This window comes from Mauremys reevesii, linkage group 9 (genome assembly GCF_016161935.1).
Source record: "Mauremys reevesii isolate NIE-2019 linkage group 9, ASM1616193v1, whole genome shotgun sequence".
In the NCBI taxonomy this organism is placed as follows: Eukaryota; Metazoa; Chordata; order Testudines; family Geoemydidae; genus Mauremys; species Mauremys reevesii.
Window position 1 is genome coordinate 63,641,131 of NC_052631.1, and position 72,089 is coordinate 63,713,219.

At 47.3% G+C, this 72,089-nt stretch overlaps 1 protein-coding gene across 9 annotated transcripts; it reads right to left on the reverse strand.

Annotated features, from left to right (window-relative positions):
* Positions 1 to 16,259: 16,259 nt before the first annotated feature.
* LOC120371887 (cell surface A33 antigen-like) lies at positions 16,260 to 53,561 on the reverse strand. 9 transcript variants are annotated; one of them, XM_039488306.1, is made up of 11 exons: positions 52,518 to 52,878; positions 51,043 to 51,097; positions 31,586 to 31,930; positions 29,244 to 29,513; positions 28,451 to 28,567; positions 27,081 to 27,182; positions 25,712 to 25,834; positions 24,891 to 24,986; positions 24,246 to 24,338; positions 17,871 to 17,935; positions 16,260 to 16,575 (listed from the first exon to the last, which is right to left on the reverse strand). In XM_039488306.1, exons 1-11 carry the CDS (start codon positions 52,527 to 52,529, stop codon positions 16,543 to 16,545), a joined length of 1,311 nt encoding a protein of 436 aa, XP_039344240.1. In that variant the 5' UTR covers positions 52,530 to 52,878; the 3' UTR covers positions 16,260 to 16,542. The 9 variants fall into 9 exon arrangements, with proteins under 9 accessions (XP_039344240.1, XP_039344243.1, XP_039344245.1 ...); XM_039488304.1 differs by lacking the exons at positions 16,260 to 16,575; positions 52,518 to 52,878 and adding exons at positions 17,217 to 17,484; positions 53,429 to 53,561; XM_039488305.1 differs by lacking the exons at positions 16,260 to 16,575; positions 52,518 to 52,878 and adding exons at positions 17,217 to 17,484; positions 52,890 to 53,321.
* Between the last annotated feature and the right edge of the window lie 18,528 nt (positions 53,562 to 72,089).

Genomic DNA, 72,089 nt, shown 5'->3' on the forward strand with positions numbered 1-72,089 from the left:
ATCATGCCTTTGAGATTTTTTTCAAATGTTTTGGCATTTCGTCTTTTGGAACGTAGTTCTGCTAGCACGGAATCCTCTCCCCATATAGCGATCAAATCTAGTACCTCCCGTACAGTCCATGCTGGTGCTCTTTTTCGATTCTCAGACTGCATGGTCACCTGTGCTGATCAGCTCTCCACGCTGGGCAAACAGGAAATGAAATTCAAAAGTTCCTTGTCTATCAGACAGGTAGGGGCTTTTTCTGTCTACCTGACCAATGCATCCGAGTTCAGATTGCTGTCCAGAGTGGTCACAATGGTGCACTGTGGGATAGCTCCCAGAGGCCAATACCGTCGAATTGTGGTCACACTAACCCTAATTCGAAATGACAATGTCAATTTCAGCGCTACTCTCCTCGTCGGGGAGGAGTACAGAAATCAATTTTAAGAGCCCTTTATGTCAAAGTAAAGGGCTTCGTTGTGTGGACAGGTTCAGGGTTAATTCAATTTAACGCTGCTAAATTCGACATAAACTCATAGTGTAGACCAGGCCTTACAGTGATGATGAAGTAGCTAGAACAAGTGCAGTGATGTAGGGTTACTAGTTAGAACAATGGTTGTATGTTTAACTGACTCATTTGCTGATACAGTTTCTTTATCACATCCAAAATCTGGTAGCCTAATTTCTTGAGATTTTTGATTGAGTAAAAACACATTTAAAAATAAAATACAGGTGCAGTCATATTTTGGGGTGGTGATGGAGTGACATTTAATTTGGGATCCTGGAGCATATATTTCTCTATACATGACAGTATAAATGCGCACCTCCTCATCACTAAATCCGCACCAACCAGTAAGATGAATATGAAAAAGAATCAGTTCAGTGCTCAAGCAATATGTCAGAGCTTTCACTGGTGGGGGGAAGAGGGAAGGAAAGCTTCCCCCCCCCTTTATTAACATGCCACTGGTTTTCATTTTTTTATTTGACAGACATGAGACTTTGGAAAAACTCACGATGGTTCATGATGCAGTTTGCGTTCTTTGAGCCATCAATTTTTTGCAACAATTTTGTTTTTTGATGTGAAATGGTTTTAACCAGCTGGCTCTTTTCAGTGTAGACAGGGCTTTAGGGGCTCCTTTGGCCCAAGAGGAAGCAATCACATCCAGAACCAGGCTTTTGCCATTGACATCAGTGCAACAGCACCAGGACCGGTGCAATAGTGGCTGGACATTAATGTTCACATTCCAACCTCACCCCAGTGTTTAGGTTTTTTATTCTATCCAGGCATGAACAATCTGCAAAGGAATCACATCATGTTAATTTTGGGGTGTATTTTCCAGACATGAATGGAATGTGACACAAGGAGGAGTGAAGGCTGCCAGTGTAGGGGTGACATTCTTAAATTAGATCTGATGAGTGAGACTCTTGTATGTGTATTACAGAGTCTCATTCATCAGATATAGTTTAAGATTTTACCTCTACTAGCAAACTTCACTCCTCCTTAGGCCATATTCCATTCATGGCTAGAAAATATATTCCATGAGTGCTTTTTCCTGCCCATTAAAACAAGGGAGGTCCAGTTGGGAGAGAAACTTCTTGCTTTTGGCTCTGACAGTGAAAGTTGGGGCTGCTGCTTGAACCACTCACAGATCAAACTGGGGGAAGTTTTCCCAAGTTTTGTTTTTTCAAACAGACACAAAATGTTATTGCAGTTGAAGAGCAGCTGTTGGCCACCTCAAGGTGCAAATGTACCCAACAGAGATGTAGAAAGTCTGGGAATGTTTTGATTTCTCGGAGAATTGGTTCCTAGTGCCGCGCAGTATGCAGACTGAAAAGCTGCTTTCAGGAGGAGGTTGGGGAAGGGCTCACAATAGCCCAAGACCTTACAAAACAGGCCTGCTGTGACACTGAGCACAAGCCTTCTGGAGCCCCATTTGAGTAGGAACAGATGAACTACACACTGGTCTCCTCCTGCAGGTTCTGCCACAGATGTTCTCCAGCACATAAAGCATTAGACTGGGTTTAAATGTAAATTTGTTATATCTTTCTCCAGTCCATAGAGCCAAATTCCCCACCGCCATACTCTGTAGACATGGAAAGTCTATGTAGGGGACTGTGACAGGCAACTGAGTAGCCGGAAGGAGGCCACTATATGCCATGATGAAGGGATTTGCAATGGTTCTGGCGGCATCACCAGGTGATGGAATATTCCCGCAGTTGTCAGGAACTTCCTGGAACCCTCTTCTTGCAGGCTCTTGTTTGCAGCACTCCCTTTGACCCTGGAAGGCCAGAAGCAGTTATTTCCCAATAGAGCCATTAATTCTGCTAAGGCATTAAAATAAAACATAGATTCATAGACTTTAGGACTGGAAGGGACTTCAAGAAGTCATCGAGTCCAGTCCCCTGCCCTCATGGCAGGACCAAATACTGTCTAGGCCATCCCTGATAGACATTTATCTAACCTACTCTTAAATATCTCTAGAGATGGAGATTCTACAACCTCCCTAGGCAGTTTATTCCAATGTTTAACCACCCTGGCAGTTCGGAACTTTTTCCTAATGTCTAACCTAAACCTCCCTTGCTGCAGTTTAAGCCCATTGCTTCTTGTTCTATCCTTAGAGGCTAAGATGAACAAGTTTTCTCCCTCTCCTTATGACACCCTTTTAGATACGTGAAAACTGCTATCATGCCCCCTCTCAGTCTTCTCTTTTCCATACTAAACAAACCCAATTCTTTCAGCCTTCCTTCATAGGTCATGTTCCACAGTATATTTAAAGGGAGAACATAAGTCTGGGGTTGCCAAACTGTGGCTCATGAGTTACATGCAGCTCTTTTACAGTTAACGTGCGGCTCACAGAGCCCCCACAAATCCCTCCCATTCTCTGCCTACCAGACTAGAGGCTGAGAACTTGGGGCTTCTACCCTGTGGTGGGGCTAGGGGCTTGGCAGAGATGACTGGTGCCTGCTGAGAGTGGGGGGCACAGTTTAAAGATTTGCCCCCCTCTCTCCCCCAGCATGCCTCACCCTCGGCTTTCCCTGCAGCTCCCAGGTGTTAGCTCCACATGGTGAGGTTGCAGGAAACAGATGGGAGATGCAGGGAGGGGCTGCTGCTTTAGCTCTCCCTGTAGCTCCCAGCTGTTTGCCACTGCCTTTCCCCATGGCTGCAGGTCCCAGCTTGCTGGCTCCATCAGCTGCCGTGCATAGAGAGGGCCCAGTGGCACCATGAGACTGAGTTGGGCCAGCAAACCCTGGCAAAAATATGGGGAGGCACATGATCCCACATGTCTCCCCCCACTCACTGCCTCTGGCAGCAGGGAGGGGAGGCCTTGGGGCGTCAGCCCTGTGGGACAGGCCTGCCTGCTCTCCAACTTCTGAAGACTGTCATATGCAGCTCGGAGAGGCAGTAAGTTTGGCCACCCCCTGTTATAAAGCACACCATGAGCATCCAGCCAGCCTCAATAAACCAGGAGTCATCAAGTAGTAAATTACTCCCATGCATCCTCACTCACCATCCCACCCCAAAAGGTCAAACAAAGAGCTGCACCTTCCAGATTGCCCCAGAGCACATTAGTATGGAAGCAAGAAAGTGAGTTCCAAAAATCAAGTGGTCTGATGGAACATGCACTGCTTGCCTGTCTCTCTCCATTAACAGAGGACAAGCCAGCTGAAGCAGCTCTGAGTGACTTCATCTGTGGCAAGGCTACACTGGGAAAGCGAAGGGGTCTCAAGGCATCAGGTTCAAGGCCATTTAGGACTTTGGTGTCAAAGCCAGCACCATAAATTCTATGCAGAAGACAACCAGAACCTATGGAGTCCCTGAGTCAATAGTCTATATAGATTTCAGTAAGGCACATAAGACTATGATTTGCTGAATTGGAGCCTAAGCCTGCAGCCTTATTATGCAGCTTCTTAAGAATAATCTTAAGAAGTAGGCACATTTCAGTGGTTAGATCTGAGGTGACAAAGGCAGGGATGCTGGTGGCAGCAAGTTCCACATTCAGGGCAGTGGGTATCAAAGGCCAGGGAAGCTAAGCCTCTCCTAAAGCAGGCTAATGGTCTGCCCCGAGGCCCCGTCCAACTGCCCCTCATCCTTGATGCTGGCAGGGACTTACCTCCAGCCAGCAGCCTGGAGCTTGGGCGGCCAGAGACTGCTCGGGCCAGCTAAGGTGACCAGATGTCCCAATTTTATAGGGACAGTCCTGATATTTGGGGCTTTGTCTTATATAAGTGCCTATTTCCCCCCCACCCCACACACACACACTCCCTGTCCCAATTTTTCACACTTGCTATCTGGGCACCCTAGGGCTGGCCCTGGGGTTGGGCCAGTGGCCTGAGTCAGGGAGATCGGGCCAGTGGCCTGGGGTGATGCTGGGGCTGGCCAGGACCTGGGACTCAGGTTGGTCGGTGTGTCTGGGGCGGACAGGCAGGGGCTTCTCCAGCCACGGGGAGGGGGCTCAGGGCTCTGGTGGGCAGATTCAGGGCGGGGCGGGCAAGGCCCCGAGCATAAGGGCCAGGGCCAGTGGGCGGGGCCTCAGGCAGAAGGTTGGGGTTCACCTGCCACCCATGTCCACGTGTGAAAGAAAAGACTGTGCTCTTCCTGACTACAGCCACTGCTTCATAATTTAAACACAGTTGTTGGCTCAACCAATGTCTCCCCCTCCTCCCCATTTATATACTTGAGGAACAAATAAGGATGGTGATCATAAGGGCTGATAGAAAGTTCTACCACCCCAGCTGGTTGTTTTTCTGGACAATCAAGGTCAACACAATGCCTAGGCACAGCATTATGTGCCTGGACAGTTACTGAGAATCGCACTTCGGCCTGGTCTACACTACACGTTTAAACCGAATTTAGCAGCGTTATACCAATTTAACCCTGCACCCGTCCACACAATGAGGCCCTTTATATTGATATAAAGGGCTCTTTAAACCAGTTTCTGTACTCCTCCCCGACGAGAGGAGTAGCGCTGAAATTGGAATTGCCATGTCAGATTAGGGTTAGTGTGGCCGCAAATCGACGGTATTGGCCTCCGGGAGCTATCCCACAGTGCACCATTGTGACCGCTCTGGAAAGCAATCTGAACTTGGATGCACTGGCCAGGTAGACAGGAAAAGCCCCACAAACTTTTGAATTTCATTTCCTGTTTGCCCAGCGTGGAGCTCTGATCAGCACGGGTGGCATTGCAGTCCCAAATCCAAAAAGAGCTCCAGCATGGACTGTATGGGAGATACTGGATCTGATCACTGTATGGGGAGACAAATCTGTTGTATCAGAGCTCTGTTACAGAAGACGAAATGACAAAGCATTTGAAAAAATCTCCAGGCTATGATAGACAGAGGCCACAGCAGGGATTCAGCACAGTGCTGCGTGAGAAGCGTAACAGAAAGCCAAAGAATCAAATGGACGCTCATGGAGGAAGGGAGGGAGGACTGAGGACTCCAGCTATCCCACAGTCCCCGCAGTCTCTGAAAAGCATTTGTATTCTTGGCTGGGCTCCAAGTGCCTGAAGGTTCAAAAACATTTTCCCGGGTGTTTCAGGGTGTATGTCATCTATTTAAACCCTTCTCCCCCCCCCCCCCCCGAAAGAAAAGGGAAAAAATCGTTTCTCGACTATTTTTAATGTCACCCTATGTCTACTGCACACTGCTGGTATACGGGGTGCTGGAGCGCTAAACAGCAGCATCCTCTCCCCTCCCCTCCGGCAGATGGTACAGTACAGAAGGACTGGTATCCGTTCTCATCATCAGCCCATGAGTGCTCCTGGCTGGCCTCGGTGAGGTCGACCGGGGTCGCCTGGGTAAAAATAGGAATGACTCCTGGTCATTCCCAGTAGATGGTAGAGAACAGCTGGTAACCGTCCTCATCATAGCAACTGGGGGCTGAGCTCCATCAGCCCCCCACCCCTGTCATGTCTAAAGAAAAGATTCTGTACTGCCTGGACTATCATAGCAGCAGAAGGCTGGTCTCCTCTCCCCCCTACCCTTTAATGTCCTGCCTGGACTATCATAGCAGCTGGAGGCTTCCTCCCCCTCATTTTATCTCACTAAAAAGTCTGTTTCTTATTCCTGCATTCTTTATTACTTCATCACACAAATGGGGGGACACTGCCATGGTAGCCCAGGAGGGTTGGGGGAAAAGGGAAGCAATGGGTAGGGTTGTTGCAGGGGCATCCCCTAGAATGGCATGCAGCTCATCATTTCTGCAGGATATCTGGGGCTCTGACATGGAGCGGCTGTGCTCTCTGGTTCTCTAGTATACTTGCCCCATATTCTAGGCTGGACTGACTCTATTTTTAGATAAAACATAGGAAGGGAATGACCCAGGGAGTCATTCCTATTTTTGCCTATGTGCCCCCGGCCGACCTCAGCGAGGCCAGCCAGGAGCACCCATGATAGCAGCAGACGGTACAGAACAACTGATAACCATCATCTCATCACCAATTTACAATGACAAGGCAGACGGTACAATATGACTGGTAACCGTCTCTGCTATCTTGCAAAGGCAAATGAATGCTGCTGTGTAGCAGTGCAGTACCACGTCTGTCAGCAGCATCCAGTACACAGATGGTGACAGTGACAAAAGGCAAAACAGGCTCCATGATTGCCATGCTATGGCATCTGCCAGGGCAATCCAGGGAAAAAGGGCGCAAAATGATTGTCCTCCGGTGCTTTCCCGGAGGAAGGATTGAGTGACAACATTTACCCAGAATCACCCGCGACACTGTTTTTGCATTGGGATCTCAATCCAGAATTCCAATGGGCAGGGGAGACTGCGGGAACTATGGGATAGCTACCCACAGTGCAACCCTCCGGAAATTGACACTAGCCTTGGTACATGGACGCACACCGCCGAATTAATGTGCTTAGTGTGGCTGCGTGCCCATCCCCTTTCTCTGGTGGCACTAGTTTAATTTCTGGTGGAAAACCTCTTAAACATTGATGTTATTTTCTCATGCACCATAGGAGGGAGCATTGATCTGTGAACTAGTTGCCTGTGGCATTCCAAATACAGATCAATGCTCCCTCCTGTGGTGCATGAGAAAATAACATCAATGTTTAAGGGGTTTTCCACCAGAAATTAAACTAGTGCCACCAGAGAAAGAGGATGGGCAGTAGTGATTGGCAGGCAGGGTTGGGGTCCAGAGATGTGGCTGGAGAATTCAGAGCAAGCAAACAGATGACAAGGGCAAAGAAGAAAGAAAAGTGAGTGGTTGGAAGACACAGCTGCTCTGAAGGGCTTGAAAAAAGACTGAGGTAAGTTTCCTGAGGAATGTCGTACCAAAATGGAGCAGTCAATCTTAGATGACAAAGGTGGGACGCTAGAGCTAAACCATAAGCCTCTGCTGCTTAAATGAAAAGAGAAAGAGCCAAATTTGTAGAGTATCAGAGGGGTAGCTGTGTTAGTCTGTATCTACAAAAACAACAAAGAGTCCAGTGGCGTCTTAAAGACTCACAGATTTATTTGAGCATAAGCTTTCGTGGGTAAAAAACCCACTTCTTCAAGTGCACTCTTCAGACATGGGTTTTTACCCACGAAAGCTTATGCCCAAATAAATCTGTTAGCCTTTAAGGTGCCACCAGACTCCTCGTTTTTGTGGATACAGACTAACATGGCTACCCTCTGATACTTCACACCATACAAGGCACTGAATTTAGCCGTATGAAGTGGAAATTTGTAGAGACATTTAGGTACCTAAAAATGCTGATAGTCGGATTTTTCAATCTGTGGGCACCTGATTACCATTAAAAATCTGTCCCTAAATCCATTAGTGGGCAATAGTAACAAACCCAAACCTGTGGGGAACCAGTCAGTAGAGGGCGCTCACAATCCACTCTCCTATAGTGGGTTACAGTAACACCCAAGAAACATTGTGTAAGGCAGTGGTCCCCAAACTGCAGAGTGCATCCCCCCTAAGGAGTGCAGAGGAACATTTGGGGAGGCAGCAGGGCCCAGCCCAGCCCCACAGAGGGTGGGGAGGGAACACCATCCAATCCCAGCTTTGCTCTGACCCAATCCCCTGCCACAGCCCTGGCTCCCAGTCCCACATCTGGCCCCACCCACAGCCTTGGCCCCCGACTGCAGCCCCATATCCAACCCCAGCTGCAGCCCCCTTATCCCTGTTCACCACCCCACTTGGAGAAGCCTTGGCCCCGCTCCTGACCCTGGCTTCTGGGGGAAGAGGTGCTGACTGGTGTAAGGTGGCTGTGACCCTGAAAAGTTTGGGGCCCATTAGTGTAGGGAGTGAGATCCACAAAGAGATTTAGGCCTCGCACACTGCCCAACTTAGAAAAATCGAGCTATCTAGAAAAATCACAGCAACATACTGTGCTCCACACAGCTTTGGTAGGTGCCCTTGCTCTCTACACATTATGGGTAGAGACTGGAGCCCGAGAATGAGTGTCACACAAGCCAGCATGCTACATGTGGAGTCTAATTTCTATATTGTACTCAATAAATACAGATGCAGCAAAAGACAGAGGATGACAAGAAATAGTCAGCATGGCTAAACCAACCTCAGTTCCTTCTTTGACAGGGTGGGTGGGGGATGGGGGAGCAGTAGACATGATATATCTTAATTTTTAATAAGGCTAATTAAGGAAAGGTGGTTTAGATGAAAATACAGTCAGGTGGGTGCAAAACTGGTTGAAAGACCACACTCAGAAAGTAGTTTCTGTCAGGCGCTGCCTCCCAAGACAGAGTCAGGCATAGTGGATGAAGCTGAGGTTGAATCTGGATGTTGGGTAGGGACTGGGCCCAAGGGAGGGCTGTGGAATCGAGATCTTTGGCCAGGCCGGGATCAGAACAAGGCTCACAGTCTGTAGACATGCCAACACCGTACCGTGGCTGGAGTCCAGGCACAGGCCAGAAGTGGGGAGCTGCTTAACCTAGTTAATGGGCAATGCTGACAATGTGTCCTACGCCTTGCCCCGCTCTTGAAGGTAGGCCCTCCCTGCAACCCAAATTTAGGGACTTAGGTCTGCTTGGTGAAGCATGAATGGGAACCAGCCACTCAGGCACCAGCTTCTGAGGAGGGGGTAGTGCTGTCTGCCTGTACAAATTTTAGTCCAGTGATTAGAGCATTCAGCTGCAATGTGGGAGACCTGGGTTCACTTCCCTCTGCTGGAGGAACACTGATTTGAACAGGGGTGTCAAACCTCTCAGGAGAGTGCTCTAACCACTGAGTTATAGGCTAAGCAGGATGTGGGGGCTCCCTCTTCCTTTCCTGTTGAAGTTGTTCCAGGCTGGAGAAATAATGCAAGTGATTAGAGCAGGAGGACTGGAGCTTGGGACTTCTACCTTCCCCGTGGGTGCCCAAACTCCTGGGCTACAGCATCATTCTACCTTGCTAGCTCTATTTAAGTGTTTATCCACCATGGTGCAGTGTCCCACATCCCAGGCGAGTGTTGTAACTTTTGGGCTATAAGTTAAGTTATAAGGTAGGCAGCACCACCACCTTGCTGCCAGATTCTAAATGGGCGTTGATCGAGTAGGCATGCTCAGAGGCTACCTACTGGATCAGGCCCCCACCTTTCTCCCTACAGTTCATGAATCACTCTTGAGCTTACATGGTAGACAGGTCTCACCTCCCCCATTGCATACAGGGAGGCGGCCCAGTGACAAAAATAGGTGCTGAGGGAACTTTTACCCTGAGAACTTGGGTGTTGAGTGTATTAAGACACCTACAGCATTCGGTGGGAGTTTTATGGAGTCAAAACTGGCATTCAGATGCCTAAATCTGGGGTTTAGGCAGCTAAGTACCTTTGTAGTTTGCACCTAAATCATCTACCTTTTGTCTCTGTCTTTGGTCAATCAACTTTTCAGGAGAGAATGTGAGTGAGGAAGACTGGATGCCATTTACCTCTGAAGGGAAAGGAAACAGAGCTCAGAAGGGTTTGGATGGCAGTCTGAAAGAGCTGGGCTTGAGTCTGCCCTAATCAGCAAGGATGTGTGAGTGGAGAAGCCAGAAACTGGCTAGGTGGGTGCAGCTTGGGTAAGGTAAGGAGCCCTCACCTCGCTGCTGAGAGTGTGCGGGGAGGGGGAGATCAGATGAGAAATGAGACAGCATGAGGTAATATTTCTCTCAATCATTTTACTTGTATTACTCTGAACACACACATAGGAATGCTATAAAAGAAAATCCTAACAATGTAACAGTGATAAACATACATGAGTAACATAGCTGACAGGTACATGCAAGAGCTGAATGACACTGGAGTTATACACTGTAGAAGTGATATTAAAGTTGCAAAATCCAGCACTGAAAAGTTAGGAAATGCCCAAACAGAGATTGTCCACTCCTGCCCTTCCCCCACACACTTCCGTATACACGCAATAAACCACAGGAAGTCTGTGACAGAGAGTCTAAAATAGAATCTGTCTCGCCTCAGCCTCAGGCTTTCAGTACAAGATAACAGTTTTTTTCTTGCCACTTGTCACCTCATGTAATGTCTGCTCTGAGCATGGACTGAGGCAGGGGTCCCTAGACTACATTGTAGGTGATGATGCAATTAAAAACTGCATCATTAAAAACCTATGCTTGAGGTGCAGATTTTTGATTACATGGGCAATCTTTCCTACTAGTATTTTTGAATTTGAGTGCTTGACTTTATGTTACCGAAATATCGGGTCTGCCTAGCTGAGAGCCAATAACAGCCTGACAGGGATAAGGAAAAGATGCTTTATTCTGCAGAAGAAAGGAGAACTCTGTACTCAGGTACAAAGAACTCTGCTGCACGCAAGTTTCACAAGCTTTTTATACACTTTCAGACAAAGACCATGCCGTGTTAACACTTCATTGGTGGTTGCCAGGCCCCGTGAAACCATTATCTGGTCAATGCAAACTGGCTTGGAGCAAGATTTCTCTGCTTTGAGGCAGAAGAGAAAAGGTAGTTAAAAAGTTCAGGTCACTGTGTATGTGAGGCTTCTGCTTCCCCCTACTGGCTGCTTGTAAGCTATTAAGGGGGAGGCCACTAGTAACTTTCACAGTCCCCCCTTTGGGCCTGGCAAGCCCACATTGTCAGGCCCGTTACGCAATTTACAATCAAGCTGGAGGGACAGATACTGGGTCTTCTTATGGACAGCAGAGCCTTTCGTTACAGTATTACACAGACATTTTGCACATTGAATCATTATCCAAATAACACATAAAAATAAAAGGGAGGAAAATAATCCACTTAACAATTGTTCGGAAGAGCCCCGTAAACCATGACCCAAGGTCAGGGAGGAGGTCCTCAAAATTAAGGGTATGATCAAGAGATACAGTGTGGAAAACAACAGCTGCATGTTGTTTATACATAAGTCATCCTGATATCTTGTTTTTCTCACTTCTGAGAGACACCAGTCTATCTACACATTATCTACACAAGGTCAAAACAACTTCTCACACAGTTCTTTTCTGCTCGCCTCACACAATCCTCGCTTCTACAAATCTCGCGTTATTAGAATTACAATTAGCCTAACTCTGGCTAACAGAGACTGTCATGCATGAAGATCATCTACAAATCCCTGTCAGTTCTTTCTGTACTTTTACACTCCCTCCTTTTGTATTTCTAGTACAACAAATATTTTCAAACCTCTATTTGCATTAAGCCATGGATTTCAGATTCTACATCAGATGTTTCAACCTCTGGGTTGAAACCTTAGGGGTTTTGACTGAATGTAATGACCATGCATGATTAGTATGGACATGAAAGGTATTACTTTCAGTACATCCTTTACAACAAACAACAACATAATCCTAAGCTAACTAATAGCAATACAAGCAATAACATTCCCATAGCAATAATATGATGGGGTTGTTGTACAGTTTTGGTCACAAAGCACAATATATCACACTTAGTACATAAAGTGGTGGTTTTAACATACACACAGCTACCAATAACTTGAAAAAAGTAGGTGCTCTGTCAGGATAGTTCCTTGTCCTCTACCCTTCCAGCAAACGTTATCATGAACAGTGACAACTTCCCCTGGCTTCAGTTTATAGATAGAACCCCTACAGCCTCAGTGTAACAGCCAAAATGTCCATTGACTCCCTATTCCTATCCAAAATGTCAGGTGTTATTCTAGGGGCACTGACTATAAATCAGTTAGGTATACCAGGTGGTCTAATTTCCCAGATGTCACGGTAAATAATTCAGTCCCACATTCATCCTCCCCATGGACCCAGCAGGATTCGGTATGTGGGAGCCCACACCCCCCTAACCAGTCCAAATGCTTGGAAGGAGCACTGTAAATGTTCACACTTCCACCCAGAAAGTGTCCAAGTATGTCTCCATGACCACAGATCAGATGGTACTCCTGATGTGTCTGTAAGGGCAGTGGGCCAAGTCTGGTGCTCAAGATCATTCTGAATGGCCATCAGCTGGTCATTCAGGAAATCCTGAATTTCTAAACATACTAGATCCCACTGCAATGCCTTCCCAGCCTCAGTGATATTCAATACCATCTCTGTCAGTAACTTCTGGGTCATAGAACTAAGGGTGGAAATGACATGTAACTCACCAACTCCAGCCTGTACTTGGGTTAGCTGAGCTCCAGAAATAAGGCTAGTGGCCTTTTCTAGTTGGCCCAATTTCTCATCATGTTCTTGGCTTTTAAGAATATTCCAAATGGCTGCTGCAGTATTGGCCCCAGCCCACAGGGATCTGGTCAATTCCCTCTTTTTCCAGAGGAAATAACTTTTTTCTAAGGGCTATCCTTAGAGGGTTTATCCAGAGACCCACCCATCTGTCTTCTGACACTCAAACAGAGAATTACACAGAGAGCAGAGGGAATTATGGTCTAATCCAGGTTTTCCTACTTCTATTACACCAACCGCTACAGGGAACGGGACAGAAGGATCTCAATTCAACCTCAGAGCTTCATCGCACGCAATGGCTTCCACCCCGAGGAATTACGAACGAGAGGTTCAGTTCTGCCCACACACCTAACACCCAAATGAACAGAGCAGAAAAACAACAGTAACCAGTTAAACAGAACAGAACCAGAACCCAGATAGCAAACCAGAACCAGATAGTGTTTCCTTATCCTATTAGGGCTCACCTTATCGGAACACAAACCCCAGGGGCCGCGGTGAAACAGAGAAAGAGGGGCCAAACACCCCGTTGGCGCCATTCCCAGTTCGCCGCAGCCGTCCGGAGTCCAAATGTCCGAGTTAGGAGAGTCCCATCTGGAGTCACCAGAAACTATTACCGAAATATCGAGTCTGCCTAGCTGAGAGCCAATAACAGGCTGACAGGGATAAGGAAAAGATGCTTTGTTCTGCAGAAGAAAGGAAAGCTCTGTACTCAGGTACAAAGAACTCTGCTGCACACAAGTTTCACAAGCTTTTTATACACTTTCAGACAAAGACCATGCCGTGTTAATACTTCATTGGTGGTTGCCAGGCCCCGTGAAACCGTTATCTGGTCAGTGCAAACTGGCTTGGAGCAAGATTTCTCTGCTTTGAGGCAGAAGAGAAAAGGTAGTTAAAAAAGTTCAGGTTACTGTGTACGTGAGGCTTCTGCTTCCCCCTACTGGCCGCTTGTAAGCTATTAAGGGGGAGGCCACTAGTAACTTTCACAGTCCCCCCTTCGGGTCTGGCAAGCCCAAATTGTCAGGCCTGTTACGCAATTTACAATCAAGCTGGAGGGACAGATACTGGGTCTTCTTACGGACAGCAGAGCCTTTCGTTACAGTATTACACAGACATTTTGCACATTGAATCATTATCCAAATAACACATAAAAAGAAAAGGAGGAAAATAATCCACTTAACAATTGTTCGGAAGAGCCCCGTAAACCATGACCCAAGGTCAGGGAGGAGGTCCTCAAAATTAAGGGTATGATCAAGAGATACAGTGTGGAAAACAACAGCTGCATGTTGTTTATACATAAGTCATCCTGATATCTTGTTTTTCTCACTTCTAAGAGACACCAGTCTACCTACACATTATCTACACAAGGTCAAAACAACTTCTCACACAGTTCTTTTCTGCTCGCCTCACACAATCCTCGCTTCTACAAATCTCGCGTTATTAGGATTACAATTAGCCTAACTCTGGCTAACAGAGACTGTCACGCATGAAGATCATCTACAAATCCCTGTCAGTTCTTTCTGTACTTTTACACTCCCTCCTTTTGTACTTCTAGTACAACAAATATTTTCAAACCTCTATTTGCATTAAGCCATGGATTTCAGATTCTACATCAGATGTTTCAACCTTAGGGTTTTGATTGAATGTAATGACCATGCATGATTAGCATGGACATGAAAGGTATTACTTTCAGTACATCCTTTACAACAACAACAACAACATAATCCTAAGATAACTAATAGCAATACAAGCAATAACATTCCCATAGCAATAATATGATGGGGTTGTTGTACAGTTTTGGTCATAAAGCACAATACATCACACTTAGTACATAAAGTGGTGGTTTTAACACACACAGCTATCAATAACTTGAAAAAAGTAGGTGCTCTGTCAGGATAGTTCCTTGTCCTCTACCCTTCCAGCAAACATTATCATGAACAGTGACATTTGCAACCTTAATATTCTTCTAATGTAAGTAATTTTCTAGTGCCTAAAACAAACACAATCCTGCCATCCTATTGAGCTATATTGAGAAGCCAAGTGAACTAATGGCAGGGTTTGAACTAATACCTTTGATGTGTACAACATAAAGCTACTTAATAGTAACAGCAGTACAGTGGAATGGCTTACATGACTATTTACTAGCTAGTAGAGGAATGGTGGGAATCAGGATACTATCAGGCACTATTCCTGGTTTGTGTATTGAGGGCTAATAAGGGCCGGCCTTATGAAAATGGTGCCCTGGGTGAACTTGTATGATGGTGCTCCCTCCATCACCCCTGGCTCCCCCCACCCATCGCCTCTGGGCCATTACCTATACTTCATATAGAATGTCCTTTCGATGTAGATGGGCATCTCCCATGGTGCAGTGTGAGTTAAGTGTCCCTTGGTGAGCCACTTACTTTGACTAGTCCCTTCAAGATGTGCTGGCTAACTACCTTGTGGGAATTACACTAGGAACAAACATTTAAACTCCAGGTCTAGAGCCAATACTCATTACTTCAAATACAAAAAAGATACATGCATACAGATAGCATAAACATATTCAGCAAATCATAACCTTTTCACAGATAGCGTGTGTGTTGGGGAGTGTGAGAGGCAGAGTGTATGTGGGCGTGAGAGCCTGGTTGTGTGTGTATATGTTAGGTAAGTTGATAGACAGTGAGCGCACTGTCACTTTAAGTTCCCCCTGCCCTCCTCACTCACATTGAAGTTTCGCTCCCCCTAGCCCTGGCCTGGCCAGCCCCCGCTGAAGACCCGAGTGGCGCAGGGCTGCAGGCAGGGAGGGACTCGGATCTGCTCTGGGCAGCGAGTGGTGGGGCGCGCTGCCAGTGATAAGCCCTGGACATGCTGCTCTGTGCTCTCCGGGGCTGGGGCAGAGATGGAGCCTTCAGCCAGCTGGCTGAGGAGCAAATGAGAGAGGGGCCAGGGGGGTGGGGAGAAGCCCACCGGCCCAGTGCGAAGGAGGGGATGGAGAAGAGAGGAGTCCGGCCACAGCAGGCATGGGGATGCCCAAGCCCCTTTTGTCTCCCCCTCTGGCTACAGTGTCCTGGGAATGGATCCTGTTTGCCTGGCCCTAAGGCCGGCCCTGGGGCTAATGGTTCGTCATGCTACCTCTGTGTGCTTTGTCCATCTTCAACAAAACTAAGATGGCAAACCCAACTCCCAGTCACTTTGTTACCCTACAGGGCTGGATTCTGCAACCAGTCCTGGTAGGAGTGACCTTGTGTAACCTCTTAGTTACAGACATCTGCAAATGAATGGTGGTGGGGGGTGGTGGTGTTAGACTGATACTCCCCCAGTAAGAGGCCTCTCTCACTATTAAAAGCTCTGACGTGCAGAGAACTGTTAACCCAAGGCAGTGGTAAAACAGAGTGAATAAGCCACCCCCCTTATCCACATAAGTTACACTGACCTAAGTGCTGCTGGGAACAGCGCTGTGCTGACGGGAGAGCTCTCTCTCTTCGGCATAGAGAGTCTTCAGCAGACACGCTGTGGCACAGCCGCACTGCTGTAGTGCTTATAGTGTAGATTAGCCCTAAGTGTTTTCATGAGAATTGTAAAAGGCACCTCTGACCCCAGCCCATCACTTTGCCCAATTTCAAATCCCTGGTTCAAAAATACAGAGGAACGAGAGCACTTCAAAGAAATGGGTGGAAAAATACTTGGTTAACATTAGCAAAAAAGTTCCTATTTTCCCCTAACTGTGCTTTCAGCAATAGTGGAGCCATTTTTTAGTGAAATTCTGGGGTTGGAGTGGGGACTGAGCCTGAGCAGAGTCCTGACAGTGAAAATTTCAGCCCAGGTGGTTAAATTTTAGCAAAGTTTATAAGCAACCAACCACACAGGCTTGCAAGAGGAAGCATTAGCCAGACTTAAGTATGGGTGTTTCCGAGAGCTGGCCATAATGACGACGGGTTTCCAAATTTGATTGTAGCTTCTTCTGGTTCATTGGTGGCATGAGACTAGGGAATGCTCTTTACGGCCGCTAAAGCATGTCTTCCTGAAGCTCCTGCTGCACCTGCACAACACATGTATGTTCATGAAGAGTGCCCTACCGCATCCCACTGCTGGGGCTCAGTGCCAGCCTCATCATGGGGCGCAGGGGAACTCAGAACTTCCATAAATCTTTCAGAACAGTGGCAGGGCCCTGCACAGACAGGGAAAGGATTTCAAACCCCCTTATTGCTACTTGCATGCCAGCAGTTCCTGGGCAATGGTATAACTCACTGAGAGAACTTGTGAATAAAACTGGCATTTTGGAGAACTTGGTGGGGCATAGTCATTTCTGCTGGAAAACAAGAGCAGCACGGAAACCCTGTGGGGAGAGTGTAGATCTATATCCACTTCGACTGTAAGCTTGACGAGACTAGGATTGTCTTGCTGTGTGTACGTACAAAGCCTAGCACGGTAGGACCCTGACCATGGTTGAGGCCTTTCAGTAGCCACTGCAGTAGGAATGTTAACAGGAGTACGAGAGACAAGCTGAGTGAGGGAACATCTTTTATTGGACCAACTTCTGTTGGCGAAAGACGAGCTTTCAAGCTACAGTGACCCGAAGAAGAGCTCTGAGTAAATTCAAAAGCGTGTCTCTCTCCCCAACAGAAGTTGGCCCAATAGAATATGCTACCTGCCCTACCTTGTCTCTTTAATATCCTGGGACTGGCATGGCTACACCACCACTGCAAATAATGGGATTGTGATCATTATTTTAAAATAAGTTTGACAGCCTAAAGACTCCCTAACATCAGACTTCCCCCCATTGTGTTTGAATGGGTGGCAGCCCTGTTGAATGGGTGGCTATTTCAGCTTCCAGCTTGTTGACAAAGGTCTGGAGTTAGCTTCTGGACAGACACATTCCGCTTCAGAACAGCCAGGGAAACCAGATGTTACAATGCTCGGCTTGCACTCTGTTACCATGGCTATATAACTGGGGAAAAATAACATTCCAAGTTTAAAATACCTGAGTTCTGTTAGTTTTTGGAGTGTAGAGAAGCCCTGTGGCTGTGGGTGACAATGGGAGTCAACTCAAAGCTGAAAGTAAGCTAAGGTTCAGCATTCTTCATGTTCTTGGGTGGGAGGGAAAGAAAGCCCAACTAAAACTCTGGTATGGATTACATAATTATTCCGAACCACACCTGCCAGGCTTTTCAACTCTGGCTGCAAGTCTCCTGCCTTCAGTGGGTTAAAGCCAGGCCCCTCCCCTGCATGGTATAGGTGGTAAGTTAAATAATAATTATCATAATAATTTACAACTGAACGGGCAGAGGAAACTCAACATATAGACAATAAAAAATGAGTTACAAGGGCTGCTACCTCCTGGTCTGCTTCCCCCTTGGAATGTCGTTTATTTTCTCTTTGGTCTCCTTGGCTCCTGTGATCTACAAAGCAGCGAGAGGCTGGTTAGCTCCTGTGTTGTGTTTTATATAAGTCACGCTTCGTGTAGAGGGTGACTGCACCTCTCTATGGCATTTTAAGGGAGCCCAGCTGTAGAGAGGAGTGCAAATCAGTCTTTTGGAGAACATGAGTTGTCAGATCCTCCCTTTCCACCATAAGGTGGAAATGTTGGGATTTTAGAGTCAAGGGCAGGAATGTGATTGGGAAAATGAACTTTCCTGTCTAATATTCCCCATCACCTGCGCTTCACCCTCAGGGTACGTCTCCACTACAAGACTATTTCGAATTAACTTAATTCGAATTTGTGGAATCGACCTTATGAAGTCGAATTTGTGTATCCACACTAAGGACACTAATTCGACTTTGTGAGTCCACACTAACGGGGCCAGCGTCGACTTTGGAAGCGTTGCACTGTGGGAAGCTATCCCACAGTTCCCGCAGTCCCCGCTGCCCATTGGAATGCTGGGTAGAGCCCCCAATGCCTGCTGGGGAAAAAAATGTGTCGAGGGTGGTTTTGGGTAACTGTCGTCATTGAACCGTCAATCACGCCCTCCCTCCCTGAAAGCGCCGGCGGGAAATCTGTTCGCGCCCTTCTCTGGTCAGTTACAGCGCAGACGCCACAGCACTGCGAGCATGGAGCCCGCTGCGATCATCGCTGCACTTATGGCCGTTGTCAACTCCTCGCACCTTATCGTCCACCTCTTCCACAGTCAGCTGCTGAGAAATCGGGCGAGGAGGCTCCGTCAGCGCGGTGAGGAGAGTGGCGCAGACCTCTCACAAAGCAGGGTACGCCGTGCAGTGGAGATCATGGTGGCAATGGGTCAAGTTCATGGTGTGGAACGGCGATTCTGGGCCCGGGAAACAAGCACGGACTGGTGGGACCGCATAGTGCTGCAGGTCTGGGATGAATCACAGTGGCTGCGAAACTTCAGGATGCGTAAGGGCACTTTCCTTGAACTCTGTGACTTGCTGTCCCCTGCCCTGAAGCGCCAGGACACCCGGATGCGAGCAGCCCTGACTGTGCAGAAGCGAGTGGCCATAGCCCTCTGGAAACTTGCAACGCCAGACAGCTACCGGTCAGTAGCGAACCACTTTGGCGTCGGCAAATCTACTGTAGGGCTTGCTGTGATTCAAGTAGCCCACGCAATCGTTGAGCAACTGCTCTCAAAGGTAGTGACTCTAGGAAACGTCGAGGTCGTCAGAGATGGCTTCGCCGCGATGGGATTCCCAAACTGCGGTGGGGCTATAGATGGGACTCACATCCCTATCCTGGGACCAGCCCACCAGGCCAGCCACTACATTAACCGAAAGGGCTACTTTTCTATGGTGCTGCAAGCACTGGTGGACCATAGGGGACGTTTTACCAACATCTACGTCGGGTGGCCGGGCAAGGTTCATGACGCGCGTGTGTTCAGGAACTCTGGTCTGTTCAGACGCCTCCAGGCAGGTAGTTTCTTCCCGGACCACAAAATAAAGGTTGGGGATGTGCAGATGCCTACAGTGATCCTCGGGGACCCAGCCTACCCGCTAATGCCCTGGCTCATGAAGCCCTATACAGGCGCCTTGGACAGTGAGAAGGAACTCTTCAACTACCGGCTGAGCAAGTGCAGAATGGTGGGGGAGTGTGCTTTTGGACGTCTCAAGGGGAGATGGCGGAGCTTACTCACTCGCTCGGACCTCAGCGAAAAAAATATCCCCGTTGTTATTGCAGCTTGCTGTATGCTCCACAATCTCTGTGAGAGCAAGGGGGAGACCTTTATGGCGGGATGGGAGGTTGAGGCAAATCGCCTGGCTGCTGATTACGCTCAGCCAGACAGCCGTGCCGATAGAAGATCCCAGCGGGAAGTGCTGTGCATCCGGGAGGCTTTGAAAGCTAGGTTCCTCGGAGAGCAGGGTAACCTATGACTGTCCACTTGACTTACAGAGAAGCTGAACCTGAGCCTGTTTTAGTGACTGTTGACTTCGATCTGCGGTTACATACCCCGTTCTCCAGGTTTCCCCCCTTCTAACACACGTTTTAAAATAAAGTTAATTGAACACTGATTATTAGCAAAGTTTTCTTTAATTATGAATTCCTGTTCTAGGGTTGAAACATGGACGCAGACTGTGGTGGGTACGGTGTGCACTGATGTACAGACCGCTTCTACACTAGAGGAATGACAGGCTCCTGCTCCTACAGCGGTGTCTGGGGGGAGGACGGTTCGGGTGGGTGTGCAGGAAGGGGTGGGTTTGCGGGAAGGGGTGAGGGGTGCCGTCTTTGGGACGGAGTTTGGATGCAGGCTCTGGGCTGGGGGTTGGGGCGTAGTAAGGGGTGAGGGGTGTGTGGGAAGGGTGAGTATGTGTCCGTGGATGAGGGCTCTTGCTGGGGCTCAGGGCATCAGAGAGGCTCGTGGCTAGGGTGGAAGGGCATGGTAAGGGCAGCCTGCCTTGCCATTTGTGGATGGCAGGCGCTAGAACCCTGGGGCAGCATACACCTCACAGACTGACCCGGGGCAGCATACACCTCACAGACTGACCCTGGTGCCTAGTGACTGCAGTCTGTGTGTGTCCTGCTGTTGATCCTGCCCCCAAGTCTGTACCCTGGTAATGGAGGCTGTCCTATGCGATTAAAAAACCCCTCCCCCCCCTTCACACAAAGTCTTCTGACAAGAAAAACGGGACGGAAACAGTGAATAACAACAAACTACTTTTAATACTCAACTACACAGTGGGGGGATGAAACTTGGATTTGGGACTGGGTGATGCAGGAAGGGAAGCACTTCTCAAAGTTTATGGCATCAGAGCGGTGTGGTACATGAGCGCTCTGCTGGGGTGCTGTGCCAGTTTTCACGGCCCCTAGCGCCCCTCCTTCTTGTTATTTTGGGTGAGGGGGGGACAGGACTTTGTGGCGGGGGATTGCGGTTGCAGATACAGTGCAGGGGGGCTCTCTCCTCCTGCCTGCGGTCCTGCAGAACATCTACAAGGCGCCGGAGTGTGTCCGTTTGCTCCCGCATTAGCCCAAGCAGCGTTTGAGTCGCCTGCTGGTCTTCCTTCTGCCACCTGTCCTCCCGTTCGATGTGTGAGCGCTGGTGCTGACACAGGGTCTCCCTCCACTGTCTCTGCTCGGCCACCTCGGCTCTGGAGCAGGCCATCAGTTCCGAGAACATGTCGTCCTTAGTCTTTTTCTTTCGCCGCCTAATCTGCGCCAGCCTCTGTGAGGGGGATGGCGGGGCAGTTCGTGAAAGAGCCGCAGCTGTGTGATGGGAAAAAGGAAGTGATTTCCTTGAAAAGATACATGTTTGCGAACAGTGAACACAGTCTACTCAGTTTCTGTGAACAAGACCATACAGGGAACCTAGTCTCACGAGCTCTCAGGACAAGTTCGAGATTTCGGAATACGCTTTCAGTGGCTGCGGTCTTGCACCGGAGATCGGACAAGCGGGGCGGTACAGCTGAATCCGTTTATCAGCCAGGCCTGGTAAGCCCTACACTATAGGCTGCTTAACAGTTAATGGGTAGCTGTGCCCTCCCGCAGAAGGCAATCTGGAAAGCATAAAGTCCGACCCTGTTCCAGCCCCTCGCGGCTGTGCCCAGGAAAGATCACTGTATGCTTTTCCTCTGCGGCCTCCAACACGTGCCTGTTGAACGAAGGTCTTTGCTATGCAAAGTAAAAGTCAAGCAGTCACAATAGTAACAGTACACTAATTGCCCTACTTAGATGCAGCAGTCGCCGAACGACATTACCCTGAGGCGGGTCACTCGGAGAGAGAGAGAGAGGATGCTGCGGGAATCCCTGCACAGACCAGGACCGTATGCAGCCATGCTGGTGGAGGCAATGATTCCGCTTTACGTGAGGATGGCCTGGCGCGGAAGAGTGTGCTTCCACGGAGCACCGAATAAGGCACCTCTCCCCAGGAACCTCCTGCGGAGGCTTTTCGAGCACCTCAACGAGACCTTCGTGGAAGTGTCCGAAGAGGATTTCTATTCCATCCCTGTATGTGTGGACCTTCTTTTTATATAGTTTTATATGGACAACTTTTTAGCTAGTTTTTATATAGTATATATTCCTGTTTTTTAAGAAATAAATGTTTCCATGTTTATAACACTTACCGACTGATCCTTCCCCTGATTCTGAGTCCGTGTTAACGGCCGGGGAGGGTTGGTAGGGGATCTCTGTGAGGGTGATGAAGAGATCCTGGCTGTTGGGGAAAGCGGTATTGTAAGCGCTGTCGCCTGCGTCGTCCTCCACAAACCCTTCCTCATCTTCCCCATCGGCGAACATCGCCGAGGAACTGCCCCTCAACACTATCCCATCCTCAGAGTCCACGGTCACTGGTGGGGCAGTGGAGGCAGACCCACCTAGAATAGCATGCAGTGCCTCGTAGAAGTGGCATGATTGGGGCTGGGCTCCGGAGCGTCCGTTTGCCGCTCTGACTTTTTGGTAGCCTTGTCTCAGGTCCTTGATTTTCACGCGGCACTGCGTTGTATCCCGCCTGTATCCTCTGAGTGCCATGGCTTTGGAGACCTTCTCGTAGGTCTTTGCATTCCGTTTGTTGGAGCGCAGCTCCGAAAGCACAGACTCATCGCCCCACACAGCGATCAGATCCAGGACTTCCCGGTCTGTCCATGCAGGTGCTGCTGAGCTCGCCCCGATGTCCAACCAGGAATTGAGATTCAAACTGGCCAGACAGGAAAAGGAATTCAAATTTTCCCGGGTCGTTTCCTGTGTGGCTGGTCAGAGAATCCAAGCTTGGACTGCTGTCCAGAGCGTCAACAGAGTGGTGCACTGTGGGATAGCTCCCGGAGCTACTAAGTTCGATTTGCATCCACACCTAGCCTAATTCGAGATAGCCATGTCGAATTTAGCGCTACTCCCCTCGTCGGGGTGGAGTACCGAATTCGAACTAAAGGGCCCTCTAGGTCGAATTAAACGGCTTCCTGGTGTGAACGGTTGAGCGGTTAATTCGAATTAACGCTGCTAAATTCGATTTAAAGTCCTAGTGTAGACCAGGCCTCAGTTAATTACCTGGTACTAATCTGATTTACTAGACTCTCCAGCGGCATTTGCTCTTGCTGGTATTTCAGACACTGCAGGAGGAAGAGCTATTGATGCCACACAGATTAACTTCAAGAAAACGATATACTCTCAAAGTCTCTTCCCCAGGGCAGTGATGGGTTTTGGAAGAACTCCCAGATGTTAATACATGTGTTACAAAGTGCTCTGCGATAACCAGGCGAACAATGAGAAAAAAGCACAAGAAGTTGCATATCTTGAGAACAGCATCCGACGAGAGTTGGTAGATGGGGTAGGAAAGGAAGAAAATCTAGACTGCTCGAGTGCATTGTAACCGAGACATACCTTTATCTGCCCACAGATCTAAAGTGACAACAGCAGCTAGAGACAGCGGCTCACATCACAAGGCCACAGAATCCAAGAACTATAAATACACAGATGTGGGGGGGAATGTAAGAGACACGTACAAACTAACCGGGCAGCCTGAGCAGTGGGGGAGCGACAAATGGCATTTAAAATGAAAGACTTTAACAACTCTTAATACAGGACAGCTGAACAATTTCCCCAGCGAGCTAAGCAGTTATTCAGTCCTTACACTAATTTTGTTCTGTTTAATATTCAGTCCAATTTTACTCTTGTAATTTCTATGGCAAATAAAACCTTGCTTTTATTTCAAGGCAACTGGATGGGTAATTGTTGGTAGGGACAATCCCTGGCCAGACGGTCTCGAGGGAAGGAGATCAACTGCAATGTGGACATAGGTTTTGGAGGTGTGACTGCAGTACGTGTAGACATGCCTGAGCTAGCTTGGATTCCCATAACACTGAAACTGCAGCAGCACTGACTGAGCATAGGCGCTAGGTTCCGGGCTGGCTGGTATAGCTGGTGCTGTAGCCCGTGCTGCTGCCGCTTCACTATTTGTACCCAAACTAGTGAGATTAGCACAGGTATCCCTGCAGTCTTCCAATTACCACTGCGTCCTGCCTGCAGCGTCCACAGGGACAGAGGTACCTGCTTGAGCACTTCATTTAGGGCCAGCTTGTTAAAGGTATTTAGGTGCACAACAACAGAGCTAGGTGCCCTGGGTGCTGGAAACCCCATGAGGCAGCTATCGGAACTGTTAGGTGCCTTAATACCTTTAAAAACCTGTCCCCTAGTCAAAGACTCCCAGGGCATTGACTGTAGACAGGTCACTTGGAGCATGGGGAAGTGAGAGAGCCATACACAAAGTTACCCAGGAAAGAGAGAGGTAGTAAATTATGACCACACAGCAACTGGAATGAAACCAGAAGGATACTCACACCACATGAAGAGGGTTAGAAGGCCAAGGAGAGAGATTACAGCTGAGGTGACTGCATAGCCTGTCAGATCTACAATCTGTGAGCAGCCTCTGTCTATATGTATTTTTTTTAAAAAAGAGAAGGTTACAGCTTGTCAGTAGCTTGCTCATTTATTCAAAGAAATCATAAGGGAGCTAAAATGTAGGACATAAACTTGCATTTAAGCCAGACCTCTATAGGGCTAAGACATGTCTGTGGGAGGAGAGAACCGGAACATCTATATTTTATAATAATACACAAGATTCAAATGTGCTGCCTTGGGGACGTCCACTCCAGAACCCTGACCAGGACTTTTGAGTGATCAAAGGTGAGACAGACCTCCTGAAAACCCTTCCTAGGTTTTCTGCTGAGCCAAGGGCACAGCGGGATGGGACTTTGGGGGTTAGGACAGTGCTGTGTGTGGATACTCATGCAGCACAGACATGTCCAGCATTCATGTGCACTGTCCCCATGCTTTGATAGAAGTGGTTGCCAGCGATGGGGGGTCACTACACCAGGCTCTGCAGCAAGAATCGTCCATGCAGAACCTCCAGCTCTCAGAGGTGAAGGTTTGTTCTCAAGGAAACATGCAGCGTAAACATAGGTCACTAGAGGGTCTGTTCTCACCTTGGAGCTGGGAGATTTTCTGGAGTAGGAGGCTGGCAAACAGGACCACTAATATCACTGCTCCAGGGGCTGCTGAGTCCAGGATGATACGTTGCCCTGGGACAGGGAGGGAAACACGTGAAGGCAGACACACAAATGTGTTATGAAAGTTCCTGTGTGAGGACATTTCTGCTATGTACAAGAGCATGATTCCAAGGAGTGCCTCATGCAGTAAGCGGGTCAGATCATGGGGCTTTGCGTTCTGTTACAAACAGAGTTATGGACAGAAGCAGACAGGAAGTTTGGGAATCAAATCTCATCTAGTGGCAGCTGATATTTTAAAAAGCCAGTGCAAATTCAACAGCTAAGCAGACAGACAAGCCATCCTACAGCTCTGCTGGTCACCATCAAGCTGCTGAGCTCTACCTGATTATAACTTCAGTCTCTCACTCATCCCTTCCGCATACCTGGTGTTATCTCACCGCTCACTGCAGTAAAGTGACTGACACAACCAATATGCTGATTCATGACCCAGAGGTTTCAGAAACGAATCTCAAGTCCTTTCATGCTGGCCTCTCCTTGGCTGATATTTCCACCTTTTAAAGTCATGAGTTTGGGATCAGGGCAGGTTAAGAGTTAGATGTTGGATAGACCTTGCAGTGAATGTGAAGGGAATGGGCTGCAGAGTGAGTGTGTCAATATTAGTACCAGTAAAAGCCCCCTATACTGCCCTTTCCTCTAATTTAGTGAGGCCTATCAGGGTCTTTCCTCAATCCCATTTAGGAAATAAATCAGTTCACCACTTGTCCCCCAGTAGTTGAATCATACATAGAATGACTCACATGGTTTGGTCTTAAATCCACTGAGCTTTGCTGGCTGACACACCAACGTTGCTGATATCAGGATTGTTACTGTTATTACATATACAAGCAAAATCTCAAGCAATATGAAGGCAGCAGAGGGACCTGGGAGAATTAAAACAGAATTAGAGACTGATATGGTTAATCTGGCATAGTGAAGGTGAATGTCAGTGAGAGATCATTATTGGGTGTGGGCACTATACAGATGGGGCTACAGTCTGGCCTCAGTTACACCAGTGACACCCCATTGAGGTCAGTGAAGTCAGTAGGGTGCAGGGGCGTAGCAGATGGCAGAGTTTGGCTCCTGGGCTGGAGATGAAGTTTACAGGGGGGATACAATTGCACCTGTGGACTGGAAAAGTGACTGGCAAAGGGATAGTGCTGAGTGCTGCAGGCTGAGGCATTACAGCTTAAAGGAGGTTTCAGTTTCATCTCAAGAGGGTAGAATTCACTATAAACCAAAACCTTCAGTCAACATATAGATCACACCCTTATTATACATCAGCTACCCCTGCTGCTCCCTCTCCTCCCATCCTAAGCTACTCTGCAACATCTACAAGATGTGCCCATTTCCTGCTCAACTGTGGCAACCAGTATCTATGATCTCGGATATATACCAGTTCCCAAGACCTTGCTGCTAAAGGAGTGTTACTTCCATGACCTTATCTCGGCAGACTGGATTGCGTGGGGCCATTTTGGTGCCCAGTTCTCATTGCATAGGAAGATTAAAGCTTTCCTTCATTTTTCACACAACCTATTTCTCAGTTGGCCAGTTCTGGCATTCATGCATGTCTCTGGAAGGTTTCTGAAATACGGTGTAATAGCCTAGCGTTTGTCACCCTGCTGACCCCGGCCACCTGATCAGGCACTACCTAGGTCAGCCAGTGAAGCTCACAACAAGGTGGCTGAATGCACATGCACCTGAAGGTCCAACCCAGCCAATCCTGCCACATGTAGCTGAACTACCCTGCTTGCCCTGAAATGAGCCACCATATCACCCCCACCCCCTTGTATGAGTCCTCCACCATCTCCAAATGCCCAAAGCCTAGCACATTCCTCTTTGAAACCCACCAACATCACTGCTGGTGCTACCTTTCCTACCCCCTGCATGCAACAGCTGTTCTGGATTTTACTGAGGACCAGATCCTCAGCTGGAGTAAATCTGTGCAGTTCCACTGGCTTCACTGGAACTATGTTGATTTACACTAGCTCCAGATGTGACTCTGAATCTGATCACCCTCCCCGTTGATTGGTTTCTTCTCTCTTCATAGACTCATTCAATTCACCTCGTTCATCTCCTTACAATCTGAAGCAGACACACTTGTTAGTATCAGAGCCAGGGAGACTCTACCTTCCTCCTGCATCCAGAGGACAGTTGCAGCGAACAGCAAGACGGAAGAGACACACACCATACCCTGAATGAATATGATCATCCATCTCCAGTTCTCCCCCGCTAGAAAAACAATAGACAACCAACAGTGAGTGCCCAGAGCTGCACAAGACCTCAGGGTCCGTGGATTGTTTTCAAGGGGCGACACAAACTTTCTCAGCTTTGGTTTGCCTGAGGTTTATTCCCCCTGCGCTTCAAACCAACCCCCAAAACTCAGCAGCTGGCAGTTTCTTGGCTTAAAATAGGCAGGACTGGTGCCAGGCTGTTTTCAGTACAGGGCTGCCAACTCCGTCCTTGGTCAGACAGAGCTTGAGTCTGTTGACTAAACAGGCAGGGTGCAAGGCATAGCTATTCTCCATTGCTTTTACAGATGGGATAAGGAGAGTGCAGGTGGGTTAGAGTCAGGGCCGCCCGGGGCGAGGTGGGGGGGCAAGTGGGACAATTTCCTCTAGGCCCCGGAACCCGCAGGGGTCCCCACGAGAATATAGTATTCTATAATATTGCAACTTTTTTTTATGGAAGGGGCCCCCGAAATTGCTTTGCCCCAGGCCCCCTGAATCCTCTGGGCAGAACCTGGTTAGAGCTTGTGTTGGTTGGGATGTGGGGGTGGAATCTGGATGGGTAGGGGTAAGTTAATTATTAATTCATTTATAATTTTTGATGCTCCTAAAAGCGTGGGACATGACACCTTTTGTATCAGAGCAAACAGAGGCTGTGCCATTGGCACAGTGAACAATAATCTGTTAAGCATCGTTGTCAGTGAGTGCTGATGTGCAGAGCCAAGTATTACTCTCCAGGAGTAAGGGTGGAAGAGTCTGGCCCCAAACGGCGGGAATGTTTAGGAATCAAGACAGAACAGGCTCTGAAGAGTTCAATCCTGTTTGTTATGCTGAGAACGGGCAGTGGAGCTGGGATCTGCAGCTGTTGTTTAGAACTGGGTAACGCTCCCCGGGATTTCCACACAGGGTGGACCGATAGACTGATCTTGCTACACTGGTGAGACCTTCATCTTGGGCCTGACCCAAAGCCCATTGAAGTTGGTGGAAAGGCTCTTACTGATTTCAGTGGCCTTTGAATCAGGCCCACGCCCGAACATCTACACTGCAATGTTATAGCCCTGCAGCCCGAGCCCAAGTCAACTGACCGGGCCAGCTGCGTCATGCTGCGGGCCTTGTATTGCAGTGTAGACATATCCTGGGAGGCTAAGAGGAAAGCAATCGGCCAATGCTGCCTGCCATTATCTGATCTGATCTCAAGCAAAGAAGAGAAGAGCATTTAATTTTGTGTACAACAGATACTATCCAAGAGCCACAGGCACATAAAATACTTACTGATTCTTTGCTTTCCTGACTGGCAGCACAAGATAAAGAAGCCCATCCCAGAGACCAGGGCAAACACCAAAGCAACAGCAGATATTTTCAAAGCAAGTTCTAGCAGAAGCGAGATACCTTGATATGTGGAGAAAATAAATCCCAGTCTTATGGGGAAGCAGAAGAGAAACAATCAACCAACAGAACAGAACAGAGGGGCTGTGGGAGATTGGGAGCTGCTGAGAAAGCTGTTGGGAGCCAGGACGTTTTCTGCTTGAGGATGTGCATAGAGGATTGCTACCCCCTGCCAGTGATGGCACCTGGTCCCAAAGACAAACCCTTCCAGCTGGGTTCTAACCTCTTCTGCAGAGCTGCACCAATAGCAGGACAAAGTGAGATCATTACAGTGTTCATTCAAGTAAATGTACTCAAACAACACATCAATAGGTAGGAGAGTTCTGGGTGTTACACTGCCCCACCTTTGACCTGATTCAACACATCTACCAGCCACTGGGAAACAACAGACTCGGTTCATAAACTGCTGTCTAGTGGCCAAAGTAGAAATGTATTCAGACAGGCTCTATATCAGTGGTGGGCAACCTGCGGCCCATCAGGGTAATCTGATTGCGGGCTGTGAGACATTTGCTGACGATGACCATCCACAGGCATGGCCCCCTGCAGCTCCCAGTGCCCGTGGCTGGCCGCTGCTTCCCACAGCTCCCTTTGGCCAGGGACGCCGAACCGTAGCCATTGGTTCTAGCAGCCACAGAATTGCCCACGATAAACTGAAGCCCAGGAGTAATGCAACACTTACCGACAATGGTCAAGTTCAGCGAGGATTCCTGCCAGCTGATCTCATTGCTGACATTGCAGGAATAGAAGCCACAGTCTGATTTTTCCCCTTTCCCAATGTGCAACACACTGTCATTTTCAGAAAGAAGGTAACATCTTTCCTGGGGGAGAGGGCCTCCTTCTTTCTCCCAGGCAATGTTCTCCACTGTTCCCTCTGGCACGTTGCAGAATAACTCAGTCGGTGAACCTGCCAGGCTAGAATTGCTCCATATCTGAGGCTGGGACACAGGCCCTGAAAAGTATACAACACTGGTGTAGCACCAGTCTTAACAACACACGTGCTTCTTTCCTGGAGTTAGAGGGGTTCAGGACCACACCTGAGATAAGCTGAGCAGGGACAGGTCCCTGCCAGAGTGAGCACTGGGGAGTCTGGACTGGGTGGAAGTTCAGCACTCAGGAGAAGGGGTTAGGTTGTTAGTGGGCTAAAGTCAAATAAAATCTCTCATCATTGTTCATAATAGAACAGTAATGAAGTAAATGAATACAGAACTAGCTATTCAATTTAAATATAATCTATAAGGACTTAGCTTCCAACTTACAGATTGAACCACAGGCCAGACTAATTCCCATTCAGAGCAGCTGCCAAATTATCCATGGAAGGAGAAGAGCAGCAGTGGATGAATCAGGGTGGCTGCATAGTGCACTGAATGTCCAAAACACGGCTAGCCTGTGGAACTCACTGCCACCAGGTACCAGTTAGGCCAGGAGCTTAGTAAGATTCACAAAAGGATTAGATATTTACATTAATAATGAGAACATTCACGGTGACATTAGATAGGCTTAAACAAACATTTGTTTAAGAGAAGGAATATAAACCCTCATGGCTACAGATTGACAGCCACTAACTGAGGAGGTTAGGAAGAAAATTCCTCTATGGGCAGGGCATTCCATAACTGTTCACTAAGGAGCTTCTTGCACCTTCCTCTGAAAGAACCGGTACTGGCCTGCCAGAGACAGGATACCAGACTAGATGGGTTTCTGGTCTGACCTGGTATGGGGATTCCTATGTTCCCAATATTATTGCTATGCCATTTCTCTTGTACAACATATCTGGAGAGAGAATAGTCCTGAAAGAAGACTTCCTGTGATGGACTTTTAATATACCCAGATGTCATAATTCTTAGTTATTTTAACTTATTTATACTGCTCTGTTTTTTAAACAAATTGCCCATAGAGAATCTGACCCTTGTAATATGTTTACAAAATTAAAAACAAATCTGTATATAATATATACAGATCTATGGGCCACAAATGCACTAACATTGCATTAACATTGTAGATAAGTATCTATGACTAATTTAAAGGAAATCTCGCTGTCCTATTGACCCCCATCATGAATAGCTACTGTACACTGACAAAGCAAAAAATAAACAATGGAAGCACAACGCTCAGGGTGAGGGCAATTGTTTGTTTAAAGGGTGATGTGCTGAGCTATTGTATCCTCCGGTGAGATCTATCCAGGGTTTTCTGCCAGTAATTTCCCTCCCTCAGCTCTGTTCTAACTGATGCTCGGTGCTTAGAGAGCTGGCCATTAAAGAGCGAGCACAGGCATTCAACCCTGGAGCATTACTAACAATAAGTGTCATTCAGATGTTCCCTGTGTAGCATACTGAACAGTCACTCCTAAATGATTTCCCCTACAAGGGACATCAAAGCTGTTCTGTGCATGGGCAGCAAGGTGCGCGGTGCCACCAGAGTGGAGAGCAGTTTCACAGAGCACATTCAGACTGAACACAGCACCTCATGGACACATCGAGTCTCCATCATTCTGGGGGTTCAGAGCCCCTTCCATATACACACGTTTCCCAGTACAGAGTCAGACACAACCTTCCCCATTCCAGGGCTTGCAGATCTCCCTGACATTTCCCAGTGTGTCCATCAGCATCCCCTGTCTGGCTCATAAGAACAGCCATACTGGGTCAGACCAAAGGTCCATCTATCCCAGTGTCCTGTCTTCCAACAGTGGCCAATTCCAGGTGCCCCAGAGGGAATGAACAGAACAGGTAATCATCAAGTGATCCATCCCCTGTCGCCCATTCCCAGCTTCTGTCAAACAGAGGCTAGGGACACCATCCCTGCCCATCCTGGCTAATGGCCATTGATGGACCAATCCTCCATGAACTTATCTAGCTCTTTTTTGAACCTTATTATAGTCTTGGCCTTCCCAATTCCTTTGTGGCTTACTGAAAATCTCCCTCCATTAAGACTATTCCCATTCACACCCTGGATTGAATGGATCCTTCTAATGTACTGATTTGTAAATGTTGGAAGAGTAAGACCATCTCCTCAGTATCTCTCACTTACTGAGAACTTTCAGAAGGGTTGTCCTGGCTTCGCTCTCGATCAGATTGATACTGACTTTGTAGACCCCGCTGTCTGTCTCTTGTAGTTTTTCCAGCAAGAGGGAGCCATTGGGCGAATAGAAAACTACTCTGTTTTCATAGGGCGGATAGAGTGTTGGCTTTTGTGACTCCACATAGTACTGCACAATGAAGTGTGATGTGGTGCCATTTAGATATTCCCACTGGATGAACTTGATGTCTTTTATGTTGTCTGGTGCAGGCAGCAGCACCGAGGATCCCACAGCTGCAACTTTTCTTTCCAGAGGTCTTGCTGCTTCTGAAGTCCACTGGAAAACCACCAGCAGCACTAGCCAGCCAGGGAAGAGAAGTGGAAAAGCAGAAAAAAAAAGAGTCAGTCATAAAGCAAAGTCCAAAAGGCATTTTCCATACCAGGTCATTCAAAGGTTTATACCAGGGGTAGGCAACCTATGGCACGGGTGCTGAAGGCAGTATGCAAGCTGATTTTCAGGGGCACTCACACTGCCCAGGTCCTGGCCACCAGTCCAGGGGCTCTGCATTTTAATTTAATTTTAAATGAAGCTTCTTAAACATTTTAAAAGCCTTATTTATTTTACATACAACAATAGTTTAGTTATATATTATAGACTTATAGAAAGAGACTTTCTAAAAACGTTAACATTTTTACTGGCACGTGAAAACTTAAATTATAGTGAATAAATGAAGACTCGGCACAGCACTTCTGAAAGGTTGCCGAGCCCTGCTTTATACCATCCTCATCACTATAGCACCAGAGCACCTTCCAGAAGCACATTGCACAAGAGGACTAGCATTTGTCAAGGGTTTTTCCCCTTACTTCTTTTTCCTCTTGAAGACAATTATCTGAGGGTTTTATAGTTTATTTTTAATCTTACGTCTGTTGTGCTAGGTGTGTTAGTGAAGGCAAGGTCAAAGAACCATGCCTGGCACTTGGAATGGAAAGTGAGGACATTTGAGTCAAGTCTTAGATCTTGTTGGAGTTCATTCTACAGGCTTGGATTGCCCCTGTGAAAGCTCCATCTCCCGCGCAGGCAAGTTTTACTCTGGCAGTGGACAGCTCCAGTATAGAGGTTTTATGCCTATAACATAATACTGTAAGTAGAGCTGTGCTGCTTACATTTTAACAAGAGGAAAATCCCACCAACTTTATGAAACTTTATGCCCTGGGGTGAGGTCAAGGAATATACTGATGTGTTTGCCCATTGAAACAAATCTGCTCTCTCATAGCCAAGAAGGGAGGCAGCATTTCTTGGAAAACAAATTTCTGTGAAACTGCACTTTGTGGGAAATGTGTAGAACTTGCTCCTGAAAACCAGTCACGTATGGGGACAGTATCAGACAGACAGTGATAGCATCACCATGCAGGTGATTGGGGCTGCACTATCTTTCAAGGACATTGTCTGAAAATGCCTCAAAACAATAGCTCTGTGGAACATTTTTTATGAAGTCCTCTCCAACACATCATAGTTGGCTATTTTATTTCTATCTTTTACACAATTCAGAGCCCAGGATCTGAAGGAAAAAAACCCAACAGGCTACTTACTGAAGTACCTAAATATTTTGACCTATTTGAATGCTTCATTTTCCTGATCTGTAAAATGGGGATGAAAGGACTTACCTTCCCCACACGGTTGCTGCTAGTGTTCACTAGTTCTGTCTGAAGAGTGATTTGAAATATTATGGAGCACTAGTGACTCCATAGTTAACGCTGAGCAGAGCTTTCTGTTTCAGAGCCAATTTTTCAAAAAGTTTATTTAAGATTATGCTGCCTCACGAGGACCAGAGGTAGCATTAGTGGTGAAAGTATGGAGTCATTTGGCCCAGCGGTTCCCCAGCCACACGCCTCTCCCCTCCTCAAACCACAGATGAGCTGCTTTTAATATCCAAAATTCACCCGCATGGGGAGATTGTCTTGGATAATTATGTAAGAAGGGTTGAGCAGACTGAAGCAAATTAGAGGTCATTTGGTCAAGACGTTCCTGAAATACTGCCCGCTTCCAATAAATTGGGCTGCTTTTGAAAAGTCTCAGTGTTTTATAACTTTTTTGCACAGAGTTACAGGAACAAAACTAGGGCTCCTCGGCTCCTCATATGACATTACAGGACTGTCCGAACTGAGCTATTCAATGGTAGTAAGGCAAAACCAGGGGTGTGGGGGAAGGTTGCACAGGCACATTCATGGTGGTTCTATGCTGCTGCATCCTAAATCAACATCCTGCTTATGATGGTACAAAGTTTGGTCCACTTGTGGAATGATACAGAAGAATTTTTTAATTCTACGGGAATTCCCGAGAGACAGATTTTGGGGCAAGACAAACTCCCCATACCCCACAGCTTGTAGTCATCTCTAATAATTAATTAATTTCCTCATTGGTCACCAGACAATGAATCAGTTCCATGGCACACAGGGATGATTTGCTACTACAGACCTGGAAGAACTGTTCTCTTTTCCAGCCTGGGATCTCCAGCAAGCTCTCATGAGCCAATGCTACCACAGCCTGAAAAAACAGTAAGACCATCTACCACCCTGGCCTTCCTCTCACAGCCCTCCACCCTTTGGCACATCAAGCTAATGACCCAAAGCCACACACAAATACCAAACATTTGTGGCAATAAACAGAAAGCAACTGCCATTTTCTTGTTAGGAAGAAGGAACCTGGCACACACAGGCAATAGGCAGAGAAGTGTAAGGATGGAATGGATGGGATGCAAAGGAAGATAAAGTTGCAATTTCTGTCTCCTTATGATGCACAGAGGTATTTCCCATGCTCTCCTGAACCCAGTCTCAGTTTCCAGAGGTGCACTTTCTGGTTGGCTGGATGAGGGCCATAAAACAGCACGAGTGACCCATTCCTGGCCAAAGTACTTCCACTTATCCTCATATCCTTGTGCAGTACACAGCTTGCCTCAATCACATGAATGGCATTTTATATAATGCAGTCCAAATGGCTTGTAGGCAACACCCTGTCTTCAGCTGGCCAAATGAACATTCCACCACCTGCTCAGGGCATAGTCAGACTGTCTTCCGCCACGTGTTCCCACATCAGGGTAGGCCTTAATGAGCCAGGGCAGTAGAGGGATAGGCTAGGTCCCCCATAATAACAGTGAGCACAGACACCTCATTGATCTTCCACCCAAAAACTGAGGATAAGGTCCCAGCTTGGCCATATTTGAATACACTGGATCTCCAGAATACACTGGCATCATGCACTTTGCCGCTGCATCCCATGTAGGGTGTCTATGAACCTCCCTGTATGGTCCACCAAGGCCTCCATAATGAGCAAGTAGCATCCATTCCTGTTTATATAAACATTGTCATCTTGGTCAAGGGCATGATAAGAGGTACCCCTGTACCATGGATGGCTGGACGTCTAATTTACTGAAAAACAACTATTACTTCAGGCACATTTCCTATCCTCACCAAGCAGGGGTGAAATCAAAGCAACTGTTTCCTGGCAAACATCCATCACTACAAAATCAACAGCTGACTTGCCAGTGCTGAACTGATTACCCACAGCTCTGTAACCATCTGCAGTAGCCAGCTTCTAGAGGACAATAGCAACCCACTTTTGGGCTGGTACTGCCCGTCACCTGCACATCCTGGTGCTAACGGACTGGCTTGCACTACACACTGATCCAGACATGTGGCCATCCTCATGCAGAAGTTCTGAGCTGAGGTCTGTGTGAAGATGTAGTCACACCATTCTGCAATTGTGGTCCTGGTCCAGGATCACTGGTCAGCATTCATCAGCCTAAAATAAAGGATCTGTTAACAAAATAAAATACAATAAAAAATTGCATCAGCCACCTCCAGTCTGGCAGCTCTGCATGTAGCCTGTGTGCTCTCCTTAGTTGCTGAACTGTCCTTCCCCACATCTAGTGATCTGGATCTTCTTCCTTTTGTCAACATTTGGTACCGGTCATTGCTGCAAGCTGAACCCATGCCTTGCCACAAGTTGCAATGAAGGCCACAGATAGAAATCTGGAGTGTGCAAAACTGGAATTGGTTTACTTTAACTTCCACACATATGCTCAGAAAGGACAGTCTCTCACAATATACTGCAAAGGACTCTATAGAGTGACTCAGTTTACTGCAGTGCTATCCTTTAAAAAGGATGGTTGAAAAACTGGAGAAGGTGCAGAGAAGAGCCAGAAAAATGATTTGAGGGTTGGAATAAGTACCTTACAATGAGAGACTTTGGTTGGCTTAACCAAAGAAGATTGGTACCTTCGTGGTGAGAAACTACTGGGTACTAACGGGTTCTTTAATTCAGTGGAGAAAGGGAGAACAAGAACTGATGGCTGGAAGTTAAAGTCAGGCAAATTCTAACAGGAAAAATAAGTGTCGTAGTCCTAAGCAGTAAGGATGATCGTGATGCTTCCTGGGGGTACGCAGGGCACCACACTTCCACCTGCAGTTCGCATACAGAAGCTTCGTCTGTGCCTGCTGTGGGACATGTGCTCTTCAGTGGGGCGTCACTATGGCATTCAGTCATTAGATCACTCCGAGGGGCTGTCTTACAGTCCTCTGCACAGCATATCACAGGTACATTGGCTCCACAATTGTGATATGCTTTTCACCTGTTTGCATGCACAGTCTGAGGTGTAATCCTGCTGGGGGGCCTCTGCACATTGTAGGGAACATCATAACCCCTTCCACCACTTCAAAACCACTTCCATGAGTCCTGCATTTTGTACCTTTTGACAATGGGCATAGTTTGGGGTGGGGCAAGAGGAGCAATGACCTCCCAAAAAGAGGCAAGGCATGGGGGGTACAGGGAGGAACGTGCTACTCCCCTCCCCCCCCCCCCGATTTCTGCGAGTGCTGAACTGCCCAGCAGGGCTTGCTCTGCTCATCGGCCTGTTGCGGGGGGGGAAGCCTATATCCTTCCCACGCTGCACGCCCACACTCGCTGGGCTCCTGTCCCTGGCAGCCAGGTCCTGCAGGGAGTTGGATGTTCTGGGTCACTACCTCTGCAGCTGGACACCACTGCCTGGGCCCTAAATGCCCGCCTGTCTTGTAAACTGTGAGAGCCCACGGGCAGGGCAAGGGTGGAAGAGACCGTGGGGAAGAGGGGGTAGGACAGGGCAGGGGGAAGAGAAGGGGATGGTGGAGTGGGAGGTTGGAGATAGGGTGGGTGCAGTGGGGAGGGGAAGGGGGATGGGATGGGGAAGAGAAGGGGATATGGTAATGTGTGTTGCGGGAAGCGGGAGCCCGGCATTTGGCATCTCCCCAGCAGGGAGGTGGCCAGGAACACAGGGAAGCACCAGCGCAGCCACATCCAGTAGTTTCCCCAGGAATTGAAATTGGGGGGGGTTCGAATTTACAGGGGGGTGTCAAGGCCGATAAGATATATAAGAGAGATATGAATAAAGTAAATGTTTTGTTAGGATAATGCAAATTTAATAGAAGGATAATGCAAGTTACACCAAAACACATAACAGGTCTAGATTTCTAAAAACATAATTTTTAAAAAAAAAAATGTATTTAATTTAAATTGGACTTTTGAAAAGTAAGCCATCATGGGATAAAAGGGAAGTCCTCTCATGGATCAGTAACTGGTTAAAATATAGGAAACAAAGGGTAGGAATAAATTATCAGTTTTCAGAATGGAGAGAGATAAATAGTGGTATCCCAGAAGGGACAGTACTGGGAACAGTACTATTCAACATACTCATAAATGATCTGGAAAAAGGGGTAAACAGTGTGCTGGCAAAATTTTCAGATGATACAAAACTATTCAAGATAGTTGAGTCCCAGGCAGACTGCGAAGAGTTACAAAGGGATCTCACAAAACTGGGTGACTGGGAAACAAAATGGCAGATGAAATTCAATGTTGATAAATGCAAAGTAATGCACACTGGAAAACAATCTCAACTATACATACAAAATGAAGGAGTCTGAATTAGCTGTTAACACTCAAGAAAGAGATCTTGGAGTCATTGTGGGTAGTTCCCTGAAAACATCCACTCAATGTGCAGCAGGAGTCAAAAAAGCAAACAATGTTGGGAATCATTAAGAAAGGGATAGATAATAAGACAGAAAATATCATATTTCCTCTATATAAATCCATGGTATGTGTACACCTTGAATACTGTGTGCAGATCTGGTCACCCCAAAAGAGATATATTGGAAATGGAAAAGGTATAGAGATGGGCAACTAAAATGATTAGGAGAAATTAAAATGACTGGGAATTTTCAGCTTAGAAAAGAGACGACTAAGGGGGGATATGATAGAGGTCTATAAGTACCTCTTCACACAACATAAAGTCAACCCGTGGAACTCTTTGCCAGGGGATGCTATGAACTATAACAGGATTAAAAAAAGAACTAGATAAATTCCTGGAGAATAGGTCCATCAGTGGCTATTAGCTAGGATGGGGAGGGATGCAATATCATGCTCTGAGTGTCCCTAGCCTTTTTGCCAGAAGCTGGGAATGGGCAACAGGGGATGGATCATTTGATGATTCCCTGTTCTGTTCATTCCCTCTGAAGCACCTGGCCTTGACCACTGTCGGAAGACAGGATACTGGGCTATATGGACCATTGGTCTGACCCAGTATGACCATTCTTATGTAAAAATTAATTATAATAATAAAAATGTTTAGTACAGAAACTCCCCAACATAATGACCCCTCAAGATAGCAACGATGTGAGAACAACCCTAGCAAATAATGCATTTTAAAAATCTAGGCCTACTAGGAAACATTTATATAAGTTTCCATTCCCAGTCACAAATCTAGCATTCTGGAGCAAAGTCACTAAAATATAGTCCAACAAACAAATGTTTATTTAACGTGCCTCTCATTTTCCCTTCACCACTCAGCGGTGTTGTCCTTGGTCAGTGGAGACTCAAAGTTCAGAGGTGCTTTCATGTGAGTTCACCTCCCAGGTTGGGGGCAAGAAGGCACCTTGCTCGTTCTTCCAGCTGCTCACTGTTCACTCTGGCCATGGCTGTTTGTTGTGCCACCGTTCACTCCACCACTCTTTTGCCAAGGCCCTGCGCAGTCACCTTCTGCTGCCACCTGCCACTGTGACCTCTGCGAGTTGGTCTCTTGAGGTTCCACCAGCTCTCAGTGATTTCAGCTGAGCTCTCAGTGGGGGAACCTCGCTGCTAGTGCAGTCTGGGCCCTCTCTTACACAGAAACACTGTCCCCACAGGAACACTGTCTCCACAGCAGGACTAAGCACTTAGACCTGATTATCAGTGATTTCAGCTGCAGTGGTCACTTAACAGAACAAAAGGTTATCTATGGAGCCTAATCAGCTCTGTCTTTAAACATTTGCTTGGGAGGAGGGATAGCTCAGTGGTTTGAGCGCTGGCCTGCTAAACCCAGGGTTATAAATTCAAACCTTGAGGGGGGCCATTTACGGAGCTGGGGCAAAAAATCTGTCTGGGGATTGGTCCTGTTTTAAAGGGGGGAGGGAGAGCACAGTGGTTTGAGTTCAATCCTTGAGGGGGCCACTTAGGGATCCAGGGCAAAAATCAGTACTTGGTCCTGCTAGTGAAGGCAGGGGGCTGGACTCAATGACCTTTCAAGGTCCCTTCCAGTTCTAGGAGATTGGTATATCTCCAATTATTTAAAAAAAAACACCAAAAAAAAAAAAAACAGGGGAGAGGGACAGGTCCCCACCCTCTCTCTTGATGCCCTCAATCAGCACAGGCTAAGTACAGGTCTACTGATCTTTACTCATACAATAAGAACATTTCATTTCCTACCCACCACATTCCAGTGATTTGTAATGCAACCCCAGCCAAAATCTATCACTTGAGCAACACAGCTCTGTTTGCTGGATACCTAGGTAGATTAGGTGTGAATGTAAATACAATCTGGTCCTGAAGCCTTTCCCCCCAGGCCCTAGCTCATCATTAGCTGTCAGGGAGAGCTCATTTAGACTTTGCTTACAAATCATAATTTGAAATTATTAGGTTGGCCAACATCACTGAAATGAATGCACTGACGTCATAAAAAACAACAGCTGTATAAGGAAGCTAGTCTGTTTATACTTTTGAAATCTATTACACTTTTTCAGATACATGTATTTTATCATACACTGTATATGCTTTTAAAGTGTGTATTAATGTTTCAATTTCAATCCAAATTTCCAAACAGTCACTAAATTGGTATGTTTCAGAGTAACAGCCGTGTTAGTCTGTATCCACAAAAAGAACAGGAGTACTTGTGGCACCTTAGGCCTGGTCTACACTAGGAGTTTATGTCGAATTTAGCAGCGTTAATTCGACTTAACCGTGCACCCGTCCACACCAGGAAGCGAATTAGTTTGACCTAGATGGCTCTTTAGTTCGAATTCTGTACTCCTCCCCGACGAGGGGAGTAGCGCTATATTCGACATGGCTATGTCGAATTAGGCTATGTGTGGACGGAAATCAACCTTAGTAGCTCCAGGAGCTATCCCACAGTGCACCACTCTGTTGATGCTCTGGACAGCAGTCCGAGCTTGGATGTTCTGACCAGCTACACAGGAAATGCCCAGGGAAAATTTGAATTCCTTTTCCTGTCTGGCCAGTTTGAATCTCATTTCCTGGTTGGACATCGTGGTGAGCTCAGCAGCAATGGCAACGATGCAGAGCTCTCCAGCAGAGGAGTCCATGCAATCTCAGAGTAGAAAGAGGGCCCCAGCATGGATTGACCAGGAAGTCTTGGATCTGATTGCTGTGTGGGGCGATGAGTCAGTGCTTTCGGAGCTGTGCTCCAAAAAACGGAATGCAAAGACCTACGATAAGGTCTCCAAAGCCATGGCAGACAGAGGATACAGCCGGGATGCAACGCAGTGCTGCGTGAAAATCAAGGACCTGAGACAAGGCTACCAAAAAATCAAAGCGGCAAACAGACGCTCTGGAGCCCAGCCCCAGACATGCCACTTCTACGAGGCACTGCATGCCATTCTCGGTGGGTCTGCCACAACTGCCCCACCAGTGTCCGTGGACTCCGACGATGGGATAGTGTCGACGGCCAGTTCCTCGGCGATGATCGCAGACGGGGAAGATGAGGAAGGAGATGAGGAGGAGGAGGCAGTCGACAGCGCTTACAACGCTGATTTCCCCGACAGCCAGGATCTCTTCATCACCCTCACGAAGATCCCCTACCAACCCTTCCCAGCAGTTACCCTGGACCCTGAATCAGGGGAAGGATCAGTCAGTAAGTGCTTTAAACATGTAAACTTTTATTATTAATGTAACAGGAATCTGAACTATGTGAAAAGGAGGTCTATATATATGGGGATAGAACAGAAATCCTCCTGGGAGATCTCCACGAAGCTCTCCTGGAGGTAATCGAAAAGCCTCCGCATGAGGTTCCTGGGGAGAGCTGCCTTATTGGGTGCTCCGTGGTAGCACACTTTTCCGCGCCAGGCTTTCATGAGGTATTCTGGGAGCATTGCCTCCACGAGCATGGCAGCATAGGCCCCTGGTTTGTGCTGGCTTTCACGCAGCATGCGCTCTCTATCTCACTCTGTGATCCTCCTTGGGGTGATCTCGCTCGGAGACTCCTGCATTTAATTAGAGTAATTTGTGTACTGTTAGTATTGGGAATGCTTGACTGTTCCTTTGCATGACAATAAGCCTCTGTTTAGAGCCATGTGGTGGAGGCTGCAGAGGGGCAGCATACAGGGATCTTTTCCAGGGAACAGCCGCGAGGAGGTGGAACAGGGGCAGAGTTTATGCTTTCCGGATTGCCTGCAGCAAGAGGACAGTGCCATACATTCAGTTTTAAGCAGCTTAAAGTCTATGGCTTACCATGCCTGCCTGCTGCACAGATTCTGCTGTCCTGCCCCGCTTGTCTGATCTCCAGTGCAAGACCCCAGGCAATGAAAGCGAAAACCAAAAATTAGAACTTGTCCTGAGTCAGTGCTCATGAGATAGGTGCTGTGCATGGTCTTGTTCACAGAGACTGACTAGACTATGTTCATAGTTCACAAAAATGTATCTTTGTAAGGAATTCACTCCCTTTTTCCCATCACATAGCTGCCACTGTATCCAGACCTGTTCCAGCATCCCCCTCACAGAGGCTGGCGCAGATTAGGAGGCGCAAGACAAGGACAAGGGACGAGATGTTCGCTGAACTTATGGGCTGCTCCCGAGCCGAGGCGGCCCAGCAGAGCCAGTGGAGGGAGAACCTCTCTCAGTACCAGCGCTCACACAGCGAACGGGAGGACAGGTGGCGTCAGGAGGACCAGCAGGCGACTCAAACGCTGCTTGGACTAATGAGGGAGCAAATGGACACGCTCCGGCACCTTGTGGATGTTCTGCAGGACTGCAGGCAGGAGGACAGAGCCCCCCTGCAGTGTATCTGCAACTGCCCACCCCCGCCACAAAGTACCATACCCCCCTCACCCAAAATAACAAGAAGGAGGGGCGCCAGGGGCCGTGAAAACTGTCACTGCACCCCAGCAGAGTGCTCAATTACCCAAAAGCTCTCATTCCCTAAATTTTGAGAAGTCCTTCCCTTCCTGACTCACCCAAGCCCCAATCCCAGTTTCATCCCCTGTCTAGTTGATTATTAAAAATACTTTGCTGTTAATTACTGTTTCCGTCATGTTTTTGTACAGAAGACTGTGTTTGAAGGGGTGGGGGTGGGGAAGGGGGTTGTTAATTGCATAGGACAGTCACCTTTACCAGGGTACAGACACGGGGGCAGGATCAGCAGCAGGTCACACACACAGTGCAGTCAGTAGGCACCCTGGTCGGTATGGGAGGTGGTTTGCAGGTTCTGTGTGGGTGGGGGGGTACGTGACTTTGTAGCGGGGGAGGGCGGTTACAGATCTTATGCAGCGGTCCTTGTCCTGGACCACAGAGCCACGCAGCAGGGGAATCTGTAACCGTCCTCCTCCGCAACAAGGTCACATAGCCCCCGCACACAGAGTCCCAAAAAGGAGGGATGGCAGGCTCCGTTGAAACAACCAGTCCGGCACTGCGGATCGCTCTAGGAGCAGGAGCCTGTCATTCCTCGAGTTTAGAGGCGGTCTTTACATCACTGCACACCCTACCCAGCACAGTCTGCGTCCCAGTTTCAACCCTTTAACGCAAAGTCATTAATAAAGAAACCTTTGTTAAGTAACAATGGAACATGTATTTTATTTTTACACGTGTGTTGGAAGGGGGAAACGGGGTGAACGGGGTATGTAACTACAGAGGATAGTCAACAGTAACTGGGTAAAGAAACAGGGGCAGGTTCAGCTTCTCTGTAAAGAAACTGAACAGTCACAGGTCACGCTGCTCGCTGAGGAACCTAGCTTTCAAAGCCTCCCGGATGCACAGCGCTTCCCGCTGGGCTCTTCTAATCGCACGGCTGTCTGGCTGAGCGTAATCAGCAGTCAGGCGATTTGCCTCAACCTCCCATCCCGCCATAAAAGTCTCCCTCTTGCTCTCACAGAGACTGTGGAGCACACAGCAAGCTGCAATAACAATGGGGATATTGGTTTCGCTGAGATCCGAGCAAGTCAGTAAGCTTCGCCATCTCCCCTTGAGACATCCGAAAGCACACTCCACCACCATTCTGCACTTGCTCAGCCGGTAGTTGAAGAGCTCCTTGTCACTGTCCAAGGTGCCTGTATAGGGTGAGCCAGGGCATTAGCGGGTACGCTGGGTCCCCGAGGATCACTATAGGCATCTGCACATCCCCAACAGTTATTTTGTGGTCCGGGAAGAAACTACCTTCCTGCATGCGTCTAAACAGACCAGAGTTCCTGAAAACACGCGCGTCATGAACCTTGCCCGGCCACCCGACGTTGATGTTGGTAAAACGTCTCCTATGGTCCACCAGTGCTTGCAGCACCATTGAAAAGTAGCCCTTTCGGTTAATATACTGGCTGGCCTGGTGGGCCGGTCCCAGGATAGGGATGTGAGTTCCATCTATAGCCCCACCGCAGTTTGGGAATCCCATCGCGGTGAAGCCATCTATGACGACCTGGACATTTCCCAGGGTCACTACCTTTGAGAGCAGTAGCTCAACGATTGCATCACAGCAACCCCCACAGTAGATTTGCCCACGCCGAAGTGGTTCGCTACTGACCGGTAGCTGTCTGGCGTTGCAAGTTTCCAGAGGGCTATGGCCACTCGCTTCTGCACAGTCAGGGCTGCTCGCATCCGGGTGTCCTTGCGCTTCAGGGCAGGGGACAGCAAGTCACACAGTTCAAGGAAAGTGCCCTTACGCATCCTGAAGTTTTGCAGCCACTGTGATTCATCCCAGACCTGCAGCACTATGCGGCCTCACCAGTCCGTGCTTGTTTCCTGGGCCCAGAATCGCCGTTCCACAGCATGAACATGACCCATTGCCACCATGATCTCCACAGCGCGGGATCCCGTGCTTTCTGAGAGGTCTGTGCCACTCTGAGACTTCATGTCCTCACCGTGCTGCCGGAGCCTCCTCGCCCGATTTCTCAGCAGCTGACTGTGGAAGAGGTGGACGATAAGGTGCAAGGAGTTGACAACGGCCATAGGTGCAGGGATGATCGCAGCGGGCTCCATGCTCGCAGTGCTGTGGCGTCCACGCTGTCACTGACCAGAAAAGTGCGCGAACAGATTTCCCGCCGGCGCTTTCAGGGAGGGAGGGCGGGAGTGACGGTTGAATGATGACAGTTACCCAAAACCACCCTCGACACATTTTCCCCCCAGCATGCATTGGGGGCTCTACCCAGCATTCCAATGGGCAGCGGGGACTGCGGGAACTGTGAGATAGCTGCCCACAGTGCACCGCTTCCAATGTCGACGCTTGCCCCGTTAGTGTGGACTCACAAAGTCGAATTAGTGTCCTTAGTGTGGATACACAAATTCGACTTCGTAAGGTCGATTCCACAAATTCGAGTTAAGTTGAATCGAACTACTCTTGTAGTGTAGACATACCCTTAGAGACTAACAAATTTATTTGAGCATAAGCTTTTGTGGGCTACAGCCCACTTCATCGGATGCATAGAATGGAACATGTAGTGAGGGGATATATATACATACAGAGAACATGAAAAGGTGGGAGTTGCCCAACCAACTCTAAGAGGCCAATTAATTAAGATGAGCTATTGTCAGCAGGAGAAAAAAACACTTTTGTAGTGATAATCAAGATGACCCATTTAAGACAGTTTGACAAGAAGGTGTGAGGATACTTAACATGGGGAAATAGATTCAATATGTGTAATGGCTCAGCCATTCCCACTCTCTATTTAAGCCTAAATTGATTGTATTTAGTTTTTGAATGTTATGATTCCTGATGTCAGATTTGTGTCCATTTATTCTTTTGCGTAGAGACTGTCTGGTTTGGCCAATGTACATGGCAGAGGGGCATTGCTGGCACATGATGGCATATATCACAGTGGTAGAAGTGCAGGTGAACGAGCCCCTGATGGCGTGGCTGATGTGATTAGGTCCTAATCACCTGCACATCTACCAACATGATATATGCCATCATGTGCCAGCAATGCCCCTCTGCCATGTACATTGGCCAAACCGGACAGTCTCTATGCAAAAGAATAAATGGACACAAATCTGACATCAGGAATCATAACATTCAAAAACCAGTGGGAGAACACTTCAACCTCTCTAACCACTCAGTGACAGACTTGAAGGTGGCAATTTTGCAACAAAAAAACTTCAAAAACAGACTCCAAAGAGAGTCTGCTGAACTCGAATTAATATGCAAATTAGATACAATTAACTCAGGGCTAAACAGAGACTGGGAATGGTTGGGTCATTACACTAATTGATTCTATTTCCCTATGTTAAGTTCTCCTCACATCTTCTATGGGTCATCTCGATTATCACTTCAAAGGTTTTTTTTTCTCCTGCTGATGATAGCTCATCTCAATTGATTGGACTCTTACAGTTGGTATGCATACTTCCACCTTTTCATGTTCTCTGTATGTATAAATATCTCCTGTCTGTGTGTTCCACTCTATGCATCCGAAGAAGTGAGCTGTAGACCACGAAAGCTCATGCTGAAATAAATTTGTTAGTCTCTAAGGGTATATGTCTACACTTCCAGATTAGTTCGATTTAACTTAATTCGAATTTGTGGAATCAACCTTACAAAGTCGAATTTGTGTGTCCACACTAAGGACACTAATTCGACTTTGTGAGTCCACACTAATGGGGCAAGCGTCGACATTGGAAGCAGTGCACTGTGGGAAGCTATCCCACAGTTCCCGCAGTCCCCGCTGCCCATTTGAATTCTGGGATTTCCCCACAATGCATGCTGGAGGGAAAAATGTGTCGAGGGTGGTCTTGGGTAACTGTCATAATTCAATGTGCTTTCGGACGTCTCAAGGGGAGATGGAGGAGCTAACTGACTCGCTCGGATCTCACCGAAACCAATACCCCCACTGTTATTGCAGCTTGCTGTGTGCTCCACAATCTCTGTGAGAGCAAGGGGGAGACCTTTATGGCAGGATGGGAGGTTGAGGCAAATCGCCTGGCTGCTGATTACGCTCAGCCAGACAGCCGTGCAAATAGAAGAGCCCAGCGGGAAGCGCTGTGCATCCGGGAGGCTTTGAAAGCTAGGTTCATAGAATCATAGAACTTAAGATCAGAAGGGACCATTATGATCATCTAGTCTGACCTCCCGCAAGATGCAAGCCACAAAAGCTGACCCACCCACTCCTGAAACAATTCTCTCCCTTGACTCAGCTGTTGAAGTCCCCAAATCCTGATTTAAAGACTTCAAGTAGCAGATAATCCTCCAGCAAGCGACCCCTGCCCCATGCTGCAGAGGAAGGCGAAAAACCTCCAGGGCCACTGCCAATCTACCCTGGAGGAAAATTCCTTCCCGACCCCAAATATGGCAATCAGCTGAACCCCGAGCATGCGGGCAAGACTTTCCAGCCAGACACTCAGGAAAAAGACTTTCAATATCCCAACATTGACCCTCGGTACTAATTACCAGTGGTCGCATGTTATTGACCTATTGACTAAATCATGTTATCCTATCAAACCATTCCCTCCATAAACTTATCAAGCTTAATCTTAAAGCCAGAGAGGTCCTTCACCCCCACTGTTTCCCTCGGTAGGCTGTTCCAGAATTTCACTCCCCTGATGGTTAGAAACCTTCGTCTAATTTCAAGCCTAAACTTCCCGACTGCCAATTTATATCCATTTGTTCTCGTGTCCACATTAGTACTGAGCTGAAATAATTCCTCTCCCTCCCTGGTATTTATCCCTCTGATATATTTAAAGAGAGCAATCATATCTCCTCTCAACCTTCTTTTGGTTAAGGAAAACAAACCGAGCTCCTCAAGTCTCCTTTCATACGACAGGCTTTCCATTCCTCGGATCATTCTCGTGGCCCTTCTTTGTACCCGTTCCAGTTTGAATTCATCCTTCTTAAACATGGGAGACCAAAACTGCACACAGTACTCCAAATGAGGTCTCACCAACGCCTTGTATAACGGGACTAGCACCTCCTTATCTCTACTAGAAATACCTCACCTAATGCATCCCAAGACCGCATTAGCTTTTAACGCCACATCACATTGCCGACTCATAGTCATCCTGCGATCAACCAGGACTCCGAGGTCCTTCTCCTCTTCCGTTACTTCCAACTGGTGCGTCCCCAGCTTATAACTAAAATTCCTGTTAGTCATCCCTAAATGCATAACCTTACACTTCTCACTATTGAATTTCATCCTATTACTAATACTCCAGTTTACAAGGTCATCCAAATCTCCCTGGAGCATATCCCGATCCTTCTCCGAATTGGCAATACCTCCCAACTTCGTGTCATCCGCAAACTTTATCAGCCCACTCCTACTTTTGGTTCCAAGGTCAGTGATAAATAGATTGAATAAGATCGGACCCCAAACCGAACCTTGAGGAACTCCACTGGTAACCTCCCTCCAACCCGACAGATCACCTTTCAATATGACCTGCTGCAGTCTCCCCTTTAACCAGTTCCTTATTCACCTCTGGATTTTCATTTCGATCCCCATCTTTTCCAATTTAACCAGTAATTCTTCATGCGGTACCGTATCAAACGCCTTACTGAAATCAAGATATATTAGATCCACCGCATTTCCCTTGTCTAAAAAATCTGTTACTTTCTCAAAGAAGGAGATCAGGTTGGTTTGGCACGATCTACCTTTCGTAAAACCATGTTGTAATTTGTCCCAATTGCCATTGACCTCAAGGTCCGTAACTACTCTCTCCTTTAATATTTTTTCCATGACTTTACGTACTACAGATGTTAAACTAACAGGCCTGTAGTTACCCGGGTCACTTTTTTCCCCCTTCTTGAAAATAGGAACTATATTAGCTAATCTCCAGTCAAACGGTACAACCCCCGAGTTTAGAGATTCGTTAAAAATTATCGCTAACGGGCTTGCAATTTCACTTGCCAATTCCTTTAATATTCTAGGATGAAGATTATCTGGGCCGCCTGATTTACTACCGTTAAGCTGTTCAAGTTTGGCTTCTACCTCGGATACTGTAATTTCCAACCCCACACCTTCATTCCCATCAGTCACTCTGCCACTATTCCTAAGCCCTTCATTAGCCTCATTAAAGACCGAGGCAAAATATTTGTTTAGATATTGTGCCATGCCTAGCTTATCCTTAAACTCCACTCCATTTACAGTTTTAAGCGGTCCCACGTCTTCTTTCTTGGTTTTCTTCCTATTTATATGGCTAAAAAACCTTTTACTATTGGTTTTAATTCCCTTCGCAAGGTCCATCCTCTACCCGGCTTTTGGCCTTTCTCACTGCATCCCTACACCCTCTGACCTCAATAAGGTAGATTTCTTTGCTGACCCCTCCCATCTTCCACTCCTTGTACGCTTTCTGTTTTTTCTTAATCACCCCTCTGAGACGCTTGCTCATCCAGCTCGGTCTAAAACTGCTACCTAAGGACCGTTTTCCCTTTCTTGGGATACAGGCCTCTGACAGCTCCTGCAACTTCAACCTGAAATAATCCCAGGCGTCTTCCGCCTTTAGATCCCTAAATATGTTAGTCCAATCCACTTCCCTAACTAGTCGCCTTAATTTAGTAAAGTTAGCCCTTTTGAAATCGTAAACCTTAGTCTCAGATGCAATTTTGTTTATGCTTCCATTTATTTTGAACCAAATTAGCTCATGATCACTCGAGCCAAGGTTGTCCCCTACAATCATTTCCTCAACAAGGTCCTCACTACTCACCAAAACCAAATCTAAAATGGCATCCCCCCTCGTCGGTTCAGCTACTACTTGATGAAGGAATTCATCAGCTATCACGTCTAGGAAAAGCTGAGCCCTATTATTATTACTAGCATTTGTTCCCCAATCTATATCCGGGAAGTTAAAGTCTCCCATGATCATACAGTTCCTATTAGTATTTACCTCCTTAAAAACATTAAAGAATTCTCTATCCATATCCAGGCTAGATCCCGGCGGTCTATAGCACACCCCAATCACTATCCCAGGGGAGGCTCTAGTAGTTTTCTTCCCTAATGTGACCATTGCCCAAACAGACTCCGTATTATCCATTCCATTACTAGTTATTTCATTACAGTTTACCTCATTATTGACATACAATGCTACTCCCCCACCTTTACCTTTGTTTCGGTCTTTCCTAAACAGCACATACCCTTCCATACCTGTACTCCAGTCATGACTACCGTTCCACCATGTTTCGGTTATTCCTACGATATCCGGTTTCAATTCTCGGACCAGGAGCTCCAATTCCTCCATTTTGTTACCTAGGCTTCTCGCATTGGGGAACAAACATCCTAATTTTTGCTGTTTGGCTTCTCTCACCTTTGTTACCCAATTTGGTAGGGACACAGGACCACCTGTATGACCTATTGGTCTAGTATCCATCCCCCCCGTCTTCCTTACGTCCAAACCCCTCCCTCTGGCTATATCCGTTCTTATCCTGTTGTCCTCCCTCTCAATGTTTAAATTTGGCATGGAGAGTGCCTGGACATCTCCCAACCGTCTCCCCCCAATACCTAGTTTAAAGCTCTTTTGATCAGATGAGCCAGCCTCCCTCCTAGAAGTCTATTTCCTTCCCTACTCAGGTGATTTCCTTCCCTACTCAGGTTCCTCAGGGAGCAGGGTAACCTGTGACTGTTCAGTTTCTTTACAGAGAAGCTGAACCTGCCCCTGCTTCAGTTACTGTTGATTTTTTTCTGCGGTTACATAACCCGTTCACCACATTTCCCCCTTTCCAACACACGTTTAAAAATAAAGTTAATGGAACATTGTTAATTAACAACGTTTTCTTTATTAATGAATTCGCGTTAAAGGGTTGAAACAGGGACGCAGACTGTGGTGGGTAGGGTGTGCAGTGATTTTAACACCGCTTCTACACTCGAGGAATGATAGGCTCCTGCTCCTAGAGCGGTCTGCAGTGCCGGACTGGTTGTTTCAACGGAGCCTGCCATCTCTCCTTTTCGGGACTCTGTGTGCGGGGGCTATGTGACCTTGTGGCGGGGGAGGACAGTTACAGATTCCCCTGCTGCGTGGCTCTGTGGTTTAGGCTCTGTGGACAAGGACCGCTGCATAAGTTCTGTAACCGCCCTCCCATGCCACAAAGTCACGTACCCCCCACCCACACAGAACATGGAAAACACCTCCCAGACCGACCAGGGTGCCTACTGACTGCACTGTGTGTGTGACCTGCTGTTGATCCTGCCCCTGTGTCTGTACAGGTGACTGTCCTATGCAATTAACAACCCCCTTCCCCCCCACCCTTCACAGACAGTCTTCTGTAGAAAAACTTGACGGAAATAGTAATTAACAGCAAACTACTTTTAATAATCAACTACACAGTTAGGGGATGAAACTGGGATTGGGGCTTCGGTGAGCCAGGAAGGGAAGGACTTCTCAACATTTAGGGAATGAGAGCCTTCTTGTATTTGTGCACTCTGCAGGGGTGCAGTGACAGTTTTCACGGCCCCTGTCTCCCCTCCTTCTTGTTACTTTGGGTGAGGGGGGTTTGGGACTTTGTGGCGGGGGAGGGCAGTTGCAGATACAGTGCAGGGGGGCTCTGTCCTCCTGCCTGCGGTCCTGCAGAACATCCACAGGGCGCTGGAGCGTGTCAAATTTTCCCTGGGCATTTCCTGTGTGGCTGGTCAGAACATCCAAGCTCGGACTGCTGTCCAGAGCATCAACAGAGTGGTGCACTGTGGGATAGCTCCCGGAGCTACTAAGGTCGATTTCCGTCCACACATAGCCTAATTTGACATAGCCATGTCGAATTTAGCGCTACTCCCCTCGTCGGGGAGGAGTACAGAATTCGAACTAAAGAGCCCTCTAGGTCGAACTAATTAGCTTCCTGGTGTGGACGGGTGCATGGTTAAGTCGAATTAACGCTGCTAAATTCGACATAAACTCCTAGTGTAAACCAGGCCTAAGATGCCACAAGTACTCCTGTTCTTTTTAAAAAATATAGTTCAAAGCTCATTGAAGCTGCTTCCAGACTGAGCCTCGTTCAAAGGCACATTACCTGCAACGAATGCACAGCCTTCACCCAGGGTCTCCAAGAAGAAACAGATCAGCATCTGTGAAAGGAAAACTGTTTAACCAGTGACTTTAAAACTGGAATCCAAACATTAAAGAAAGCACAGTAACTTCCAAGAATGAAACACAATTCTATTGTTCTGTAATATACAGGAGGTGGTTTATACCCTCATCCTTAAAGATTTTAAGGTGCCTAACTGTCATTGATTGATATCTTTGAGGATCTGGGCCTTAGATACTCATCCACATCAGTAAAAGACTAGACTAGGGCAGGGACACTACAAGAGATCTAACTCAATTGCTGAAAAATCCTTCTCTCCTGCTTATTTGGTTTCTTAAGCTCATTTTACCAAGGTAAAGGCAAATCTCCAAGAAAATCATCTGACCCAATAAACCAAAGTATAATGACACACAAAAAGTAGCAGCAATTGTGACATGAAGCCAGATCCTTAGCTTGGGTAAAACTGTTGCAGCTTCATTGAAGCAACACTAGTTCAGCTAAGTACTTAAGTACTTGCTGAAGATCAGTATGCAGACCAATGGGGAAGACACAACACTTCCGGAACTAAGTTTACCCACAGGATGAAAATTCGGAAGCACTGACTCCTGTCTGGAAATCAATTAACCAGAGGTACTTAACATGTTTGTATTGGACACCCAATGTTTTTGTTCTTGATTACAAATGTTTGTTCTTTAACTTATGTATCAGCACATGAAAGACACCTGCTAGGTCATCTATAGTTTGTTCTTCAGGGGCCACCACAGAAAGTTTTCTAGTGCTTTTAGTTTGAGTGTTTTCAAATATTTAGAAACAGCAGAAGTGCTATTTTGGCTTTTGTTTTTTAGGGAACGAGGCAGCAGTTAAAACAGCAGCATGCCACTAATAATGGCTCATCTACACATAGAGCTACACTGGAATGCTTTAAATTTAAAATGTACCTTATCCTAGAATTATTTTCATGTGTCAACATGCCCAACTGAATCTCAGGAACCATGTTATCATTACTCTCCTCCACTTCCCTTGTTTTTTGTTGATATACTCACTTGTTGCATTTTGTCTCAAGGCTGAATCCTGCAGACACATGCACCCCACTAATCTTACTCACCTAGTGCTATTAACTTCCAGTTGGGCTGCTCATATGAGTAAAGTTACTCACACAGACCTTTGCAGGATGTAGGCTCTTCAAGGTAAGAGACTATGACAACTGCAGGGTGCCTAGCACAATGGGGTCTGGCCCCAATCAAAGCCTTTGGGGGCTACCATAATATTTGTGATCAGAACTCAATACACATTCATTGTTAGTCACTGAATTTAGTATTCCCTACTGCACTCCTTGATTCAGAGGTGCAGTGGAACCCTGTGGGCCCTGTTAACAATGAAAAAGATGCCAAGACAGCTTTGGTTCTTCGGTTAAAACTTGTGATGCCAAGCAGTAGGTAGTGAGTGTTATATTTCAGTACCCTTCTGAACATGCTTCATGTGGGTCCCGCTTCACAGCAGTCTGCGACTCCCGGGGTGGGGGGGGGGGCAGCAAAGGGTGTTGCCATTCAGTATTGGGAGAGAAAACAGGAATATAAAGCAATAATTTCCCAGTCTATTCCCCAAGAGGCTTGAGCTAAACAGGTGCGGGGTCCCAGGGGAAGGGAATGCTTCGCAGACACGTCTCCATGGCCTGTCCCCGGTTTAACTAAAAACATTTCCCTTCCCCTGGGGCGACTTCTGCAGCGAAAGTCTTCTTCTATCCACTCTCCCTGGTGCACCGCTCTGCTCCCTCCAAGCCTGGCTCTCACACCGAGCCGCGTCAACCGGAGAGTCCAGGAAGATGCACACACCTTAACATGGGGCTCTCGCAGGCTGCGCTGCTGGCTGTGTTGCGGGGAGAACGGAAGCGGTGATTTTTGCGTCTGGCTGCCCAATGCTGGGCACCCCCCTAAGCCGCCAGCGCCTGCCAAGGATCGGGTGCACCCCCTGCCCCTGCCGTGAGTGGGAACCCGCCGAAGGGTCGCTGGGGCAGATCATTGTGTGAACGGGCCCGAGGCTCGGCCCGCAGAGGGAAGCGCTCAGAGCGGATTTCCTCTCCCCGTTGTTCTGGGGCGCGCGGGTCTCCTGCACGGGCGGGGGCAGGAGAAAAAAAGCACCAAAGAAACCTTCCTAATAACCCTCTTCCCAGCGCTGGCCCCAAGCCAGGGGTGGGGTTGGGCATAAAAGAGCCTATCGGGGTGCAAAGTCCCAGCTCCGGACGGGGTGACCGAAGAGTGAAACCGAAAGTTAAAGACACGCCCAGCAAACAGTTGGCAGCCGGGACAGGAAGGTGCCAAATCACCAACAGCAGATCCTAATCTAAAGTGTACCTAGAGCAACATACACTTACCTCGGCTAACAGCCGCCCTAGGGCGGGGCCCAGGATTGCTAAAGACACTGGTGAATCATTTCCACCCTGCCCTCCTTGACAGGGCCTTGCTCAGATAGCCGGGCTCCTCCCCAGGGCAGGGCTCTAAGTCCAGCCTATCAGATCAGTTTCAGAATCATAGAATCTCAGGGTTGGAAGGGACCTCAGGAGGTCACCTAGTCCAACCCCCTGCTCAAAGCAGGACCAAACCCAACTAAATCATCCCAGCCAGGGCTTTGTCAAGCCTGACTTAAAATCCTCTAAGGAAGGAGATTCCACCACCTCCCTAGGTAACCCATTCCAGTTCCTCACCACCCTACTAGTGAAAAAGTTTTTCCTAATAGCCAACCTAAACCTCCCCCACTGCAACTTGAGACGATTACTCAAGAAGAGTAGCCCTGTTAGTCTGTACCCACACAAGGAGGAGTCCGGGGGCACCTTGAAGACTAACAGATTTATTTGGGCACAAGCTTTTGTGGGTAAAAACCCCACTTCTTCAGCTGCATGGAGTGAAAATTACACACAGGCACAGATATACTAGCACATGAAGAGAAGGGAGTTACCGTACAAATGGAGAAGCAGTGATAACAAGCAGGGGCAGCTCTAGGCACCAGCAAAGCAAGCAGGTGCTTGGGGGAGCCCATTAGCAGGGGCAGCAGCTGGCAGGGATCCAGCCTGGGAGCTGAGACCCAACAGGGGTCCCTGGGAGCTGTAGTTCCTTGGTTAGCTCCCTGCCTATAGAGCCAGCCCTGGAGCAGGGAAAGAACTACATTTCCCAGCATTCCCTTGGCCACTATCAATAGGAAAGGGAGGGGGAGGGAGTATGGTAGCTGTGAATGGAGGGCTCACTGCTAGAGTGGGGTGGCACTGTGAATGGGGAACAAGTATGCCCAAGGAGTAGAAGGCTTTGGCCCAGATACCCCCTTCAGAAGGCATCCCCAGACCGGATTAGGGATACTGGTGTCAGGGCCGGCTCCAGGCCCCAGCACGCCAAGCGCGTGCTTGGGGCGGCATGCCGCGGGGGGCGCTCTGCCAGTTGCCGTGAGGGCGGCAGGCGGCTCCAGTGGACCTCCTGCAGGCGTGCCTGCGGAGGGTCCGCTGGTCCCGCGGCTCTGGTGAACCTCCCGCAGGCATGCCTGCGGATGCTCCACCGGAGCCGCGGGACCAGCGGACCCTCCGCAGGCACGTTTGCAGGAGGTCCACCAGACCCACGGGACTGGCGACATGCCGCCATGCTTGGGGTGGCGAAATTGCTAGAGCCGCCCCTGACTGGTGTGACCTCACCTTGCAGCCCCCAGAGAAAGAATTGGGTGGACTAAATGGACAGTGCCCTTCTCTGTCTGAAGCCTAGCAAGGGAGGTATGTGGCTCCCACTAGAATTTAAAATAAAAAGTAAGGGAGGGGAGGCTCTACTGGAGCTGGGCAGCTTTAGATACAGTACCAGGCACGTAGGAGGATTTCCACTTCTGAGCCATGGAAGAAGAAATTGACTTTTCCTTTCCAGATTTAGCTAATATTCAGAAAGGGAATCTAGTACCTGCCTTCCAGATTTGAACACCTCAAAATTCAAGAGTGCTCAAGCTCAATTTGGGCAGCTGTTACTTCATTTCTCCCAAATCAAATATACCAATCCACTGTAATTTGCTGTAGAAAATGTAGGATAAAATTGAGCAAGAAATGCTTCCCAGTGGTTCTTAGGACTGGAATTGCTATTTTCAGCAGCCATCGCCTTTTTGTTTGTTTAAGGAAGACAGTGATATTGCATTGGCACATTCCCCATAGAAAGAAAGAGTGGAACAAAAGAGTAATAAAGGCACCTCAACTTTTCCTCATTTATGGAGGACAGTCTTATAATATGCATCCAGATATCCTCCAATCACACAAGCTGAAAATTGTCCCACTTTACTGCAGTTCTGAAACCATATGGGAACCAATCCTGTCTCTGTTCTGTGCACATCCAAAATTCCTGCTGAATGACCCGTCCTGGGAGCGAGTTACCAGTGACCCAGGGCTGGGGCGGCAGGGGGAAGCCCAGGGCTGGGGCGGGGACAGCCAAAATTATTTTTGCTTGGGGCAGCAAAAAACCTAGAGCCGGCCCTGATGACAAGGCCAATTCAGTCAGGGTGGATGTGGTCCACTCCCAATAACTGATGAGGAGGTGTCAATACCAAGAGAGGGTCATCAGTTATTGGGAGTGGACCACATCCACCAGACTCCTCATTGTTCCTATCAGACCAGTATATCTTCAGCACTGGGGATGGGGGGGGGGATGGATTTTTCACACCCCTGAGCGCGGCAGTTAAACCCCTGTAAGGCCAGTTATACACTGCATACTTCGGTATAACTACATCACTCAAGGGTGTGAAAAATCCAGCCCTGCCCCTGTGATGTAGTTATAACGACCTTAACCCCCGTGTAGACATAACTACTGCCTCTCGCCAAGGTGGAGTAACTAAGCCAACCGGAGAGCTCTCTCCCATCAGCTTAGAGCGTCTTGACCAGAGGCACTACAGTGACACAGCTGCATTGGTGCAGCAGATCTGATGCAAGTTTGTAGTGTAGCCCTGCCCTGAGTTTATAGTGTAGACCTGGCTCGGGAGTTTGGCAGTAACTGCATGGCTTACTGGTGTCCATGCCCCTAAGCGATGTACCTATACTGGCATATATTTGTAGCCAGCTCTGCACTATAGACATACATTGGGAGAACCACCTCGCTCAGGGGTGTGAAAAATCCATGCCCCAGAACAACTTTGTTATACCTAGAGCCCTGCGAATCTGCAGATATCTGCTGATATCCACGGATGTAGATATCCGTGGACCATATTTGCGGATCATGGATGTATGTGGATCCAAATTTTATATCTAGAGCCCTACAAATCTGCAGATACCCGCTTTATAGATACGTTGGTGGATTGCAGATTGGATGCGGATACAAGTTTTGTATCTGTACAGGACTCATGTAGACATGACTGTGTCTGCAGCAGAGCTTCTCCCATCAACACAGCTACCACCTCTTGTGGAGGTGGATTAATTAGGCTGATGGGAGAAGCTCTCCCATAAGCATAGTAGTGTCTTCATTGAAGCGCTACAGTAGGGGGTCCCCAACGCAGTGCCCGCAGGCGCCATGATGCCCACCGGGGCATCTAAGTGCGCCCACGTACTGGCCAGTGGACGAGCATCCACCAAAATGCCGCCTACAAGCAGCGTCATCCAGAGGCATCGCCGCCTCTGGATGACGCTGCTTGTCGACAGCATTTTGGCAGCGACGCCTATTGACATTGCTGCTTGTTGGCGGCATTTCGGCGGATGCTCGTCCGTGGTCACAGTCCTCCGTGGCTCGTCTAGATGAAAAAGATTGGGGACCACTGCGCTACAGCATTTTAAGTGTTGACCTGTGATATATTGTCTGGAAGCATTTTTCTCTCCATCTCATACTTTAACTTTCTGAATAAATGCCATATTTCAATAGAGGAGCTATTGTTTTAATCCAAGTGAATTATTTCCTGGTAGCCTTGTGCAAACCATTAGCTCATATAAACCATGCAACTAACTTCTCTACACTGTGCTGATGGGCTGTTTGCTCCAATCTTCCCTCTCCCTACAGTCTCTTCACTCCACACCTACTACTCTTAATCCTCTTCTCTCCTGCCCTGTCCTTCTGAACCCCTTCCCTTTTCATCCCAGTTAGCTGATCCCCTCCTAAATAAACCCCGCCACCAAAAAATGGTGGAATTAATATGCCACCAAATTAGTACACGGGGTCATCAGTGACCATTTGCCTGGAGGCTGGGCCACCAGCACAGGGGATTTTTAGCACAGGCCACCAATGATCATCTATAGCAGATTGGGCAACTGGTAGCCTCAGAATCCTTTTTTCTGCTGGAGCAGGGAATTGGGCCACCATTTGTCAAATGACCTTGTGACGTTCCCCTGGTGTTATCCGGACCAGTGATCTGGTAGGTCACTCTAATCCTTGACTCTGGGAGCCAGCCTTACCCTGCTCTGCTGTGAGAACCCCCACGCCTGGGCTGTTCATGCACAGCCTCTGGCATGTAAACTGCTCCTTGGATTGGGCAACTGAATGACACTAGCCAATATCTCCGGTCCCAGACACAACCCTAGGAACCTCTGCATTGCAGTGTCCAGTTATGCCCGCTGGACACTGCAAGCTTATATGAGTTTTTCAATTTAACAAAGAAATTGATATGTACTAGCCTTGTTATCCCAAGGGGCGGCTCTGACATGCTTCAAACTAAACACACTGCTTCAGGTAGAATAAACAAACAAATTTATTAACTACAAAGATAGATTTTAAGTGATATTAAGTGATAGGCAAAAAGTCAGAGTTAGTTACCAAAAGAAATAAAATATAAGCAAGCAGTCTAAACTCTCAACCCTATTAGACTGGGCAACATCTAGATTAAGCAGTTTTTTCTCACCCCACTGGATACTGCAGTCCTTAATATACCGGTTTGTTCCTTAAACTGGGTTAATCTCCTGCGTTGGAGTCTTGTCTTCTTCTCAGTGTCTTAGTTGCTTGCAGCAAAGGTGGGGAAAGGAGATGGGCCCAGTATGTGTCCGCTCTGTCTGTTTTATACCATCAGTCCATGTGCTTGGGAAGCACAAGTCCAGGCATGTCTGGGGGGTATTGCTGAATCTCTCCAAGCAAGGTTGAGCAATTCCCCTGGTGTGGGCCTCATGCAGGTGAGTCATTGCATTGTGGCTCCCTTGCTGGACAGTGGCTGTTGATGGGTTGTTTGACACCCCACCCAGGTGTTGGCTACTTTCCTTGCTGTTGCCTCTGGGGAGCTAATATCTGTCTGATTCCCCAATTTACAGTATGTTTTAGTGACAACCATAGAACACAATTCTCATAACTTCATATGTATTAATGATACACATATATGGAGAGGTCATGCAGTACAAACTCTGTGAAGCGCCCTATGAAGTTGAAATACCCATCTCCCGCTTGGTCAGCAAGAACTTGGAACATGCTGCTTAACCCACCTTGTATGGGCATTTTTACTGGGATAACTTGATAGAATAGGCAACATATAGAGGTGGGTATAGATCCTGATTCAATGCCCTCCCCCATTCATCCACCCACCCATCTACTCATCCATCCCCATCCACCCTCCACTGTATGAGAATTTGATCAGGCTCTTATCTGGTAATCTGATTCCTCTTCCGTTAGAATTTGTGTACTGATTAGAGTTACTTACACTTTATAAACCACCAAGCGTATAAGCATTGGCATCATAAAATCTCAATAAATAATATCTAAGGGATAGTTTAAAATATTGTTATTTTGTTTTTAAAAATGAGCTCTCCTACCTTACAAGTTTGGGTTGGAAAAAAAATAGGAAGGGAAAGTAATAGAAAACAAAATCAACCCACCAAAAAAGAAGGCCAAAAAAAAAAAAGACATTTAACTATTTTGAGGCAATTTATTCAGTAGCGATACTATGTGCCTCACAATGAAACCAAAACAATTAAGAAACATTTGGAATATTAGCCTGTAGGGTAAGACTGGAGTGGTCTAATGAGACAGGAAAACAAAGGCAGACACACGGGACTCATGAAAGAAGTGAATGGACTCCTACTGAAGAGGACAAGCAGAAGTGTGTTCAAGACTCTGTAAAGGAGAAAAGGAAGGCAATATTGTACTTCTCTGAAACCACTCTAAACACAGAAACCAACAGTACTTTTGTATGGGCTTGATCCAACACCAACTGAAGTCAATGGAAAGACTCCAGTTGACTCCAAGAGGCATTTAGATCAGGTCCAATGTGAACAGAGTGTGATTTTGGTATCCCTTTATTATATCGTGCTTAGATTTGTAAAGTAAATAGTGAACAGAAAGCTTATTTCTCTATGATAATTTATGTAATTAAGGAGGTAATTAAAATCAAGTGTTACAACATACTGCCAACAGTTGGCTTCATCCAAAACCAACTCCCCAAAGACTTCTAACTTGTTACAATATCGCTGCACAAAAAGCACAAAACAAGGTTCCCAGTCTGTTCCTTACATTATAACACACTTTCCCTTCCAGCCTGCCGTAATCAAGATCCCGGAGAAACAGACGGCTCTTGGATCTTACAGCATGTGCCCATCTGAAAGTGCTTGTGTTAGTGCTCACACCCACTTTCAAGGTGAAAGATGAAGAAATTCTATTAACTAAGCCAGACCCTAACTGTGCCCACTGATATTTATGTGTAATTCCCATTGAAATGTTCACGGTGCCAACATACAGCAGGATCAGTGCAGATAAAGAAGTAATGCCATGCTTCACTATCCAATGGGAAAAGGGACAGTGGATTTGGGTGGTGAGGGGGTATCTGGCATCCAGAACTGAGCATAGTGTGCGGAGCAGAAATGATTGTGAGCCATCTGGGACTTTTGAGTCTGTGCCCTAACACTAGTTGATTTGGACATGCCATTTCTGATAGAAGAGAATTGGATACATGCTTTTTTGCCATATGTAACTCAGGAATAGTTTGGCCTTGACACTGGAAATGTATTCGAAACAGGACCAATTTTATATGTGAGTTTTGGGGCTGTATATTTTGGAGGCTAATTGCTGAATTAAGAATGTCTCAATAATCCACTGGGCTTGACAAGCTCCTGCACTGGGCAAGCTATTTTCTCAGTTCTATAAGGCGCAGAGTGCTGAGGAGTAATTCTATCGACCTCAGTGAGACTTACTCATGTGCTTAAAGTAAATTGATGGGACTACTCGTGGGCTTAAAGTTAAGCATGTGCATAATGCTTTGCTGAACTGGGGCCCAAGTCAGGAGCAACTCCACTGAACTCATTAGAGTTACACTGGTGTAAACGAAGGAGCGTAAGGGATGGATTGGGCCCTGTGTCTTCTGATCTTTGTGGTTTGAAACAAGGCTCATCACTTTACATTCTTTCTTGTGCTTTAGGGTGGTTTCTAGACAGTATCAATTGATATTAAAATAGACAATTAACAGATATTTACCACCCGCATGATTTGCCCTCTGGGGTCCTGTCCTTCTCTCTGCCATGTTTGGTTAATGTGATCTGTAAAGCAGTGATGAGTTAGTTCTTGGCTGATGTTTCATACACAAGACAAACCTAGTGCAAGTGATATCATGTTGCTTGTGGAATGAAACAGCTGGGATACTTACAGCACGCAAAGATTGCTAGGAGAGGAAGAAGGGATGCTACGGCCATGCTAACTGTGGCGGTTAAATCAACAGACTCGGTGCAGCCTTTTTCTGTGGATTAGAAAACAAACCAAGAGAAAATTACAGTGTCAGCCTGTTTAATAAATCTGCATTTAAGCCAAGCCTCAGTGATCTTTTTGGAGCACAACTGGCTGAAAAATGGGAGAAAGAAATGCTGAAAACTTTTACAAAGGAAATTTACAAATGTTCAATTTTCCAGAGTTCCAGTGAGCTAAAAAACTGGTCAAAAATTGTCGTTGTCATGTCCCCGCCACCATTTGCCCTTGGATTTCCCCCCTTCCCATTTTTTATAGACATTTTGATTTCAGTGGAAGTTAGGAGTTACTTTTGTGGATCTGAGGTTCCCTGGCCAGCTCTAGTTCTGAGTTATGGTGGAAGGTGTATCTGTGTAAAGGGAGAACAGGGACACTTGTATTTCATGTGAGGCATAAGATTCGGCCTCAGCACAACATCTGTGATGACATTTCCCAAAATCAGGGATTGTCAGACGTGCAGTATTTAAATACAGGTCTCCAAAGGATTTACTCTCACCTTGGAGTTGGTGGATCTTCTTTATTAGGAGAACAGCAATCAGCACAACTAAAATCACCCCGCCAGGAGCAGCGAAGTCCAGCGTGCGGTGTGCTGGGAAAGGGAAAGAAAACAAGAAGGTGTTTGCCTACCTGAGACGCCTCAATCAGAAAGGGAATCGGGATGGCTCATGGCCGTTTGGTGAGCCTGTCCCTTTTCCTGGAAGCTGCCACCTTGTGGTCCACAGTCAAAACTGTTCATTTTTTTAAAAAACGAAGGCCCAGATTTACAGATAGGCTCTAGCTGCTTTGGGTAGCTCTGGTGATGGAAAGCAGAGATAAATCTGGCTTAACTCTTGAGCAGGGTTTATGGCTGCCTCACATCACTCGAGCCAGATAAAGCAGCCAAAGCGTATCAGTGAATCTGGCTCTAATGTTTTGTCTACACTGCACACCACTGGCAGGGGAGGTGTAGCTACTCGCTGCAGTGAAAACTGGCTGGCATCCACACTGGGGTGTGTAGCTACACATGTCAATGAAAAGCTCTGTCAGGATGGAGGCCTTGGGACACTACTTTGCTGCAAATAGCAGTGTAGATGGGGGCGACACTGCTTGGGCATGTAGAGAGCTGTGCAGTGTACATACCCACAGAGTTCAGGCATTTCTTTCCTTGCCTAAGCAGCGCGTCACCATCTACGCTTGCTCTTTACATCTGTGTTGGATGTGTGTGTGGTGTGTGTGTAATGTATTTGCTCTACACACTGCCGTAAGGAGTGTGCAGTATAGATGTACATTAAGGCTTCTAGTCTTTTTAGTGCAGATGACCTTCGAGATGTGAACTGATGCAGCTGGTGTACTGATGAAAAGAAGGAGGGTCCAGTGGTTGGGGCACTAGCTTTGGAGTCCTTGTTTCAATTCCCTGCTCTTCCACAGAGTCCCTGTGGGCCCTTGGCCAAGTTACTTAGTCCCAGCTCCTCAAAGGTATTTAGCCGCCTCTCTCCCATTGATTTCAATGCTGTGTTTGAACACTAAGGGCTTGTCTACACTACAAAATTAAGTCAACTTTATCTAATTTGACCTCAAGCCTCTGAATTAACTAAGTCAATTGTGCGTGGCCATACCATGCGCATTGCCTCAATGGAGTGTGTCCTCACTAGCAGTGCCTGCATTGATGCACAAAGCAGTGCATCATGGGTAGCTATCCCAAAGTGCAACTTGCCACAGTGTGTTTTGGGAAGTTTGTGCAATGCCTCATGGGGCCAAAACATTGTCACAGGGGAGAATGGCAACATTGCATCGGCATCCCATGATGCACTGTGCTCCCTCTCCCATATCAATGGCAAACAAACCCGCAGTTTTCATGCCTTAAAACTACCACACATACACCATAACTCCAGAAGCATGTAGCCTGCTCACTTGTGCACTCTTGCTGTGAGCATCTCAAACACCTCTTGCCTTCTCCTGCAGTATTTCCAGAGCTGAAGTAGGGTCTGCCGCGCAGAACATAGTGATGTCCTGCAAGCAGCCCTGCGGCAAGCCATTGAAAAAAACAATTCACAGTTGCTGCTGGCAGTCACAGAGCAGCTCCACTGACTTGTGGTTTTGCAGGTATGGGATGACGAGCAGTGGCTGCAGAACTTTCGAATGCAGAAGGCCACCTTCCAGGAACTTTATGCAGAGCTTTCCTCGTTCCTGCAGTTCAGCAACACAAACATGAGAGTTGCTCTGACAGTGGAGAAGCGAGTGATGATCGCTATTTGGAAACTTGCAACAGCAGACAGTTACTGGTCAGTGGGGAATCAATTTGGAGTAGGTAAATCAACCATGGGAGCTGCTGTGCTCCAAGCATGCAAGACTGTTAATCAACTTCTACTACAAAGGGTAGTGAGTCTGGGAAATGTGCAGGGCATAGAGGATGGTTTTGCCGTGATGGGGTTCCCTAATTGTGGTGGGGCAATAGATGCCATGATAGATGGCACGTATATCCCATCTTGGTACCAGACCACTTTGCCAAAGAGCACATAAACTGAAAGGGATACTTTTCAAGGGTGTTGCAAGTGCTAGTGGATGACATGGGGGCATTTCACTTACATCAACGTAGGAAGGTTGGGAAAGGTTCACGACGTGTGCATCTTTAGCAACTCGGGTCTGTTAAAAAAGCTGCAATCCAGGACTTTCTTTCCCGACCACAAAATGAACATTGACGACGTTGAGATACCTACAGTTATCTTGGGGGACCCATCCTATCCCTTGCTCCCATGGCTCATGAAGCCATACACAAACTGTTCCTCACTGCTGTCCAGATGGTCGAACTGTGGGCTCAGCAAGTACAGAATGGTGGTTGAATGTGCCTTGGGTTGTTTGAAAGGGTACTGGAGAAGTCTACTAACAAGGTTGGACCTTAGTGAGGAGAACAAACCCATGGTTATAGCTGCCTGCTGTGTGCTACATAATATCTGTGAAAAAAGGGAGAAAATTTTCCGCAAGGGTGAGCAGTTGAGACAGATCCCCTGGCAGCCATTTTTGAGCAGCCAGACATCAGGGCAATAAGAAGAGCACAGCAAGGGGTGCTGTGTATCCGCAAGGCTTTGAAAAGCTGTTTCAATAATGAGTCACAGTACTTTGAGCTGCTTGTCTGCACTGTGCTTTCCCAAACCTTCACTGATGACCCGGGGTTTGTATCACAGTCCCACCCAAGCCCACTGCTTCTACTCAATAAAGAACATTTATTTCTTGAATCCATTTACTTTATTTAACAAACATTAGTAAAAAGGGAGAACAGAAAAAAAAAAGGTAACCTTAGGGAAAAGGGGTTGTAAAGTTGAAACAGGAGAAACATTTTCAGCTATGTAACATAACACCGTATTCCAGACCATCAAAGGGCTGTGAATGGGCACCTTCTGTTCCTTGTACCCTTCTTCTGACTTAAGTGAACGGGATAATGCACTTTTCGCCCACGCCTCATGGAACACGTAGGGGAGGGTGATTCTGCATCATGCGATGTTGGCTCTCTGTCCACCAGGGTCTGCAGAGGGACTCTACCCTCCTGCTTCTGTTCCTGCAGTTCAACCAGACACCTCAACATGGCTGCTTGGTCCCTCATAATCTGAAGCATCTCATCCTGCACCACACGCTCATGCTCATTGGAAGCTTTCGTGCTCTCCATGTCCATGTCTAAATTCTCGGACAGTGAAATCCTCCATGCTCTCAGCTCTGTGTAGGCTGCCCCAGAGGCATTCATTATCTCAGTGAACATGTCCTCCCGCGTTCTCTTTCTCCTTCTAATCAGCAAAAGTCTGCTTTCAGGTGTTGATGACATGCCAAAGGATACAATTCCAGCTGTCAGTCAGGGGAAAAAATAAAGGAGCCGTTGTACAGGAATAAAATGTTTCCATAGCAAGGCCATTTTCATAAAAAAACCCCACCCTTATTACACTAGGTGCAAGCCATAACATAATCAGAATCCGTAACTGTCCCTGTGCTGCTTGGCTGCTCCAGCCATGGTCGGTAGGCCTCCCCGGGTCATGGGTGACTGCACTTTTAATGAAGTTTATGGCAGATCCATGTCGGGAGCAGAGGTAGCTAGTTGGACAATGGTTTTTCCCCATAGCACCATGGGAAGCTGTTTACAAACGGGGCGGAGCTTGGGGGGAACATTTTCACTCCCAAATTGTGGAATCTCTCACGTGGGCCCACAGTCCCCTATCAGCCACTTTAAACTACTTGCTGACCCATGCCAAGCATAGTAAAGGCACATTAGCAGCTGTGTGATTTGGCGATCTGGAATGTGGGGTGGGGGTGTCTACATGCCCTATTTTTTCCTTGTAAGAACATTTTTAATGAGAACCTCCCCCATTTCCCCTAGGTGACACTATGTTATATCAGTCTCCTGAGGGTATCAGAGGTGGAAAGGAAGGAGATGCTGCAAGCGTCTGGGTACAGACCTGGCCTTTATGCTGCTATGCTGTGTACTGCAATGATGCCAGCAGAAAATTCAGGAGTTGTATGGGAAAGTGTCCTACCATGGTGGAAGAAATAAGACTGCCGTGCCCAGAAACCTTCTGCAAAGGATTGCAGAGTACTTCCATAAAAGTTTTCTAGAGATACCCATGGAGGATTCCTGGGCTATCCCAGTCCACATAAACAGTCTTTTCTGGGGGCCACCCTCTGCGTAGCTGGAGCAGTCTCTTGTAAACAGAGAACCACAGCACCTCACTTTTTCTTCACAGTAAACATGCACTACCACCGAATGTGTGTGCCCACTAAAGTTTAACTGGATTGTAACTATATACTCACCAGAGGTGCCTTCCCCGGCATCATGGTCGGCCATTGTGATGTACAGGGCTCCAGGATTAAAAATATTTCCTGGCTCTCAGGGAGAATGGATCCACCACTCGCCTGTCTCTCATTCTCCTCCTCCTCTTCCTCATCCACCATATTGTCCTCCTTGTTGTCCCTAGACTCACACACCTGTGAGGTGTCCACGTTGTTTGTAGGGGTGCTGGTAGGGTCACCCTGAGAATCACATGCAGCTCATTGTAGAACCGGCATGTGTGGAGTTCAGCACCAGAACGACTGTTCACCTCCTTTGCCTTCTGGTACACTTGGTGAAGTTCTTTTGTTTTCACACAGCACTGCTGTGTGTCCCTCGTGTAGCCCTTCTCTCCCATTCCACGCGCGATCTTTGCATAGATGTCAGAGTTTTTTCTGCTGGATCAGAGCTCTGCCTGCACAGACTCTTCTTCCCACACAGTGATGAGATCAAACACCTCCTGTGCAGACCAGGCTGGAGCACGTTGGGGGCGTATAATCTCCATGATCAGCTGTGCTCAAGCTGGCACGCTCCCAATGCCGATCAACCAGGAAATGGGAAATCAAACATTCCCAGGGCTTTAGCAGGGCAGGGGCTGTTTCCTGTGTACCTGGCTGCAGTGCTGCAGAGTTCAGGGCCGCCCAGAGTGGGGTGCAAGTGGGGTAATTTGCCCCAGGCCCTGGGCCCTGCAGGGGCCCCCATGAGAATATAGTATTCTGTAGTATTGCAACTTTTTTTATGAAAGGGGCCCCTGAAATTGCTTTGCCCCAGGCCCCGTGAATCCTTTGGGTGACCCTGACAGAGTTGAGAATGATCTCCAGAGTGGTCACAGATGAGCATTGTGGGATACCTTGTGGAGGCCAATTAAGTCAAATTACACAACACTGCATCTACACTACCTCACAGTCGACTTACGAAAATCGAATGAAATGTTATGCCTCTCACAGAGGTGGATTACAGAAGTCAACGTTAGAGGTGACTTAGGTCGGCGTAAAGGACCCAGTAGTGTAGACACTAACATTAACAGGTTGACCTAAGGTGGTTTCCTTCAACCTAGCTTTTTCGTGTGGACCAGGCCTCAGGCACCTTAAATACCGTTAAAGATCTGGGCCTTAGGGTATGTCTGCACTACGAAATTAGGTGGACATTTAGCCTTCGATTTTACAAAGTCAATGCTGCATGTCCCCACTATGCACATTTCATCGGCGGAGAGCATCCTCACTACCATGGCTAGCATCAACTCACGGAGCGATGCACTATGGGCAGCTATCCCACAGTTCCTGCTGCCAATTGGATTCTGGATTAGGCTCCCAATGCCTCATGGGATAAAAACATTTTTTTGAGTTGTTTTGGGTACATATCGTCAGCCTCCCATGATGCACTTGCCTCCTCCCTCCCTCCCTCTGCCCCTGAAAGCAACGGCAAACAATCATTTTCACGCCTAAGCCTGGGTTACTCTTGTAGATGCCAGAGCATGGCAAGCATGGACCTGCTCAGCTGTACACTGTTGTGAGCATCGCAAACACCTCACGCATCATCCTGCGGTATTTGCAGAGCCTAGCCAGGAGCCGCTGCATGGAAGAATGTGATGCCATGCAAATAGCCGTGCTGGAAACCATGGAATGGAGCAATTCATACATGCTGGTGGCAGCAGCCAGGCTTGTTGACACAGTGGAATGCTGCTTCTGGGCCCAGGAAACAAACACAGACTGGTGGGACCACAGAGTTATGCAGGTATGGGATGAGGAGCAGTGGCCACATAATTGTCGAATGCATAGGGCCATTTTCATTGAACTTTGCTAATTGCTTTCCCCAACCTTGAAGTGCAGAAATACCAAAATGAGACCTGCTCTGACAGTTGAGAAGCAAATTGTGATAGCCCTGTGGAAGCTTGCTACCGGTAAGTCGGGAATCAGTTTGGAGTGGATAAATCTACTGTGGGGGCTGCTGTGATCCAACCGGTGGAAAGGGCTCAGTAGTGTAGACACGCACATTATAAATTCAACTTAACATGGCATATGTTGATCTATCGCCGTAGTGTAGACCAGGCTTTAGTGGTCACTGATTTCAGTGGGAGTTAGGCACCTAAATACTTTTCGGGCTATAAAATCATGATGTGTGTGGAGAAGGTAAATAAGGAAGTGTTATTTACTCCTTCTCATAACATAAGACCGAGGGGTCACCAAATGAAATTAATAGGCAGCAGGTTTAAAACAAACCAAAGGAAGTATTTCTTCACACTACGCACAGTAACCTGTGGAACTCTTTGCTAGAGGATGATGTGAAGGCTAAGACTATAACAGGATTCAAAAAAGAACTAGATAAATTCATGAGGATGGGTCCATCAATGGCTACTAGCCTCTGATTGCAAGATGCTGGGAATGGGTGACAGGGGATGGATCACTTGATGGTTGCCTGTTCTTATTCCCTCTGAAGCACTTGGCATTGGCCACTGTTGGAAGACAGGATACTGGGCTAGATGGACCTTTGGTCTGACCCAGTATGGTTGTTCTTATGTTCTGAGCCTCTGTGCCTCTGTTTCCCCTTCGTAAAATGGGGATAATGGTACTTCCCCGCCTGTGAGAGTTGGTGCAAGGATAAAGATGTTAAAGTCTGAGAGGTGCTCAGATGCTATAACTTAGGGGCCCTATAGGTGCCTGATCTAGATGTCTGCGGACAGCCTGAAAGAAAACCCTTCCGTTATTCAGCTAAGTGGGTTGCTAACCTAGAAGCTGGATGCTAATGGTTTAAATGTCAGATTGATCATAGTTTTACTGCTGATTAAAGCACAGAAGAAAGAAGGATGGTCCTGTTGTGAGGAGCTGCACCAGCTTCTAGGAGTGATCTCTCATTCTGCTGTCATGACTGGGTAGCTCTTGGTTTAAGGGTGGAGCAGGGTAGAGTACTGCCACTTATTTTTCCTATTGGACTCCTGCGTCCAGCATGCCAGCAGGGAGGAACAGAGCCTAGGGGGGCATGTAAGCATCAGTGAGGCAGCACAAAGCCTGAGGATTCCAGAAGAGCATCCTAACCCAGCAATAATCTCCCCGTGTGTCTGCACAGTACCTAGAACAACAGGTGCCTGATGCAACTAGGGACCTCTGTATGGAACCTCAGCACCTGTTTAACAAGGTACAGGGAAGAGTTTGGCTGAAGTTCCATCTGGCAACATAATAATCTCACCAAAAGTCCTCTGAAAGTTTACTCAAATAAAATGACTCACATGCTTTGCTTGTAAACCCATTGAGCTTTTGAGGTCGGACTGTTATTACAGCTGTTAGCAGGCAGGTCACCAGTATTACATATGTAAGGAGAATTTCAGGCAATACAAAGGCAGCAGAGGGACCTAGGAGAAAGAGTGAATTGAACCAGAATGAGAAGTGTTAGAAGTGGTTCCTCTGGCTTAGTAATGTCGAATGTCTAATAGAGATCATCATTCAGGGCTAGGTGTTAAAGGCACAGAAAGCCAGAGGAGCACCGAATGAGACACCTGCTCTGCTTGGGCCTTCTAGTATGTGAGGGAATTTGTATCCCTGATTCTTCTTCTTGGCCAGTAGATTTTACCAACAAAAGCCATTGATCAGCTAAGGGCACATTAGGTCTAAAATAACCTGTCACAGTCAATTGACATGTGTTTGACCAATTGCAGTGTAGCTGTAGCCATGTCGGTCCCTCAATATTAGAAATACAAAGTGGGTGAGGTCATATCTTTCATTGGACCAACTTCTCACCAATAGAAGTTGGTCCAATGAAATATATGACCTCACCCACCTAGTGTTTGACCATCAGAAAAGCCCAGAACTGGATGGATAAGAAGGCTGAACAAGACCTTTGTGGTCACCTGTAACTGACCCTGCTTGGCCCATCAGTGATGTTTTAATCCAGGTCTAAGCATGAACCTTTACAACTTGAGCTAAAGGACCCAGCCCTTTAGTGGAAAGAAATATCATGCTCATAAACTGCTCTTATGGACAAGCCTCTAGATGGGCACAGAGATGCACAATTTCCTGGTGTGAGTTACACACCACAATCACACCTACACCTCCCCAGCCTGCCTGGTCTGGCATTCATAGGATGATCTCTCTCTGTACTGGTCAGTGTTGAACTTGCTCCTTTGTTTGGCTGTGGGTTTCTTTCCCCTCTTCAGACTCATTCATTCTGCTTCATTCATCTCCTTACACTCTGAAACCTGCGAATCTCTAGTTCCTCTCAGAGCCAGTGTAATTTACTTAGATTACAACTTCTTTGGGGCAGGGGCTGTCTTTTTGTTCTGTGTTTGTACAGCACCTAGCACAACAGGGTCCCTATACATACACATATAATATACAAAATAAATAATAATTTCTACCTTCTTCTCGCATCCAGAGCAGAGCAGCTGCAGATGCCAGGATAGAAGAGACACACACCAGCCCATGAATGTAGGCACTGAGCCATCTCCACAGCTGTCTGCCTAGGAGAATAGCAAACCCACCAGAGTTAGCAGCGCTCAGAACTGTAGGAAGCTTGGTGGAGTCACTACCGACACATCCAGACTAAGCTACTAAAGCTTCTACTATCAGATGTATCCCATGGCACTTTAATCATCTAGTAGGGTGCTACTGATAACACGAGTAAGGGCATTTATTTAATTACATGACTTTTATCTTGATAAGTGTCCTATTCAACTACAGCCTCATGACCATGGTATTATATCCTACTGCAGGAGCATAGGAGTGATCAGATTTACTCATACAGGCCCGGGGTGGTGCAAACGGCACGGCCCTGCACCTGCAGGAGCAGCTGTGCCCTACAGGGTAGATTCACCTAGGGAGAGGGCAGGCAGTGGGAGGAAGATGGGCAGAGAGCAAGATGGATGTGGGCAAACTTAGGAGACCTGGGTTCAACTCTTTGCAGCTCTCCTTATTGGAAGCGGAGCCCTCAGACCATCATCAACTCTGGCCAGAGGGCAGTCGTCAGTGATGTGAGATTGTCTGTCTTTGGCCACAGCCACAGTGGGGTCCTCTCGTTGGCCCCAGGTGTGAAGGCTGGCTCCACATTGACCCTGGCCTGTTCAGAAGGGCCCATGAGCAGCGTGGCAAATCAAAGCCAGGCCCGCGGATGGTCAGGTTAGTGATAAGACACTGGTTTCTGACATCAGCTGCAGACAGTTTTTGATCACACAGAGAAATCGGGGCAGGGCAAGTTGGCCCCTCAATGACAAGTGCGCTCTTGGGCGGTCAAAGAGGTCTGTGTATAGCGGTGGGCTTGGGGCCAGAGAAGTACCTTAGACAGAACAATTCTGGCCGCTGCTCCATCTGAGCCCCTGTGCTGGAGACTGACAGGGAAATGGGCTCTGTTCCCCATCGGTAAATTGGGATAACAACACCCCCTCTCTGTGTCTAGGCTATTTACTGTGCACGTGTTACCTCCACCCTCCCTCCCTCTGCTGAGCTGTATGGGCAGGAACCTGGCAGGCATTGGGCAGCTCCCATTAGAGGGCGATTGCCCAGGGGAATGAACATGCTCTCTGGAGTGAAAGCCAACCTCCCATGGCAGCGGGAGGAGGAATAACTGTCTGGCAGACGGAGTCTCCAGACCAGTGTGGGTGTGAGCTGAGAACTGGCTCTGAGAAAAGGGATTTTAGTGGGTGTCTTGCCGCTTTGTGACTTGCAGTCTGACTCCTATCAAACAGAGATGATTCTAGGCTGTATTACTCCTGTCACTGCCTGAGATGGCTCCAGATTGTCCCACTACAAAGAGGGATTTGAAAGACCCGGGAGCTCCTTTTTCCTACAGATAATCACAGGGACTTCCATAAAACATTCTAAATTAAAAGTTGAAATGTAACAAATCTTCTCTTTGAGTTAAATATATACTATCAGTTTTTTAAATTCAATAACGTATTTATCATTTTGGTGCATCATTTCTATTAGAGAGAGTTTGGAAAGATTTGTTACAGAGTAAGGCCAACAGCCAGATATTAGCTGAACCGCCGCTTCTACTATACATGATCTTTCGGGAAGGGACTGCCTCTTAATGTGTTTTTATATACAATGAATCCTGCAGTACTATTACTGAAACTAAATAAGAATATAATTAAAATAGCGGGTTGGGAAATAATTATTTTCCACAAGAAAGTTTCAAAGAAAAAAAAGTATATTTGCTTCAAAAATGTTTGGAAATTCTTTGGATTTTCATTGAAAAAAATCAAATACTGCAAACTTGAGAATTGAAACAATTTTGATTTTCTGCTGTAAACATTTTTCATTTTTTGGAGACTTATTTTTTTAAGAAAAACAAATTTTTTTTAAAATGTCTTTGTTGTTGAAAAAGAAATTTTCCAAAATTTAAATGGCATATTTTCAAACAATAATAAATAACAATAATGATGTTGATGCACAGAATAAGCAGCAGACTTGACTTTGCTTTCCCTGGGCATACGGTCTGAAATACATAGGCAAAGAGATTGAATACTCACTAATTCTTAGCTTCTCTGGTTGACAAAATGGGACAATTAAGCCCCATCCTGAGACAGCAGCAAACACCAATGCAACCACAGAAATTCTCAGACTATCTTGCAATGCAGGTGAGATACCTAGAGAATGAATCCAAAGGTAATGGGAAAG

Excerpts from the sequence above, each read along its gene's own strand:
- LOC120371887 (XM_039488303.1), bottom strand. Across the intron at positions 29,514-31,585 it reads AACCCTTCTGAAAGTTCTCA|GGCCTGTGTCCCAGCCTCAG; the intron begins GTAAGTGAGAGA and ends TATACTTTTCAG. Across the intron at positions 28,568-29,243 it reads GCTGAACTTGACCATTGTCG|GTATCTCGCTTCTGCTAGAA; the intron begins GTAAGTGTTGCA and ends CCACATATCAAG.